General features: G+C 43.5%; 1 pseudogene across 1 annotated transcript; it reads right to left on the reverse strand.

The window, feature by feature from the left end:
• Nucleotides 1–16518: 16518 nt before the first annotated feature.
• On the reverse strand, nucleotides 16519–21201 carry LOC110532016 (uncharacterized; annotated as a pseudogene). The gene is made up of 4 exons (XR_016483552.1): nucleotides 20989–21201; nucleotides 20546–20670; nucleotides 19973–20273; nucleotides 16519–19739 (listed from the first exon to the last, which is right to left on the reverse strand). The product of XR_016483552.1 is annotated as an uncharacterized LOC110532016 (transcript).
• Nucleotides 21202–72089: the final 50888 nt, after the last annotated feature.

The following is a 72089-nucleotide window of genomic DNA, read 5'->3' on the forward strand; positions in this document are numbered from 1 at the left end:
ATTGTTTGACCTTAATTTCTGCACCGTAATGCAGGGTATTTGTCAGTTAAGTTTCCTTATTCTCTCTCGCTCTCTCGCTCTCTGAAATTCTGGTGACAGGCTCAGGTTGCCACAGGTGCAGGGATGGTTGCCACAGTAACTGCCTACTTACTGTGGGCCATGGCCTGCTGTTGGTCTAGTAAAGAGCACTCATTCGTGGGTTAGACAGGTACATAGCTGGAGACGGAGAGACAGGGGAGCAATTTGGTGTGTGTGTGTGCGTCAGTTAGACTTTCATACAGTTATGTTGGAAAGGAATTAGGCCTATGTTGAAAGGAATCTTACTGCCTAGTGCAGAGCAACAACTGTTTCAATATCATTGAGTAAAGTAATGATATTGAAATAGTTGTTTTTCTGCACTAGGCAACATAGGCCTAAATCCTTTCCAACATAACTGTATGAAAGTCTGACGCACACACGCAATGGCTTTACATATCTATGGCCTCTACAGATCTGATGAGCAGAGCTTTTGAACAAATTGCAATAGAAGAACCAATAACAGACCACATTTCATTAGAATATCTAAATGTCTCTACAGTATATACCAGTATTTCTCAAAAGATGTCTTGATACACCAAGAATACGGTCAAAACAGGATCACAAACAATAGAGAGCCAGGGAAAAACTGTGGTCTGTTTTCATTCTTTCAACCACACACAATGTGAGAGTGCACAAGGGAGAGGAAATTGACGGCAATCGGCAAAAATAACGGTGATTTGAAACGAAAGCCTATTTGAGGGTGAAATTGCCATAGGGGAAATTGCAGTTACTCCAAAACCCAATAAACAGTCACACACCTGGTCTTTTACATGCAAGCTGCGCAATACGGTGCGATCAATGTCCCCCTCTGCACCCGGAAACCTCAAAGGAGATTGTTTGGAGTTCTGTTTTGCAACAAAATGGGAAAAGTAGAAGGTTAATGGTTTTAATAATTGCCGAATACTTTGGGAGGAAATTGCCTACCAGTTCAATCTGCCCCGACTGGTTCTGTTGCTCTAACAAAATGTACAATTCTCTATGAAGCGTAGGTAAGCATGTCGTTTCTTGAGAATAAAGAGAACAAATACTAAGGAAAGGGGAAATGAAGAAAAAAAAGTAATAAACAGACAACAAAAACAATTAAAATTTGCCACACAGTCGAACTAGCAAGCGTGACCTGATGCTGATAAGGCAAATGGATTACATCGTAAGCATTTCATACCAGATAAAACAAGAAATATTTGAGGGTGCATTGGAGGTTGTAGCTCCTGAATAAATATATTTGACTTTTGCAATACGTTATTTTTTTGACACCACTCTGTGTAGTTTGTTGCAGATGTAGAAAAGCTCCATTCTTAGCAACTGATTACGTCTCTTCTTCCCTCCTCCCTCTTTCTCCACCTCCACCTCTCTACCACTCTACCTGTAACGCTAATAATTAGCGTAGCCAGGACAGGCTTCAGCACAGAGACATTAATAGAGTTTGAAACAGCATTCTGCGCTGAGCTGGCGTACCCGAGCGGCTCTCAATGCGCCCTCTGGGGAGAACACGCTGTCTCAACGTAATCAAGGCTTGACATAAGTGAACTAAAATCAGCTTCCTCCATTTTTCATGTCGCCAGGATTAGATTAGTCATCTTTTCTGCGGAGTCCTCACAAACCGCTGCCCAGGTCTGTCTAATACGGACCCCTTGTCCGACTCAGTACCCTGTAGCCGAGGAAACTTATCTACGTGTATAATGCTATCTAAGTAAGCCACAACACCAAAGTTATTGTGGTATTGTTCTCCAGTTCTGCTCTCCCTCTTGAATGTGTTGTACTTGCTATGGTCCCCATTGATTCACTCACTCACTCACTCACTCCAGTACAAGCTATTGAGGCACATGGTTTAATAACACTTATGTACTCTCAGTCTCACCCCAAATGTATTATACCTACTACAGTATTTGTATGTGAGGGCAGCATGGGCTATTATTGATGGACTTTCCTCCTTGGTTCATAATAAAGCCAAGTTTATGGCATCTTGTCTTTATCCATCCATTCACGATCACCCCAACCAGCCTGAGATGTACCACTGTACCATGTGCTACATTTGACCATTCATCAAGCACAACAGCCCCTTTTACAGGCTAACTTTAAGACATGTGGGCTCACCCTACCCACTCACCCCCCTTGAGAGGGTAAGTCCTGTATAAACCCTGCACTTCTTTTGTTTAAAATCCAGTTGCCTGCCAGCTTATCGGCATCAATCAGACACCATTAGCGGTGACAGGGAAGTTTGGGGCCCGCATATGATCTATTGTAATTCCTGTGTTTCTACTCTCGCTCAGCGGAAGGGCCAACAACTCATTCTGTTCACTGAGAAAGGAACATTGACGCGATGTTAATCATCGGAGCCGTTCATTTTCCTGAGAACTCCAAGATCCGGGAGGCTGGAGGAATGATTGAGCGCTGCTAGACCCACTCCACAGCCTCATAATCGTAATATTAATTGTACATGGGCGACCCTTTGATATCAATCTCTTCCGATTACACTTTAATAAAGGCGCAATGCAGCTGTTTTTTTTATCTCAATATCAAATCATTTCTGCCGAACAATTAAGTAAATAACTGTGATTGTTTTCAATTAAAATGATCAAAAATAGTTTTTGAACTCTCTTTATATTATTGGTCTGTTCATTAAACAAATTTACCTGCTGGTGATGTCACCAGGCAGCCCAAAACTCCATCCCACCAAAACAGGCTGAAATTTCAGGCAGTCTTTTTAAACAGCTCTTATTATTCCAACCTCATAGTGTAGAAATATATACACACAGTTTATTAGGTACACCCCCCCGTTCACGAAAATGGTTGGCTCCTACAGGTGTGAGTCACTTGGCTGTTGCTTGCTATATAAAGCTGGCAGACAGGAATCAAGGCATTCCTTCACTGTTCGAATGAATGTTAAAATAGGCTAAACGAGTGACCTTAGAGTCTTTGAACCTGATATGATCATCGGTTCCTGGTGCGCCAGTTCCAGTATCTCAGAAGCAACCGGCCCTCTGGGGTTTTCACGCATGACAAACAAAAAAACATCCAGTCAGCTGCAATCAGCGGCGGTTGAAGGAGAATGGCAAGAATCATGCACGGACCACAAACAGGCAAATAACGGGGAAGTACAACAGTGGTGTGCAGAACGGCATCTTGGAATGCACAACTCGATGGTCCTTGTCACGGATGGGCTATTGCGCCAGATTACCTCACCAGGTTCCACCACTATCAGCTAAAAACAAGAAGAAGCGGCTCCAGGGGGCACGCATTCACCAACACTGGACAAATGAGGAGTGGAAAAAGATTGCCTGGTCCGACGAATCCTGCTTCCTGTTGCGCCATGCTGATGGCAGATCTGGTGTCAGCAGCATGAGTCCATGGCCCCATCTTGCCTGGTGTCAACGATACAGGCTGGTGGCGGTGGTGTAATGTTTTTTTTTTTTGGTACTTACTAGGTCCCTTGATACCAATTGAGCAACGTTTCCATGCCCTGAAGAATTCAGGCTGTTCTGGAGGCAAAGGGGGTTTCGACCTGGTATTAAACTGGCCACAGAGTGGGTTTTTTTAAACTTAGGAAAATCATGTTTTATACCGCTCTGGGCCTTTAAATAAACAATTACCTCCTGGCAGTGGGCCTGCAGTGATCTCCATCATGTTGTAACTGTATTGGTCTCCTCAGGGGACAGCTCTGCACAGCCTAGTGGAATCACTGAGGAGAGGCAGTTTGGATGTTACTATTGGAAGACCCTGTGAACTTGATGGGCCTTTGAAGATCCAGAAATATACAGCATTATTCCGATTGAAGTTATTTCAGTTTTAAGTTTAGGCTTTCATGGGTTTGTTTCCATATTGACGAAGCATTTACAAAAGGCCGTCTGTGTGTGTGTGTGTGTGAGTGCGCACGTGTGTCTGGGTGATTCCAGTATGATGAAGAAAGCTGTAGCTACCTGTGATGGCGACAGGCGTGCCTGTGCATAACACACTCGTGCTCAAGTCCGAGCCCCATTCCCTTGTGCACCCTTGACTTAAATATGACTTGCCCTAGGGGTGAGTGATATGGTCCAATTTTTTAAAAACAAGAGGCTATATACCGTATCTCGATGCTTACTTTTTTTCTCTCTAAATACGCTTTGTTGTGCAATTAAAGGTCGATACACCGGATTTAAAACAGTCTGCAATAATCAAATGAGTTCAGGACAAGTAAAATGAAAGCTTTTCACAACAATTGGAACCAATAAAAGTAGACTCAAGTCAGCCATGTATTTAAATGACATTTTATCAAAACAGTTCAACCTGCTTTTTTGCAGTAATCACTGATCTGACAAGGTTAAAACAGTGAAGGCAATATGCTACAGTGAAAACTTCTGTTTTTATCATGCAGCCAATTGCAGATCAGTCACTAGCCCACCTGGAGAGTTAAGAACTAGGAAGGAAGTATTGGTCGCAGTGGTGTTTTAAAAGTCAGATATTGGAGACGAGGCCCAAACCGAAACGAGTTGATTAGCGATCTCGCTGGCTACCAAAACACAGAAAACAAAACAGCCAAGTAACATGAGAAATGTTCGATAGTTTGAGTAGAGTAGGCCTAGCATCAAGTACATTTGATAAACTTTTCTCAAGTTTGTGAGATAGAACCAACCTCTCAGCACTTCCTCACAGCCCCATATGCATTGTCTGCTGTTGATGGAGCTAATTGAGACGGTGCCCAACTTGATACATTAGTTGATATGATGTGTTGATGGACCATTTTTTAGGTAATTAGGGCGGTCAAAATTGAAAATATTTTGCCGAAATAATTTATTTGGGGAAAACATAGAGTGACGCATCCGAAGGCCCATGGGCCTGTTCATTTATTTTTGTAGTAGACTAGGCTATACCCTTTCCTCTGTTGACATAATCTATATGTTTTCTCTATTTATTTATTTAACCCTTATTTTACCAGGTAAGTTGACTGAGAACACTCATTTACATTAACAAACTGGGGAATATAAATAGTTACAGGGGAGAGGATGGGGGCTGAATGAGACCATTGGAAGCTGGAGATCATTAGGTGGCCATGATGGCATGAAGGCCAGATTGGGAATTTAGCCACCTCTATTTGCCCGTTGCAGTGGGGAATGGCCTTCTTGCTAAGATGGGTAGGAACAGTTAAGTTCAAAGTAAAAATGTGCCACCAGGGAGCCAGCCTACACTGAGTGTACTCTACAAAACATAGACTGACTAGGTGAATCCAGGTGAAAGCTATGATCCCTTGTTGATGTCACTTGTTACATCCATTTAAATCAGTTCAGATGAAGAGGGGGAGACAGGTTAAATAAGGATTTTTAAGCCTTGAGACGATTGACAATTGCCATTCAGAGGTTAAATGGGAAAAACAAAAGATTTAAGTGCCTTTTTACAGGGTACGGTAGTAGGTGCCAGTTTAAGTGTGTCAAGAACTGCAGACCTGCTGGGTTTTTCCCTCTCAACAGTTTATTAAGAACGGTCCACCACCCAAAGGACATCCTGCCAACTTGACACAACTATGGGAAGCATTGGAGTCAACATGAGCCAACATCCATGTGGAACGCTTTCGACACCTTGTCGAGTCCAAGCTTCGATTGAATCAAGGTTGTTCTGAGGGCAATTGGGGGTGCAATTCAATGTTAGGAAGGTGTTCCTAATGTTTTGTACACTCAGTATAGTTGCCAAAAATTACCGTAATAAAAAAAAGGAAAGCTGGTGCTGAGAAATAAAATAAAGCTCTCAAGGTTGGTGCAGCAAAATGTGGCCTACCAAATATTAAAAAAAAGTCATGTTGTAAAATGTAAACTGTTGCGAGGGAGAAGCCGTTAAATGAGCAGAGTCAAATACTGATGATGAGGAGGACCAGAAACGTGATTCTAGGCGCACAGACAGTTCAACTGCAACGAAAGGAATTGGGGACAATGCATTTGAGGTAGGAAACAGAGAGACACAAGGAATGTCAGGCATTCATTTGCAATACATGTGTCCTAGTTAAGCTAGAACACACTGTAGATTAGCTAAGTGTAGGCCTATTGAATTTATTCAGATGAATTCCTTTGCACAAGTTTCTCATACGACAGGAAAAGAATGCATCAGAAAGCAGGTTTAAATGACACAGGTTTATTTGGCAAAAAGCAATTTCCATCAATTTAATTGTTTGCATCTTTTGTTGAATATACTACCACCCCTCCCCTGATTGTAATAAACTGATGGACAACAATACTTGTAGTTCACTAATTATACATATATTCCTCATTTCCTCAAGTGCTGGATTTTCACCCCACAGCAGCGGTGAAATTTAGCTTAATCTGTGAACCCTATGAACTCCACAGACTAACCCATCTTTCCCAGTATAATACCATTTTGTTATTTCCTTTTGCAATACATCCCTCCATTGTACTGTGATGTCTTGCAAGGGTCTCGAACTTCCCTATTTGTAATTTCTACCGATATTGGGCTCCCAATCTCTGTAGCCGATGTGAGTAGAACCTTCAGGCATGTTAACCCTCACAAGGCTGCCAGCCCAGACGGCATCCCAAGCTGCGTCCTCAGAGCATGCGCATACCAACTGGCTGGAGTGTTTACGGACATCTTCAACCTCTCACTACCAAGTTAACTGAACTCTGTCATCATGAAGTGCTTTGAAAAGCTAGTCAAGGACCATCATCCCCACCATAGTCGACACCCTCAACGCACAAAAATGTGCATTCCACCCCAACAGTTCAACGGATGACGCAATCGCCGTTGCACTGCACACTACCCTATCCCACCTGGACAAGAGGAATCCCAACAGTATGTGAGAATGCTGTTCATCGACTACTGCTCAGCTTTTAAAACCATAATACCCTCCAAGCTTGCCACTAAGTTCAGGGCCAAGAGTCAGAACTCCTCCATGTGGAACAGGATACTGGACTATCTGACGGGCCGACCCCAGGTGGTGAGAGTAGGTAACAACATCTCCGCCTGCTGCTCCTCAACATGGGGGGCCCCCAGGGGTGTGTGCTCAGCCCCTTCCTGTACTCCTTGTTCACCCATGACTTCGTGGCCATGCATGACTCCAACTCAATCATCACGTTTGCTGATGGCACAACAGTAGTAGGCCTGATTACTAACAACGACGAGACAGCCTACAGGGAGGAGGTTAGAGCCCTGGCGGAGTGGTGCCAGGAAAATAACATCTCCCTCAATGTCAACAAAACTAAGCATAACGGCGCCAAATAGGATAGAATTATATATTTCTGTTTTTAGAGGGAGAGGAATCAAAACCATACAGTCATGGATCTCCCAGTTGAGGCCTGCACATGTATTGAACCAGCATCTGTAGCAACACAGCTTGCACTGCGATGCAGTGTCTTAGACCACTGCACCACTAAGGCGCTGTACAATGTGACTGGTCGGGAGTAGGCTACAGTACTACAGAGACACAGTAGCACCTTGGGACCCAAAAGCATAATCAGTGCTCTAACTCCCCCTTGCGCTGGTCTGGAGCAATGAAGTAGTGACGCAGGGTTCCGTACTAAACCACAAATTACCTCTAACTAATCATATTCACAAAACTTTTAGTGGAGCAACCACTATATGTGACAATGCTATTCATTGACTACAGCTCAGCATTCAACACCATAGTGCCCACGATGCTCATCACTAAGCTAAGGACCCTGGGACTAAACACCTCCCTCCAATTGGATCCTGGACTTCCTGACGGACCTCCCCCAGGTAGTAAGGGTAGGCAACAACACATCTGCCACGCTGATCCTCAATACCGGTTGTGCTCAGGGGTGCGTAATTCGTCCTCTCCTGTACTCCCTGTTCACCCACGACTGCCTGGCCAGCACGACTCCAACACCATCATTAAGTTTGCTAATGACACAACAGTGGTAGGCCTGATCATCGACAACGATGATACAGCCAATAGGGAGGAAGTCAGAGACCTGTCAGTGTAGTGCCAGGCCAACAACCTCTCCCTCAATGTGAGTAAGTGAGTAAGACAAAGGAGATGATCGTGGACTACAGGAAAAGGAGGGCCGAACAGGCCCCAATTTATATCGACGGGGCTGAAAGTTGAGAGTTGAAAGTTTCAAGCTCCTAGTGTCCACATCACCAACAAACTATTATGGTCCAAACACACGAAGACAGTCATGAAGAGGGCACGACAACACTTTTTACCCCTCAGGAGACTGAAACGTTACAGAGGGTAGTGCGTACGGCCCAACACATCACTGGGGCCAAGCTTCCTCCTATCAAGGACCTATATACCACGCAGTGTCAGAGGAAGGCCCAAAAAACTCCAGTCACCCAAGTCATTGACTGTTCTCTCTGCTACCGCACGGCAAACGGTACCGGAGTGCCAAGTCAAGATCCAAAAGGCTTCTTCCAAGCCATCAGAATGCTGAGCAATTAATCAAATGGCCACATGGACTATTTTATTTACTTTGACCCCCCCACCCCCTTTATTTTTACACTGCTGCTGTTTTTACACTGCTTGCTGTTAATAATCTATGCATAGTCACTTTACCCCTATCAACATGTACAAATTACCTCGACTAACCTGTACCCCCGCACATTTACTTGATACCTGGCCCCCTGTATATAGCCTTGTTAAGTAATTCTGCTGTGTTACTTTTCACTTTTACTTTATTCTATTTCTTGAACGGCTTGTAAGTAAGCATTTTACGGTAAGGTCTACCTACACCTGTTGTATTCGGCGCACGTGACAAATAAAGTTTAATTTTATTTGAAGACCCTAACGAACTTCTACAGATGCACCATTGAGAGCATTCTGTCGGGCTGCATCACTGCCTGGTACGGTATCTGCTCTGCCCTCAACCATATGGCTCTCCAGAGGGTGGTGCAGGCAGCCCAACGTATCACTAGGGGCACCCTGCCTGCCCTCCAGGACATCTACAGCACCTGGTGTCAACGGAATTCCACAAAGATCATTAAGGGACCTCTGCCACTTAAGCCACGGACTGGTCAATTGGCTACTGTCCGACAGTGCAGGTGCATCAGAGCCAAGACCAAGAGACAAAAAACTGCTTCTATTACCAGGCCATCAGACTGTTGAACAGCCATCCCTAGCCGTCTACCAGGTGACGCACACTCATTCAAACAAAACACACACAAGCTATCACACATACACACACACATGTCATACTCACAAACACATGGACACACTCACACACAGCCAATGCTGCTGTCCCATGCTATGGAGACATTGAACCACTGGTCACTTCCCATTTCACACTGCGTATTTAAATACTGTATCCCCAACATAGCTTATTCTAATATTCCTACGACTGTGCATTGAATTTTATTTACAGTGTTTATACACGGCACATGTTTATTTATACACTGGATTCTTGACATAGCTTACTCTAATATATCTATTGCTGCATATATTATTTATTAACTGATCTTGTGTAGATCTTGTGTAAATTATCCCGGTGCACATACAAATAGATTGCATTTGATTACTGCTACAGTGATATTTGGGTTGTTAATCAGATTTGTCCCGCTGTTCTGTGATTATTTGTCTTCCCCCCCTTACATTTGAATTGTTTGACATTTTACTGCATTGTTAGGATCTAGTAACACAAGCATTTCACTGCACCCGCTAAACACCTGCTAAACTGTGTACGACCAATAAACTGATTTGATTTGGGGGTTTTTCAGATCCCCCTAAAGATACAGTTTGCAAGTCCATCTGAACCCTGATATTATGACATAACAACCATTCTGTGATCTGACTCCAAAAGCGAGCCACCGATGGACAGTACCAGAGAATATGCTCTATTGATTCTGCTTCCTGCTTTTCTTCACAAGGCTGACTTTTCAAAGCCCCATATTGAGCATTCATTTTGTAGTAAATATTTTATATAATAGCTTACATTTTATGTATCAGTTCATTGACCCGAGGCAAGGGTATAGGGACATCAAAGACCTGTTCCCAAATGACTTGAATTTTATGTGGCATTGCTGTCAAACCTTTCGACTTTCAGTGAAACTGAGAATTTTTTAAATTTATGCTAATCATTTTTAAACATTCATGTTTTTTAATGGGTGGCAGACAGTCTAATTATTTAATTTCTTCTTTAAGTAATTGCCTCTTCCAATTATTGTGGCAGAGCCGCAATGAGTTCTTATAATTTTGTAGTGTGCATACACCTCCATACACTGTTGTTAGTTACTTGTGTGACATAATTTAACCTAGCTAGTAGCTATGTTTCCATGTCAACATTTAGAACGTTTGCATAGAAAACAGATGAAACAATTGCCTGCTACAGTGCGTTTCCATCTAACTATTTGGTGTCGATAAAAACTGCTGGACGTAATGAAGTCACACCAACAAAAACAAATCTAATTTAGCCTGCAGTCCAAACATGTTGTTTTTACCCCCTCAAACCTCGCGCTAGCCACTTCCCTCGGTGGAATCTCCATCAAAACCGGATGCAGTTTGTTTGCCATCTTTAAGTGGAAGTCCAATTCACAAATGTTTCCCCCTCGGCCCTTGATTCACCTCAAGGGAGCTAGTGAAGGACTTTGATCACTTGTGAGGTTGATATGCTCCACAATTCAACGCAAACTGTAGTCACGTGCCACTGCTGAAAAAAAATCTGATTTTTTTTCTCACACTACCACATTGTACATGAGGATGTAATGCATGGCTCTCTAGGAAATGAAGAGTTACCTAGCTACACTTCAGACCCTCACCCATAGTTTGCTCCCTATCCTCCCTCGGTGGGGTGAGTCAGACTGCTGGGATGGAACACGGAGAGCTTGGCGGTGTGGAATTAAGATCTTTGCAGTCAATCAGACTTGATTTATTTCCCAAATGAGCCACATATCCCACATCTCAACTTGTGATGGTAGAACACTGAAACCCTTCCTCTACTCCAGGAGACGTAGTAACACCAGGAATGATAAAAACTTGGCACAGGGGTTTGAATTTGAGTGATCTTTTAGAGATACGGAATCCTTTTTCAATTTTAAAAGGGGTGGAGGAATATGAGGTGATTTAAAAAGCTACCAGGTCTTTGAGATTCACTATAAATCCAGGTAGTTTGAGATTGAACGGCATACCATCCATATTTGGGAATACAGCTTGCACAGGACAGGCATGGCAGGTTCTTTGTGTCAGCCCGACAAAACGGTTCTCTTCTTTTAACTTATTTAACCGATCTATATCCTCTCACTCATATCGTAGCTCTCACACAGTCCAGCCCTTTGAACATTGAAATGACCCCAGGTCTGTACAGGGCCTGAAAGTAATACAACCGACTACAAAAGAAACCCATGAAAGATGAATTGATGCCTCTATCCATCTCCTTTGGGTTCCAGAAACAGAACTGGTACAGGGGAATCCTTGGAATCAACTTCGCATCCAGATGGTTTCGTTTGTCTTTCATCCCAGGCCTTGTTTTCATGGGAAAAAGCGGAATGTAGAACACCCCCTAACTTTGAAGCTTCAAGTTTTGTTTCAGTTTGTCAACTCATTTGACTGTCGGCAATCTGAAAGTGGGACACGAGCACACAGAGTAGATTTCTTAAACAGGTGATGTTTACCGTTGGTACTTTGCATTCTGATATCACTGTAATCATTTCAGATGGATGGAATCTAATGGGGCACAAGCACAGGCCTTTTAGTCAGAGCCCAAATTAAATGGTAGATTGAAGGGTCAATCATATTTGCGCCTGTTATCGTTCGCCTGCTCAGGTCACGGTCAGTCTTTTATCAGGCTGGTTATCTAATGGCAATACGACTCTGTGGCTTAACCTTGCAGTAGCAGCAACAAGAAGCAGCTCACTCATTTCCACTTTGATAAAAGCCCATTTCCATGGCCGACATCCCTGTTCCTCCCACGCCTTACTCCACGCCACAGCTGCTGCCATTAACACCATAACATATTACCCAACATAGACCATTAGCGTAGTAGAAAGCCAGGCACATTAGGCACGGCAGAGTTCATTTGTTGATTTGCCAACCCCTCCTACTCACCTTCTATCCGCACGTGACCTCGGGTGTCAATCATTAGGCAGGTACATTAATATCCCATGCAGCCAATCAGATTGTAACCTTTAAATCACCCCAAGCGTGCCCTGTCATTGAATCCACCAATAAAGTTGCTCAATATATACACCCCCCTCCCCCCTGACTCATGAATAAATAAGATGATGACCTTATCCTTGCCTCTGCCGACATTCCAACATTTTGTCTCTGTGCCAAAATGTGTTCCATCGTTCCGATTTCAGAGCAACCAAAACCACACTGTTGTCCTTGTCTATTCATAAAGGATGGGATAATGCAGTAAAATAAGACCTTAAAAATAAGACCCTAATGCAACTCTCACCTACACGGAACACAGATTCCTTCCTTGTAAATACAGAGGACAGAGAGAGAGGAAAAAAAGCAAAAGAGCTGGGCCAGCCTCCCCTTGGTGGGTGCTGACCACAGATTAGAGTTATTACTGTTATTTACAAGGGTTAAGTGGTGAGAGCCACACACCCACACTACGTCAACTCTGACCATACAGGTCAGGAGTCATTTTTGACATTATCAATCTGAGCTGTGAGGTGAAGGGAGTGTGTGTGTGTGTAGTCATAGCCATAGACACCATGGTCACTGATTATAGGTTCTACTGTGTGGTTCGAAGAGGAGCGACTGAACACTGTGTACTCTCTTTCTCTTTCTTTCTCTCTCTCTCTCTCTCTCTCTCTCTCTCTCTCTCTCTCTCTCTCTCTCTCTCTCTCTGGGCTCAGTGATTGTCGTTCGTTCTCAGAGGTGTGCAATAAACAGAGTCAGCCTGTAGATCCAGGTGAGGTGTGTGTGCTCTCGTGCATGAGTGTCTGTGTGTGCCTGCGTGTGTGCATGTGTGCGCACATCATTAATACGTGTCTGTCTGGGAACAAACCTACTTTTGCATGTAGCAAACCCCTGTGCTGTTTTTTCCTTGTCCCCTACAGCTCTTCCAGACAATGGGACGTGAGGCGGTCTCCCCAGGTGCCATTGGTAGACTAATGAGATGGCACCAGGCCTGTGTACGGCTCATTGGCCATATGCACATTACTGTGTGTAAGTATTTCTTCATCCCACTATAGCCGGCCATGCAGCAGATCGTCGACCTGTAGCTGAACATCGTGATGAATAGCAACAATACCCAAATTGACGGGATGCTGTGTGTGTCATTTATTAAGGCAACCCAATGTTAACAGTTACCAGACATTAGTCATAAAGCAATATCTCACAGTGTGGGGGGAAATGAAAAAAAAAAACTGAACCATTGGATGGTTCAACACTTTTTCCATAGTTTACTCTGGTAAAATAGTGACGTCGTAGCTACTGATGTGTCAAATGTTCAATCAGGGTATATTTCTCTGCAACTTTGAGTGAGGTGACCTACATACCCAACCTACTGCTTTTTGCTGCTGAATGGGAATTCTCTCTCTCTCGCTCGCTATATATATATATATATATATATATATATATATATATATATATATATATATATATATATATATATATATATATATATATAAGGCTCTGGACATTCCCATTCTATGACCAGTACAAGCCCAATTGAAAAGCTGATACACACTGCAACAGTTCCAAAGTCTGAATCGAATGAATTCAGAGTAAATGATTGTCATGGTGCCAAATACACTTTTGGTCTTACTTCAAGCACACAGGAGATGACACATTGTTTTGTATCATAAGATTAGTGTAATAATGTAATACAGTAATTCAATATAAATATGTGTGCGGTGGTTAATAACAAGGCTGGGGATCATATCAATCCGACTCAACAGATTCTCAGTGCGGCTTCCAAATGAATCAAAAGAAATGAGGTAAAAATCTCTCCCAGTACTATTCAACTTCACATGTCTCTAAATTTGAAGTTGGACTTCTCTCTTAATTACAGAACAGGAACTTGAAGCTGGATCCTTGGCCCAGTCGGCAGGGAAAGCGGGCCAGTGGGGAAGCGGTATGAGCGGAAAATTGGAACACAAGAGCAGGCGGTGGTTCAGCGCAGGACGCCCAGCGAGGCTTCGGGGAGGTAATTAATTAACAACAATAAAAAGGTCCAGACAGGGAACTCAAGGGGCCCCCCGTGCCTCCTCAGATCTCAGGCCAGGGGGGTGGAGGGCTGTGGTGGGCTTAAGTGGGACGAGGAGCGCACATCTGACTATCGCCCCCCTGACTCCTGCACTGTTGGAATCAAACATTTGATTAAGACCAATTGAAATACTGTCAGTGTTTTTAAATTAGGCATAATAGCATCTGGAAACCTCTGTGTTAGATGTCTTACTAATTCCAATACCCCATGATATTAAACCGCAGTCAACTCGTCTCTTTGGGTAACGTACAATGAGAAAGGACAAACACATGCACAACATGACTATGATATATTGTGGAAATGTATTGATTATGTAAATAAAACACATTACCTACATAGGTTGTTATTAAACCTATCTATGAAAAAATATTTTCAGAATAAAATCTAAGGAAATAAAATGAATGCGGAAAAAACTGAAATAATGGCAACAGGAAAAGGAAATAAAATAACTCATGATCTACAGCAATCCTTTATGGGGACCACAAAAAAATTGAAATAATTAGGATGGTTAATAAATGATAACAAACAACAGGTATACACTGAACAAAAATATAAATGCAACATGCAACAATTTCAAAGATTTTACTGAGTTACAGTTCAAATAAGGAAATCAGTAAATTGAAATAAATAAATGTTCCCTTAATTTATGGATTTCACATGACTGGGAATACAGATATGCATTTGTTGGTCACAGATACCTTATAAAAAAGTTAGGGGAGTGGATCATTAAACTAGTCAGTATTTGGTGTGACCACCATTTGCCTCATCCAGCACGACACATCTCCTTCGCACAGAGATGATCAGGCTGTTGGCTGTGGCCTGTGGAATATTGTCCCACTCCTCTTCAATGGCTGTGCGAAGTTGCTAGACATTGGTGGGAACTGGAACAAGCTGTTGTACAAATTGATCCAGAGCATCCCAAACATGCTCAATTGGTGACATGTCTGGTGAGTATGCAGACCATGGAAGAACTGGGACATTTTCAGCTTCAAGGAATTGAGAGCAGATCCTTGCGACATGACTCTAGCCACTTTAATAATGGAAAGACGTATGTAATAAATGTATCACTAGCCACTTCAAACAATGTCACTTTATATAATGTTTACATACCCTACATTACTCATATCATATGTATATACTGTACTGTATATACTGTACTATACCATCTACTGCATCTTGCCAATGCCGTTCGGCCATCACTCATTCATATATTTTTATGTACATATTCTTATTCATTCCTTTACATTCCTTAACATTCATTCCTTTACATTCATTCCTGTTGGGAAATTGTTAGGTTAGATTACTTGTTAGATATTACTGCATGGTCGGAAGTAGAAGCACAAGCATTTCGCTACACTCGCATTAACATCTGCTAACCATGTGTATGTGACAAATAAAATTAGATTTGATTTGGGCTGTGCATTAATGGCACGACAATGGGCCTCAGGATCTCGTCACGATATCTCTCTGCATTCAAATTTGCCATCGATAAAATGCAATTGTGTTTGTTGTCCGTAGCTTATGCCATAACCCCACCGCCACCATGGGGCAATCTGTTCACAACGTTGACATCAGCAAACCACTCGCCCACGCAACACCGTACACGCTGTCTGCCATCTGCCCGGTACAGTTGAAACCAAGATTCATCCGTGAAGAGGACACTTCTCCAGCATGCCAGTGGCCATCGAAGGGGAGCATTTGCCATCTGAAGTCGGTTCCGACGCCGAATTGCGGTCAGGTTAAGACCCTGGTGAGGACGATGAGCACGCAGATGAGCTTCCTTGAGATGGCATCTGAAAGTTTGTGCATAAATTCTTCGGTTGTGCAAACACAAAGTCTCATCAGCTGTCCGGGTGGCTAGTCTCAGACGATCCCACAGGTGAAGAAGCCGGATGTGGAGGTCCTGGGCAGGTATGATTAAGTGTGGTCTGTGGTTGTGAGGTCGGTTGGACGTACTGACAAATTCTCTAAAACGATGTTGGGGGCAGCTTGTGGTAGCAAAGTAAACATTAAATTATCTGGCAACAGCTCTAGTGGACATTCCTGCAGTCAGCACGGCATTTGCACAGTCCCTCAAAACTTGAGACATCTGTGGCATTGGGTTGTGTGACAAAACTGCACATTTTAGAGGGGCCTTTAATTGTCCCCCAGCACAAGGTGCACCTGTGTAATGATCAGGCTGTTTAATCAGCTTCGTGATATGCCACACCTGTCAAGTGGATGGATTATCTTGGCAAATGAGAAATGCTCACTAACAGATGTAAACAAATTTGTGCACAACATTTGTGTGTATGGAACATTTCCGGGATCTTTTATTTTCGGCTCACGAAACATGGGACCGACACTTTTCACGTTGCATCCATATTTTTTTTAATTCCGTGTATAACAATAACTTTATCCCATTACTCAAAATCTTGAAAGCAGATCTAATTAAATGGAACAATTTTCCAACAAATCTAACAGGTAGAATAAACCTCTTCAGAATGGCATGGCTCCCAAAGCTATTCAACTTCTTTTCAGTGACACCAATCACCTCACTGTTCTAAAAGCATAGAAACTGTGAATGACTTGGTAGAATTAAACATTTTTGGACTGACCAATGTGGACATTTTCAAATGCATGCAACTTTAAAGTTTTATGTCATGAAATGTGGCTCTAAAATCTTTTTGAGTCAGGAAATTCTATTTGAGTCAGGAAAGGACTCATATGATAGGTAAGATATACTACACATTGCAGACAGCCTATTCAACTGAAAATCTCGTAGAAAAAAAATAATATATAAACTATTGGAACCAAGACCTAAAAATAACTGATATCGAGTGTTGGAACATTTAACGAATTTACAGTAAACAAAAATGTAGGCTTAATCCAGTATAAACGAATGTACAGAACGTATTATACAAGAGACAACATTTACAAAGTGTAAAACAGTGACTCAATGATTCATGCCTTCTGAGAATGATATAATGTCCAAAATGTATGGGTGGGGTTAGAAAACTAGGTGTATAGTCACAATGTGTCAGTGATGTCATTTCTAGGCGAGAGTATCTTCGGCGTTATGCTTGACTCCCTGGTACTTGTTTAGTAACAGTATTTATCGTTCACTTTCATTTGTTAGTTCTTTGTCTGTTTTTCATTATGTGTTTGTTTTTGTCTACTTTTTGAGCTGTTGTTTTTGGTCCACTTTTAGGCCTACTAGAGTTGTGACTTTTACAATCTTGGCTTACTTGTGCTAGCTAATTGGCAGTTAGCCTACCTGAGTCTGGACTGCACTGCTGTGATCACCTCCAACTGCCTGGACTCTTCCTCTGATCGCTGGCCTCCTGGTTCCCTGACCCACCTCTGCATTATTGCCTTGGGCATTTATCTATTTTAGATTTCCCTTGCAATACCTCCCTTTGGAATACCTATCGGATTACCCTCTGACTCTTCCCGCCTCCCCCCTGCTTATTCGCTGGCTAGCTCTACGGCCTCTGCCCTGAATCGCTTCTCTCCCTTGCTCTCGCTCTGGTATCCCAGCCTCCTCTCTCTGGCATGGGCCCCAGCTGTCAATCTCATTGAGTTAGTCTTCAGATGTGTGTTTTGACTATGGGTTCTAGTGCTAGCTGGATTAATGTTGACAAGTTGGGGTCTGGCTTGCTGCTTTGTCGACCGTGGCGGTTTCTGTGAGGATTTATCTGACATTTTTGTGGATCTAAATTGCTATAATGCTACTGCCCAATGGCTCCTCTATGTTTGCGCTCTGCCCTGGGTTACTATCATTATCCCCTTCCTGTTTTCTCCAGACCAAATACTACTCCCCCCTTGATCTTCGTCACCTAAATAATAACTATTGGCTCTGGTACCTATCCCTGCCCTCTCATCATGCATCCTACATAGATGCCACTACCTGCATCGTGGATCACGTCGCAACAGGTCTGTCAACTATACTACTGGTCCAAACACACCAGGACAGTCGGGAAGATGGCACGACAACACCTATTCCCTCTCATGAAACTGAAAAGATTTGGTATGGGTCGCCAGATCCTCAAAAAGTTCTACAGGTGCACCATCGAGAGCATCCTAACTGGTTGCATCACCGCCTGGTATTAAGAAGGAAATTCCACTATTTAACAAGGCACACCTGTTAATTGAAATGCTTTCTAGGTGACTACCTCATGAAGCTGTTTGAGAGAATGCTAAGTGTGCAAAGCTGTAATCAAGGCAAATGGTGGCCCTCTCAAATATATGTTCATTTGTTTAATACCTTTTGGGTTACTACATGATACCACAGTGGTGGAAAAAGTACTCAATTGTCATACTTGAGTAAAAGTAAATGTTATACATTACATTCCTTATAATAAGCAGTGGTGGGTGTACTTTAGTATAAAAAGTAAAAGTATAAATTGTAAGAGCCGTAAATCCAAAAAGCAAATCAGACAGACCTATAATTTGGTTTGAGCTTTTCTGAAAGGCAACAAACATTCTTACAAGAAGAGCTCAGATAATAAAATGTGGATTCTCAAACAGGCAACACTTCTAAATACATCTCGTACAGACAAAATAGAATTATGCCTTAATAATGAAGGAATATAGCCAGTAAACTTAAGCACTTACAATCACGGTCACTTTGCTTAAGAAAAAACGTCATATAATAGAACCCTATACATAAAAATAAAAACATTTGAGCTCATCAAAAGTACACACAACCTCACTGTAGGAATATGAGGACATCGCCACTTTAATTTTTTTTTTTAACTAGGCAAGTCAGTTAAGAACAAATTCTTATTTACAATGACGGCCTACCAAAAGGCAAAAGACCTACTGCGGGGACGGGTGCTGGGATTAAAAATAAATAACATAAATATAGGACAAAACACACATCACGACAAGAGACAAAACACTACATAAAGAGAGACCTAGGACAACAACATAGCAAGGCAGCAACACATGACAACACAGCATGGTAGCAACACAACATGGTAGCAACACAACATGGTAGCAGCACAAAACATGGTACAAACATTATTGGGCACAGACAACAGCACAAAGGGAAAGAAGAAGGTAGAGAAGGTAGAGTCAATAATACATCACGCAACCAATGATGGGACAGTATTAGAAATCAGTGTGTCAGTCCTTTGTAACAAGGACACCTATAACTTGTGAATTTTAAACATAAATTAACAAAATGCATAAGCCATCCGTGTCCTTGGGCTTGCTAGCGTTAAGCTGTCATTACTTGAAGTTGAATTTACGGTTCATCTTCAGTAAAAAGCTGGTTTTCAAAGTTTCTGGAGTCCAGCCTTGCTCTCCTGGGGCTGTAAACAAATCCTGCAATCCTGAACAGCCTTTCACAGGCTACTGATGCAGGTAAGGGTGTGTTTAACCTCAGAGGCGGCTTACAGACTGCCGGGAAGGACTTGAGCAACTCCATATGATCAGCTGAACAGGCCAGGCGTCCGTACAGCTGTTTGGAGCTTTCTTGTGCTTGAGACGTTTTCATGGCAGAGAAGAAGTCCTCCTCATCTGATGAACTGGTGCCATCGCCTAGCTGCTGCAAGGGTTCTTCCAGGTGGTCCTTGATGTAGTCCATTCCTGAAATACAAGGGAGATGACAATATAAATCTTGCAGTTATGGGCCTACATTAATCCATCCCCCATCTCTATAAACCAAGCAACAGGGGTAAGTAAGTAGGTTACCCATTGGACTGAACCACAAAGTCACGAATGTAGTTTAAATGGTTGGTTCTCAAATCTACGAAGTGTCAAAATGTACACAGCTGTTGATGAATAATAAAATACTGTTAATTAACCACATGTTGTCTTACCCATTTTGATGGTGGCGTCATCCTTTGTCCACGTTGTTTTGAATTTGGGGAGAAGGATTGCAGCTGCCATCAGCTCAGGATCGTGACACGTGGCTGAAGTGCTTCTTCAGTCCCAGTTGTAGCACATCCACCAGAGGTTTACAGTACTTCAGGGACAACTTGATTCGGTCAAGTTTTGTGATCAGGAGGTTGGAAGTAGCCACCCCATCTGGTTTCAGCCTGCAGGATATTGATGGCCTTTGCGACTGGGCTCATGGTGGCAGCATACTCTGTGAGGAAGGCGGGTTCTGCTGGATTGAACCTATGAAAAAAAATATATATATATATATATATAAATAATAATACTGTGTTTCCTAACCATATACAAAGGGGACCATGAACCATTTCACCTGATTTAGCTACAGTAATCAATGGCTGGGTGAGTAGTTGACTAAATGGATCAATGATAGTGAATGGCTACAACATGTGAAACAGTTATAAGTCCCCAAGCAAAGGGTCAGGAAACACTGCAACAGATTTAGACAACATTCAAGACCTTGAATTATGACAAAATAATAAATAATCCATACTTACATTGGAACCTCGAAGTCTGTGCGGATAACTCTGACGACTGCCACTCCTCTGTCTTTGATGATCCTCAGGAGTCTTTCTACAGCCATGAACCAGGAGTTCCACCTTGTAGCATTCGGGGGCAGCAGCTGGAGGTAACAGGCATCTTCAACCGTTTCGGCTGCAAGTGTGGATCTTCTGCATTTGTTCCAAAGTCTTTGGCACTTGCCAAATGTTGAACGGGACCCTTTTTTGTAAGCCTCACTGAATGTTGCTTTCAGGGCATCGACTGTAGATACTAAGTTGAGTAGGCGGCAGGCAGCTGGTACTCAAAACCATCATCTTCATTCAGGATCGTTGCCACGTCAACAAACTCCACAAACTTCACAAACTTCCTGTACTGGCTGAGCTGCTTCAAAAACATGGAAAGCTTTCAAGAAGTTAGAGCCATTGTCTGTGGTTCTCACAATCTTAATCCGGATTTCAAACTCCAAATGGGTGTCATTTAGGGCACCTGCTAACACATCAAAGGTGTGCGATCTTCTCAACCGTTTACAGGCCAGGGCTGCTGAGCATTTGTTGAGACTGTTGGTGTTACAGTGGGCTGCAACACCAATGAAGCTCCGTCTTCTTGCAGACCAGCAGTCGGTGGTGGTGGCGATGTGGTCAACTCCTCTCATGGAGTCACCTTCTTCATTTCCTTGGAGGCTTCATCAATCCTGGAGCGCAGTGTGGGCCTTGATAAGATCTTCTTCAGATGGTGTACATGCTTTCTCTGAAATAAGAAGAAAAGGAAAAGAGACAGACAGTTACTTAGCTAGATACCTACTATCACCAAATACTTAAGGTATAGTATCCTAATTTTAAAGCTATAAACAACATTAGTTAAGTGAGAGTTTGTGACCACCATTTAATATTACAATGAGAAAAGAGTAATGGTAATTGATCTAGCTAGTAGGTTACGTGAATGACTTAAGTCTACAGTAATTAGCAAGGTAAGAACAACTTTATCAACTAACACAAGGAACAAAATGGCTAGCTGACTGGTAAAGCTAGACCGTGTGTTTAGAGAAAAAGGTATTTTGCTAGACTGACTAAAATGTGCCCAGATTCGGAAACTAACTTGATCAGTTAGCTTGATTGCTCGTGTCTGTTTAGTTAGATTGCGTTAGCTAACAAAGCGTCCGAATCTTTAGCAAGCTAAAGTAGGTAGCTACTAGCTAGTGAACTATTTAGGTATAGGATTAGCTAGCATCAAGTAACACTGCTTGTTGCATTAGCGAATGTGGGCTAGCCAGGTTAGCTAATGTTAGCCATCATGCTAATTAGCATGCTAATGTTATTCTAGCTAGCAAACCAACAGTAGATTTACCTTGTAGGTTCGACGGCGAGTTCTTGAACGCTAGTATTTCCTGAACTTTGGTAAACATAACACACATTCCATCCGGTAGGATGAATCCTTCATCCAGAGGAAATAAAACAACATTTATTTTAGATACAGCCAAGGTTGTTCGTCCTCATCAGGCGGTGGTGGAAGAGCGATGTCGGACATGATTGTGCGATTTCGGACATGCTTGGGCAAAGTGCCGCTGAGTGAATGACTGTTTTGCAAGTGACAGGCTCCCGGTGGGTGGGATTTACACGTTAGGACCCTTGGATTTGCCCAAATTGATGATGATTGGATTAGCTCTGCATGTCGTCGCCTGCTGCTTAGCAAAACAAGTACACCGATGAGTGTTTCGACTCGTCGATGTTGCTTGCATCTTTTTTCCAACATGATTCGTTTTTGTCTCCCAGCTTCAGATTCATTGGATTTTATAGCGAGTAACGGTGTCAGGGGAAATGTATCCGAGTAAAGTATACTTATTTTTTTACATTTTATGTAATGATGTAAAAGTCGACAGAAATATAAGTAGGACAGATACCCCCAAAAAACGTATTTGTTACTTTACACAACTGTGATTCCATGTGTTATTTCATAGTTTTGATGTCTTCACTATTATTCTACAATGTAGAAAATAGTACAAATAAAGAAAACCCTTGAATGAATAGGTGTGTCCAAACTTTTGACTGAGACTGTATATATATTATATACAGTGACCCTGTATCAAACTGTTCATTATATACCAGTTCATCTTATGGAGGAACACCAGCATGAATGCATTATACAGGGTGCAGTGCACAATGTACAATGGTCCTGGGACAGGCTGAGTGGAAGATCTTTCCTTCTCTCTGTCACAAGGTGCCAACGTTGACATCAGTGTGTGACTGGGAACAGATCATTATTATCCCCTCAGAGACAAAAAGAAGAGAGAGAGAGAGAAAGACAGAGAGAGAGAATGAGAGAGAGGTGAGGTTGATCTGACACAGAGACATGACACTGACTACTTGTTATTGATGTGGAGGCAGAATAATGTGTGTGAGAGAGCCAGCATAGAACATCCATACACTCCAGGATGCATCCCTGTCCTATGCTGCTGTCACTTTGTTGTCTCTCAACTTCTCAAACTGAGACTGAACGCATCCATATCCCTGCTCAAGATTTAGAGCCAGAACACAGCTTATATCCCACTCATTGCAGAATAAACTGTATATACAGTTTATGCAATGTAACTATTGAAACGCATCAAATCAAATTTGATTTGTCACATGCACCAAATACAACAGGTACAACAGGTACAACACGTTACGGTGAAATGCTTACTTAACCAACAATGCAGTGTTAAGAAAGTATTTACTAAAATAAACGGAAGTAAAAAAAAAATAAAAAAAATAAATGACAATAATAATAATTGAACAAAAATAAATCATTATGGAGTGACAATATATAGCAGCGAGGCTATATACAGGGGGTACCGGTACAGAGTCAATGTGACTGGACAATAAGCAGAGAGTTGCCGCAGCTTAAAAATGGGGGGGGCGGCACAATGCAAATAGCCTGGAAAGCCATTTGATTAGCTGTTCAGGAGTCTTACGGCTTGGGGATAGAATCTGTTAGGAAGCCTTTTGGACCTAGACTTGGTGCTCTGGGTACCACTTGCTATGTGGTAGCAGAGAGAACAGTCTATGCCTAGGGTTGCTGAAGTCTTTGGCAATTTTTGGGCCTTCCTCTGACACCGCCTGGTATAGAGGTCCTGGATGGCAGGAAGCTTAGTACCAGTGATGTACTGGGCCGTATGCACCACCGTCTGTAGTGCCTAGCGGTTGGAGGCCGAGCAGTTGCCATACCAGGCAGTGATGCAACCAGTTAGGATGCTCTCGATGGTGCAGCTGTAGAACTTTTTGAGGATCTGAAGACCCATGCCAATTCCCTCCTGAGGGGGAATAGGTTTTGTCGTGCCCGCTTCATGACTGTCTTGGTGTGTTTGGACTATGAAAGTTTGTTGTTGATGTGGACACCAAGGAACTTGAAACCTGCTCCCCTACAGCCCCGTCGATGAGAATGGGGGCGTGTTCGGTCCTCCTATTTCTGTAGTCCACAATCAGCTCCTTTGTCTTGATCACGTTGAAGGAGAAATTTATTTTACTGGCACCACACTGTCAGGTCTCTGACCTCCTCATACTACAGACACAGAGTTTGACTGCTGGTCTATGAAGTATTTCATGGACGTATGAACAGCAACGGCTCCCATCGTTTGGCAAGAAGAAACTATTCAGGGGTGAACACTTTGGTGCCAAATATGTTGTAGAGACTTGGCTCAGGACTTACCTTTGAAAAATGTTAACAAATATACCCTTCTCTGCCTCCTGACCATCCCCACCCGGCCACATGAAAACTAAAATAAATTACTTGATAAACAACAATGTGAAGCCAAAAGCTAGTAGGGTTGACCACAGGCTGAGCCATCCATATTGACCAATAATGTATGCACTGTATGGAGAGAAGGACATGGCCCTGCACAAGGGGGCTGGAGCTGTTTTATTGGCTCCCTCAAACTCAATTTCCATTTAATTTGTAAGCTGGCTTCCTGAGTCTATGTCTGGCAGCCAAGGTGTAAATCTGGCCTTATCTGGCCCCGGCATGCATAGCTCATCTCCACACACACTGTGCCAACAACAGATCTATTCATGGCCACCACGTTCTTGGCTGTCCGTGTATTAGAGAATACAACGCAAGGAGAGATAATTTCAATGCGGTGTCATCTATGCAGCTTCGAGAGGGGAGGAGACGGGGGGGGGGGGTGGTTTTGTTCTCTCTGCCGAACGACCCTTGACACGAACCCCTCTGCATGGTGTTATTGGACAGACAAGACTAGAATATGATGTTCCCTGGGATACGTCTGTGGGAAATGACATGCATTCATATCCTGCTACTGTGGGTGGCTTCACATGTCAACACGAGCTAGGTGAGGGATGACCAGAATTCCCTGAGATGTGACCCTACAGGTGAGGGTGTGTGTTGATGCTTGGCAGGCGGGAAACCATTCTTCCAATTGGGCTAATTGAAGAAGACAGGGCTGAGCAGAAGATGTTGAACACAGTAGAATGAAGGAGGTCAGGATAGATGGGTAAAATGGCTGGATAAATATGCCTAGGAGGAAGTGGACAGACATTTCACAGTGGACATTTCTTATTCTACAGACAGCTCATCATTAGGTGATTCTATATCGTCTGAGATAATGAAATTGGTTGAGTTTTCTTCACAAACAATTGATGGAGAGTGTCTCGACTTCTGGAGCGGTTAGGTGCTTTTGGAGATGTTCTGGCGAGACCTCTTCCATTGCATCATTACTCATGTTCTCCATGACACGTCTGTCTGTAGGACACATTCACACCACCACTATCATTAACACAAAGTTCTCCCCTCCAAAAAAGGTTTACTAAAAGGTTTCGTTTGAACATTTTTAAAAGAGTAAACTGAACTTTCATGGCCACATATGTTCAGTATCAATTTCCTAAGCAATCAGCCTGGCCCAGGAATTTTACCATCATCAGAAATGGAAATTAGAACGTTAACATTCTTATGGGTAACAATTAAGTACCTTTCTGTAATAGTGTTCCATTCAAATTTAGCAAAAAACTATTTCTCAAACTAGAATTTTGCTAGTACTGTCTGGGAGTGGTCTGAGTGGTAAGGGTGAGTACACCTGAAAACTAGCTGTTTTTTGGCAGAAAGGTTTGAAACTTGTTATTGTTTGTTATTGGTTTATAATCTTATTTAGCACCTGGTGATGTCACCAGGCAACCTGACACTCCACCCATGCAAAACCTGAGGATTAGAAGGGTCTTTGTAGGTTGTATTTTCAACTAGCAACTCTCAGGGAATTACTGATTTTTCAGTTTCATCAGCTATTGTACAACATGATACATGAATGCAAGTGCATTTATTAACAAGTGCTAGAGTTCCATAATTCATAAGATGTATGTACACTATCTACAAATATATACAAAATGTACACATTTAAAAAAAAATGCTATATGTTCATGCCTCAAAGTATTCTCTTGCCTGGCATGACCCTTTCGAGTTCCATATTTTTAAGTGACGTGTGCACAGTTTTGTCACAGGAGGGATGTGTCCCGCCGAGGCGAGGTAAGGGGTGTGTATGTTTATGAGGCACGCGCTGTCTCCAGTGCTCAGGCCATTTGAAAGTGAGAGGGGAAATGTAGGCCAGTGGATGAGGATTAAGGGCTTGTCCCTCCTGTATCCTTCTTAATGAGGCTCACTGTGCCAGGAGAGGAGTACAGTGTGGAGTAGGGATGCTCTGCGGCACAGCCGCACAGCCTTGCTACCACTCCCCACTCGGATAAACCCTCTTCAGCCCATCAAGGGGCTGGCAGGGGAGGCTGGGGAACAAACACTGAGATGAGAGAGACATCAGACAAGTCAGGTAATTAGGACTTCTCTCCAGAAGAGAGGTGGGAGAAGGGAGGATAGCATGGCTAAACACCTCCTCTCCTTTTCTTCCCCAAGTCCTTGAGGGTCATGCTTGTTTTTGCCTTGATATTTGTGTTAATGACTGAGCTCCGTGTCTATCGCCCAGAGGGGACTGCTGTGTGTGTCTGAGGGAAAGCAGCTAGCGGTGAGGGCAAAGCAACGTTTTGTTTTTGTTTTTCCCCAGCAGCTGGAGGCGATGACGGGGAACACAATAACAATGTTCATGCTCTGTGTGAATACATAAGCACTCACTCATCTCCAAATCACAGAGTCACATAAACATCAAGCCTAGTCATCAACACACACCTGCTGTGACGTGGAGCATATGAAACGCCATATCATTACTGGGAATGGTGCGGCTCTCTTATTGTATTGACTGTACAAATGAGGTGGCTAATGTAGTACAATAATGGACTGGGTTTAATTGCTACCAGTAAATATACAACCTAATGGCCACTTATGAACGTTCAAAAAATATCAAGCGCACCATTTTGACTACAATCACTCTTTCTCTGCTGATCACTCCAATTGGTTTGACGTTGGTGCCCAGTACAAATACTCCCGTCCCCCATTTCTCAACACCCCCTCAACCCCTACCTCCACTCTCCCCTTGGTCTGTACACCTCCAACCACCCGCCACCCCCGTCCAATCCACCTCCCATTCCGTGCACACCCCCTTACCCTGCCCCTCATCCCCCCATTCTCCCCCAGTCCAGATGCTCCGTGTATTAATGGAACTGCTGAAATATTAACACCTGCGTGCCTCTCTCTCTCTCGCTCCGGGCCTCTCGGTCCCCTCTGCAGATGTGGCCTGTCAATCTGCATGAAGAGGAACATGGCCAGCTAATCAGACTGACGGCGTGCTACGCTAGCCTTGCTCCCCGCTATCCTTGCTGACCGCTAGCCTTGCTCCCCGCGAACCTGGCCTTTTAAAGAGGCCTTTGTCTTTATTTATTTATTTTGCTCACTGCCTCTGTATGGGTTTTATATGCCTGTCTCCCTAGATCCCCATCCAGGCTCAGTCAACCAGGCACGCTACCTGTGTACATAATAGCATCATAAAGCCTGTTTATGGTCGGTTATGTTGCAGAGATTATTGGAAACGCGAAAGCTGTTAACCGGATTGTGCCATGAACACAATAGTGGGGGAGAAAGGGGGTGGGGTAAGGGGGAGGGGAAAAACTGACCAGATTTGAGGAGTCCGATGGGGAGCGTAACATATCAGACCTGACCAAGCACTCTAAATAACATGATTCATATTTTATAGTCCAAAACACATCTTTAATGCATCGTCCTGTATGTGGTATATGAAAATATTCTTGAATTTATGGACGGGTGGAAATCAGTCGCTTGGAGAACCAGGTCAGGTCAGTTAGAACAATTGTGTAACATGTTACAACCTCTCAATGTAAATTACAGGTTGGTTATATACATTATATTAGTTATACAGTGAATGGCTTTATTGATGTGGCTAGGAGATGTAGGAGGCGGTGTTGGAATTCTATGCACTGACAAAGCAAACTTTTAAACTCTGCTTAAAGGGACGAAGGTTTGATGCGTTCACCTTGTCTCCCCTCCAGTGTCTGAGCTTTGCAGAATGGAGAAGAGGGATGGTGGATATATGCGAAGTCATATAAAAAAAAATATTTAAAAAATAGTGGAGACCTTTAAAAGATGAGTTTCACCTATTGTTCCTCAGTCAGATTCAGCCTTTTAAGAGTCTCACCTCTAAGGAGCTAGCCTGGTTGCCGTCTCTGATCAGCTGTGACATTCTACTCCTTCCCACTATTGTCATTTGCCAAATGACAGGAGTGGCAAGGAGTGGAATGTTAGCTAAAAAGACCGCTACCCACACTACTAAGGAGCTATCCTAGGGCCCAACCTCACCTCACCTTGGCGAGAAATGGCAAGAAAACACTGGAGAGTATTACATTAACGCCGTGGCCCACAATAGCTCAGTCTGTAAAAGGAAGGGACTGATAGCTAAAAATTAAAGCTCTAAAAACACTATGAGTGAGGAGGAAAGCGGAACAATGACCATCTGTTGAGCTTGCCACAGCCGTAGGGAGATCGATTGGTGAATATTTCATTAGAGGCTGAGCTAAATCCTCTCCAAATCAACACATACATACACTGTATCTCCCTGGAGGGGTTTCGCTACCATATGTGCATGTTTATTCATACAGGGGGCCATGTTGTCTGAGAGAGTGATGGATATAGGTAATTACTTTCCTCTGATCCCGTTTAGCCCGCGCGCCGGCAAAGCTCGTAATTGCGGGCGAACACAGGGAGCAAATCGAGTTAATCTGGAGTAAATTGATAAAGATGATAAACAATGCACCCCGCATACGAAGTGCACTGGGGTTATCAGTGGCAGGTGTTGGAGTGCTTGACGACACTGTACGTCGGAGCAGGGCGGTTTTATTGGGGGGGTTTTGACACGGTGAGATGGTCTACTGTGATGAGGGATAATTAATACCTTCTAATCTTCATCTGCTCTAGCAACAACAGGAGGAGCAGGGAAGTCCAATAAGATTCTGTCAGTTTATCTCTGTTCCTCTTTCTCTCATCTCGCTATCTGTCTCTGTGGGCGCTATGTCTTCCTCAACTTTGCTCTATCCCTGTCCGTCTCTAAGCTTTACCTCAGCTAGATAAAAATGCTGTGTGCGATGACGTAGTGCAGATGAATTAGGCGGCCGAGCATCGATCATCCTACTACCTGCATTCAAATAATTACCCTCAATGTTTATTGGATTTTTGCATCAAGCTCAGAACGTAACCTCCATGAAGTTCATCGTAGCTTACTTCATCTGCCTAGAATCTTTCCCACTTTAACGTAGAGAGTTATGGAGGATGTGCCGTTAGGGAGTTTAATGACGAAGAACATGGGACAACACAAAACAAGAGAAGAGCCGCATCTAACTTGGAAACATAAATAATATTGCCTGGTGGGTGATAACAAAGGAGTGCTAGATAAAGGGAAGCAATCAGGGTAGTGATGGAGTCCAGGTGTGCCTCATGATGGGGCGCAGGTGTGCGTGATGAGGGCTGCCAGGAGTGCGTAATGAAGGGTTTCCAGGACCGGTGGTTAGTAGACCAGTGATGTCGAGCTCCGGAGAGGGAGACCGGGCAAAGATGTGACACCCACATTGTAGGGGCAGTATAACGTAGCATATCAACGCGTGACTCCCAAGTTTACATTGACAGGATGGCATTATACGTTTCCACCGCAATGTTTTATAATTACACTGAAAAATGTAAACGCAAGATGTAAAGGGTTGGTCCCATGTTTTATGAGCTGAAATAAAAGATCCCGTACATTTTCCATGCACACAAAAAGCTTATTTCTCTCAAATGTTGTGCACAAATTTGTTTACATCCCTGTTAGTGAGAATTTCTCCTTTGCCAAGATAATACATCCACCTGACAGGTGTGGCATATCAAGAAGCTGTTTAAACATCATGATCCTTACACAGGTGCACCTTGTGCTGGGGACAATAAAAGGCCACTCTAAAATGTGCAGTTTTGTCACACAACACAATACCACAGATGTCTTTAAGTTTTGAGGGACCATGCAATTGGCATGCTGACTGCAGGAATGTCCACAAGCGCTGTTGCCAGATAATTTAATGTTAATTTCTCTAACATTTCTCTACCATGCCACCTCAAATGTTGTTTTAGAGAATTTGGCAGTACGTCCAACCGGCCTCACAACCGCAGACCACGTGTATGGTGTCCTATGGACAAGTGGTTTGCTGATGTCAACGTTAACAGAGTGCCCTATGGTGACAGTAGGGTTATGAAATGGGCAGGCATAAGCTACGGACAACGAACACAATTGGATTTTAAAAAAAAACTGTGGATGGAAACGTGGTTATTGTAATCATCTGTCATATGGAGTAGCATCTAGCCTGTGTTGTAGCGACTCTTTTCTCCGTACAGATTTTCATTATCATTCACACACAGACACCCTTACTCACACACTGAAGAGTGGGCTGTCACACAATAGACTTAAGATGTCCGCTCATTTATTGACTTTTAAAAGCTTCAGCATCCTACACTGGCTACAGTATGTCCAGGCCTGACAAACTTTTTTAACCAGCACATTATGACAGGCACTAAGTGAAACGTTCCCAGGTATCATAGGCTTTAAGGTATCATACTGATACACATTTAGCTGATTATAGTGGGGCGAGTTTTAAACATGTCCAGGACAGCAGTGACCTCTCCCTGCTGTAACCCCCATCGCAGAGGGAAGAGGAAACTGTGAGTTTGACATTAACACTTAGAATGAAGAAAACATTATTCGGCCGTTAAAATATACCAAGCTAATAATGTAATATCATTTCCTTCCTCTATCTACTATTTCTGTGGAAGACAGCGATTTCCACAGGAGAAGCCTCGCATGTGATCTTTTGCAACCCCTCCTTTCTCCCCACTCGTTATTTTCCGTTGTTCCTCTTCTTTCTTTCTTTCTCTCCCCATCTCCCATTTTCTCGCTGTATCTCGCCGTCTCACTCTCTCTTTCACCCTTGTTCTCTATCACTCTTCTACTTTTCTCTTTCGCTCTCTCTCTCTCTCACTTTTCTCTCCCCTCCTCCCCTCTCCCCCTCCCTCACTCTTTGCACATTACTATTTATAAAGCCGGCTGGTTAGGCCTGCATCATGCCCTCTAGAATCTGGAGTTCCAGACTTAGGCACCCCAAGGCAAAAGTTGACTGCCATAAGCACACTGCCGATCTGCAACTGATATTAATATTTGAATAAGTGAATACGTAAACATATGAGGCAGTGCAATCAGAATCATAGCTCTCCAAATAAATATGGGAGAAGAAGGTGTGCTTAAAATTAGAATATGGAAGCTTAGAATGCGGAGTGTGAGATGTGTTACAGTCACGTTGAGATAACAATGCCTAGTTGAAATGATGTTTGCATAATGCACCGACACACACGCAAACAGACGCGTATTATACAAACCCTTCCGTATCCACGGAGAATGGCTAAGCCTGCAGTTCTCCTGGGGGAACGACTCCCTCTCCAGTGTCTAATGATAACACAGCCTTGGAAATCATGTTTGAAATGGCCTTCTTAAATGACTGTCTGCCACCCTATTGAAATGCTTGCCCACGTGTGCTTTTCTCACAGACAAAGTTGTTCTATTTGATCTACCCTGGTGGCAGCAGTCTTCTGCCAGGTTTAGTAGGCAGACAGGCGCACCGAGAAATGCAGGGGTGGTCCAAAAAAAGGTCCTTCTGTCGTGTGAAACTAAATCATCTGTTTTGCACATCACAGAGGCTTATTTTGTTTTTAAGGCGGTTTGCAGAGATAGCTTTGTGTGTGTGTGTGTGTGTGTGTGTGTGCGTGTGTGTGTGCGTGTGTGTGCGTGTGTGTGTGTGTGTGCATACATGCCTGTGCGTATGCTTGTGTTGTGTGCATACAGGAGACCTGCTGACGGATGAGAGCTAGGAAGGCATTTTTAATTACCACTAACCCCCCAGTCCATGCTGATAGCGTCAGAGAGGATCTGACTTGCCCCCTCCCTCTGATCAGCCTCATCAGCTGTCTGCTGAGCCCTCAATTTATCTCTTTTTTTCAATTTATTTAGAGAGCCTTTGTACACACACATTCCCCAGGGAGGCCCCCCTTTGAGCATTTAAGCGTAGTTCCTTGCTAAAGTACCTTAGAAACTTTTCCCTGTTTCTTCTTTTACCTCATTTTTGTTGTTGTTGTGTACAGCTTGGACACGCAGCAACATGCTGATTCAGAGTACATTTTCTTCACTATGATAGAGCGTTTCTTAAAGAAGTGGTAAAAACGACTAAGGGCAGTGTTTGGTGTTGGCTTGATTGATTTTGTGTTTACATCCCATTGGTGCTCAAAACAGTCGAGCTGAAATAACGAAATCGTCCTAATGAGAGGCCAATTAGACAAAATGACAGCTCGTTCTGTTGTGCTAGCATTGATCATATAAATAGTGGCAAGGTACTTGATTTTCTCTTTCACAACGTATTTCTCATTAAGAGCACTATAACCAGAGATCAAAAACCCCTGATTTGCTCCCTGATGAGCTTGCACTTTAATCCTCTTCCAATGAAATAATCATCTTTTATCCAAACATAAGCCACGCAGCGCTAACAGGGCTGACTTTTTACACGGGCACACTTTCCACACCACCTAATAACCAAGGTCAGACACCCGGGTAGGGTTACCTAACGAAGGCCCTTAGGGCCCACTGTTGGGCAGGGCTATGTGACACCACCTTGGGGTGAGAAATCAGAGCTTCCCCCTGACTAACCCACACTATGGGCGTAAAAGTGTAACAGAGGAGGTGTGACACCGCGCACACACCCCCCATCTCCGAGAACCCGAGAGGAGCTGAGGGCCCTCACACACACACACACACACACACACACACACACACACACACACACACACACACACACACACACACACAAATGCAGAGAGCAGACAGAGAAATACTACCCATGACCCATAGGCACAGAGGGACTCAACGTCATGTCCTTTACTGAGGCGGCTGCATGGAGGGGCAAAAATAACACCACCTACTGAAAATAAGAAGAGTATCACAGCATTGCATTGTCCCAAATAGTGTATGATGGAAATGATCTTTGAGGCCAAAAACATGAAGTCTTGTCTTTGAAATGCAAGTGTGTCAAGCTTAACACACCGAGAATATAATAGGAAATACGGTCCAATACCTGGGAAATAGGGATATATAGTGGAAGGTAAATGCATATAAATGTCGTTTGCGCAGCTTTTTGTTTGTGAATTTTTAGTTTGTGAATTATCATTTACCCACTTATTATTGTGTTCCCCCACGGTTGGTTACTCTGCGAATGAGTGGAATCATGATTCAGGTATGCTTGTTATGTTTGCTTGCTCCCCCAGGATTTGCCTTGCTAGCAGCGTATTCACCATTACCCTGTCCAACAGTCAAACTCCACCCACGGCACAGACCGAGAAGTGAAACCAACTACCTCAGCCCAGACCAGCGTTGGAAAGTAACAGAGAGACGCCGCTGACAGTGGCCTTGCGAGATGCCGGACATGAGGCAAAAAAAAATTACGTCCCTCGTCTCCTGCCTTGTCAACAGACATCCCCCAAAGAAGTCAGCTGGACAGCTGGACAGCTGGACGGAATCATGGTGGAAGCAGAAGGGATAGTAGATTCTGATGGAGCATTGAGCAACTTTGGTGAGAGTGAGTGGAAGACTGTGGCAACAAATAATAGAGCCAAAAGAGTAAAAGTGAATGATATTCAGATTTTTGTTGGAGTGCGATTTCTTAATAATGATATATACTTGTCAGATCCATTTGATGTCAAATAAAGGATAAATGATGCATTCGGAAAGGTGGAATTAGTCAGTTACCAGAAGTGGCTTTGTTTCTTGCATCACATTTCTTGCATCACAGAAGAGCAGAAGGGAGAAAGCTTTGTGGCTCCATAAGTTGGTAACATCTCAGGGGGAGAGCTTTGATTTTCGTTGCAGGGCACTGATTCAACTTGTGATATCAGGAGTATTGCTGGACATTGATTCCAGGAGTGGTTAAAGCACGGAGCCTGAACTGTGTAGTGGATGGAAAGAAGGAAGAAAGTCAGTCGGTTTTACTGATGTGTGCTGTTGTAAGAATAGCAAATAAACCGTTAAAGTGCCCAAAATTGCAAAAATCAACATGTAGTTGAAGAATCTGATGAATCTGATGATGTAGGTGGAAATCACATTGCTGAATTCCCGGAGTGCCCTTCTTCTGGTAAAGGAGTTTGAAGTTGCAAGGATCTGAGGCGTACAACAGGTCTCCTACAGAGAGACACGGGAAACAGGAGCAAGTCGAGATGAGGAAGCTATGGCTGTGGATGACCCTTAGCCTGTTCAGAATGTCACATAGCAGTTGAGGGGGATACTGATACATGTGACAATAAAAACGTTTTTTCTTTTTTTCTTATTTTATAAAGAAGGTGGATTTTGGGGCAACTTTTTTTGGAATACATTTGGGGGCAATGTTTTGCAAACTCCGACCCAACTTTGTTATTTTGTGATTCTTTTGACATTTATTTTTACTTTATTTTCCCAAAATGTGTCTGCTGTCTTTTCTTATGACCGACAACAGCTTTTGAACATCAGATCGGCAGTTACTTACCTCAATTCCGGCTTTATCTTCGACTTTGACTTATCTGCACTCTGCTCTTTCCGCAATTCCAACCCAAATTTCGGGGTATCCAAGAGGAAATGCCATGTTACAGAGGCAAATTAAATGGAGTCCTGGTGAGATTAAGGCAAAGGGAAAACTGGCCATCTCTTCCCTCCATTCTATTATCAATTGATAGTAAGATGGATGACCTCTGATCGCGGATTTGTGCCAACGGGACCCTCGTAACTACAATATTCTCAACTTTTCTGAAACATCGCTTTCAGACAAGAAACGCCCCATGGCTATCCAACTCGATGGATTATACACTCACCATTCCATTCGACAGGACAGTGGACTCAAGGAAATCGAGAGGGGAGGGGTTTGCTTCTTCATCAACAACAAATGGTGAGCTGACTCGAGAGGAGTGGAAGTCTTGACCCATTGTTCACCGATCTTGGAATACCTGATGGTCAAATGCTGACCCTTCTGCCTCCCGGGGGAGTTTTCAGCTGTTTTGATGGACAAGAAAAATAACAAGCTGGCACTTAACGAACTGTACGAGGCAATAAACAAACAGGAAAATGTGCACGCAGAGGCTGCTTTTCTTGTTGCAGATGATTTTAATTCCAAGTGATTAAGACATGTGACTTCCATCAAAACTTCTCCTTCACCACTAGGCCCGATTAAGTCATAGACAACTGTTACTCTACCCACAAGGAAATATACAACGCCTTTACTCGTCCCCCATTCAGTAAATCAGATCATGACTCCCTACTCCTGCTTCCTGTTTACAAGCAGAAGCTCAAACAGGAAGTACCTGTGACTTGCTCCATTGAGAAATGGTCATCAGAAGATGAGATTATGCTACAGGACTTCTTTGCTAGCCTGATTGGACGAGCTAACCTCCTCCGTCACCGCCTTCGTTAGGAAATGCATCAGCGACGTTGTCCCCACATTGAAGGTTGGCTGCTTCCCCAATCAAAAGCTCTGGATTAACACTGATGTTGGCACTAAGATTAAGGACTACCACACACAGGGCTATCACAGACAATCCTGAGGCTACAGCTGAGGTCAGAAAAAAGTACAAGAAGTCCATTTACAACCTCAGCAGTGATTAAACGAGCAAAAGGACAGCATAGGAAGAAGGTGGAATCATAATACACAGGCTCTGATGCCCGCCGCATGTGGCAGGGGCTTACAGTCCATTACGGAGTACAAAGGAAGACCCAGCCGCCATATTCTCAACGGTGCCTCTCTACCAGATGAACTCAATGCATTTAATGCATGCTTCGATAAGAACAACACCGTGCCGCGCATGGGCCCCCACTGACCCAGAGGACAGGGGGATTTCGCTCTCCGAGGCTGACGTGAGTAAGGCCTTTAATCAGGTCAACACACGCAAGGCCGCGGGCCCGGACGCGATTCCAGGGCACATTCTCAGAGAATGCGCATACCGACTGGCAGGCATATTCATGGTCATTTTCAACCTCTCCTTGCCCCATTCTGTAATCCCCAGACGTTCTAAACTGACCATCATCAATCCTGTTCCCAAGAACTCTAAGGCTTCATGCCACAACGACTACTACCCTGTAGCACTCACATCCGTTTTCATGAAGTGCACACATCAGCTCCGTCATCCCAGACAATCTAGACACACTCCTAATTTGCATACCGTATCGTGGACTACATGAAAAGGGGGTGGGGAGGGGGGGAGGGACTTAAAATGGTCCACACACATGCACACAGTCGGGAAGAAAGCGTGACAGCGTCTCTTCCCCCTCAGGAGGTTGAAATGGTTTGGCACGGGCCCTCAAATTCTCAAAAAGTTCCACAGCTGCGCAATTGAGAGCATCTTGACTGGCTGCATCACTGTCTGGTATGGCAACAGCACCGCCCTTCGATCGCGTGGTGCTAAAGAGTGTGGCTGACAGCCCAGTACATCACTAGGGCCGAGATCTCTGCCATACAGGATCTCTGTATCAGGCGGTGTGAAGGCCAATACAATCATTAATAAAGACTCTCACCACCCAAGCCATAGACTATTATTTCTGCTTCCCTTACAGCAAACGGTTCCGGTGCATGAAGTCTGACCGACAGGCTCCTGAACAGCTTCTATCCCCAAAGCCATAGCACTGCTACAAAGCAAACAAAATGGGCTACACGGACTATTTCAGCTGACCCTTATATCCTATTTATCATTTTTGCACTGTCTCTATGCACACTCACAGGACACTACACACACTGACACTACTCACACTTCATTTTCTCACACACACATAACATGGACAAACACGCACACACAAACACTCACATTCTGACCGGTTGCATCACTACCTGGTATGACAACTGCTCGGCATCTGACTGTAAGGCGGGAAGTTAATATTACAGTGGTCACTTAAGAGAATCTTGGTGAGTGGTCAGTGGTGAGTCAGACAGTGATAAGGCTGACAGTGGTGAGTCAGACAGTGGTGAGACTGACAGTGGTGAGTCAGACAGTTTTGAGGCTGACAGTGGTGAGTCAGACAGTGGTGAGTCAGACAGTTTTGAGGCTGACAGTGGTGAGTCAGACAGTGGTGAGTCAGACAGTGGTGAGTCAGACAGTGGTGAGTCAGACAGTTTTAAGGCTGACAGTGGTGAGTCAGACAGTTTTAAGGCTGACAGTGGTGAGGCTGACAGTGGTGAGTCAGACAGTTTTGAGGCTGACAGTGGTGAGTCAGACAGTGGTGAGTCAGACAGTGGTGAGTCAGACAGTTTTGAGGCTGACAGTGGTGAGTCAGACAGTGGTGAGTCAGACAGTGGTGAGTCAGACAGTTTTGAGGCTGACAGTGGTGAGTCAGACAGTAGTGAGTCAGACAGTGGTGAGTCAGACAGTGGTGAGGCTGACAGTGGTGAGTCAGACAGTGGTGAGTCAGACAGTGGTGAGGCTGAACAATGGTGAGGCTGACAGTGGTGAGTCAGACAGTGGTGAGGCTGACAGTGGTGAGGCTGAGGCAGGCTGCACTGCAGGAGGAGGCAGAGGAGACACACTGTTAATAGTACAGTGGTCCCCAAACTTAGGTTGGGGTCCCTGAAATTAAAATTGGGTCCACTGAGAGAATCTGCAATCTTATCAAACACAATAACTTGTTTATCTTTAAATGGGTATAGAATACGACATTTTAGAGTCAACTAAGGGCCTTTTACATGGGTGCACTTTAACATTTTACAGTACAGAAAACTGAATTGCAGTGCAGCGCACATGAGATACCAAGAACATGAATGTATTTACAAATATAACATATTTCAACATACTGTAAACATCTCCACATCCTATTTTTCTGGACTTTTCTAGCGACCAGTCCAAACTATTTTGGGAGGGCAACCTGGTGTCCATTTTGTGCCATTTTTAACTACAGGGAATAACATTAGACCTTCCCTATAGACCTGCATGAAAACGCAATCAAAAAATACACTTCCAAAAATGTCACACGTTTTGGTTTATATTGGTGGTTGTACGTCTTAACTTGATCGCCCAAAAGTTTTCTTTTACCACTACGTCACTACTGGGTATACATTTCTTACCCATCTAAAACAGAGTGGTTTTCAATGGCTTAGGTTGTGTATTTTATTCATGTATGTGGACACACTTAGTATTGTAAAACAATGAGGACATCACATGGATCTTCATGTAAACAGACAAACTTCATCCATTCATCCCACATAGGCGGGGATGCAGTCGAGTGGGTTGAAAGCAAACCCCACAATTCCATATTTCACTAACCTGTTGCGTGGGCTATTTCTCAAGTGAAAAAAATGTGCGTGTTGAATCACAACAAACACTTCACTGAAGAATCCCGTCAATAGTTCCCACTCCTACTAGGAGTAGTATTGTTGACCAATCACTGACGCAGGGGTGTAGACTTTGTATACCTTAACTTCCACTTGCCTCAACAACAAAAAATTGTGTGCGCAAACAGCCAAATAAAACCCTGCTGGACACTGAAACGAACAAGAGAGTCACAAAATCTCGTCATAATATACAGTTAAAGTCTAAAGTTTACATACACCTTAGCCAAATACATTTAAACTCAGTTCCACAATTCCTGACATCTAATCCTAGTAACAATTCCCTGTCTTACGTCAGTTAGGATCATCACCTTATTTTAAGAATGTGAAATGTCAGAATAATAGTAGAGAGAATGATTTATTTCAGCTTTTATTTCTTTCATCACATTCCCAGTGGGTCAGAAGTTTACATACACTCAATTATAATTTGGTAGCATTGCCTTTAAATTGTTTACCTTGGGTCAAACGTTTCGGGTAGCCTTCCACAAGCTTCCCACAATAAGTTGGGTGAATTATGGCCCATTCCTCCTGACAGAGCTGGTGTAACTGAGTCAAGTTTGTAGGCCTCCTTGACCACACACACTTTTTCAGTACTGCCCACACATTTTCTATGGGGTTGAGGTCAGGGATTTGTGATGGCCACTCCAATACCTTGACTTTGTTGAACCTTAAGCCATTTTGCTACAACTTTGAAAGTATGCTTGGGGTCATTGTCCATTTGGAAGACCCATTTACGACCAAGCTTTAACAGCCTGACTGATGTCTTGAGATGTTGCTTCAATATATCCACATAATTTTCCTTCCTCAAGATGCCATCTATTTTGTGAAGTGCACCAGTCCCTCCTGCAGCAAAGCACCCCGACAACATGATGCTGCCACCCCCGTGCTTCACGTTTCGGATGGTGTTCTTCGGCTTGCAAGCCTCCCCCTTTTTCCTCCAAACATAACGATGGTCATTATGTCCAAACAGTTCTATTTGTGTTTCATCAGACCAGAGGACATTTCTCCAAGAAGTACAATCTTTGTCACCAAGTGCATTTGCAACCTGTAGTCTGGCTTTTTTATGGCTTCATCCTTGCTGAGCGGCCTTTCAGGTTATGTTGATATATGACTCGTTTTACTGTGGATATAGATAATTTTGTACCTGTTTCCTCCAGCAACTTCATAAGGTCCTTTGCTGTTGATCTGGGAATGATTTTCACTTTTCGCACCAAAGTACGTTAATCTCTAGGAGACCGAACGTGTCTCCTTCCTAAGTATTATGACGGCTGCATGGTCCCATGGTGTTTATACTTGTGTACTATTGTTTGTACAGATGTACGTGGTACCTTCAGGCGCTTGGATGAACCAGACTTGTGGATGAACCAGACTTGTGGACATCTACAATTCTTTTTCTGAGGTCTTGGTTGATTTCTATTGATTTTCCCATGATGTCAAGAGAAGAGGCACTGAGTTTTAAGGTATGCCTTGAAATGCATCCACAGGTACACCTCCAATTGACTGAAATTATGTCAGTTAGCCTATCAGAAGCTTCGAAAGCCATGACATCATTTTCTGGAATTTTCCAATCTGTTTAAAGCACAGTCAACTTAGTGTATGTAAACTTCTGACCCACTGGAATTGTGATAATCTGTCTGTAAACATTTGTTGGAAATATTACTTGTGTCATGTACAAAGTAGATGTCCTAACCGACTTGCCAAAACTATAGTTTGTTAACAAGAAATGTTTGGAGTGGTTGGAAAAGAGTTTTAATGACTCCAACCTAAGTGCATGTAAACTTCCGACTTCAACTGTATGCGCTAACCGGCGTGCCGGAATTTTGATTAGGAAGCATGGAACAGCCTTAAGACTCACTTGTTGCTCCAGATGAAGACACAGCGACCTACACACACTCCCTATTGATTTAAAAGGCCCACCCATCAATCTGATGGAGATACAGGAGATGGGGGTGCCATGCTTCAGATCACAGGTGATTAAGTCAATGTAATGATGTGAACACGGCTATAGTGCAGGGGTTAGGGTGCCATAAACCGGAGAATATCTCTCAGATAGCACCAGTCAAACTCCCATGGTTTTTGATTGATAGCCTGGATGTGTGTAATACTCATCTCATTTCCCCCCAGCCTCCAGGTCTAACTAATCCACATCTGTGGTGGGTTTCAGATGAATTCTCCCAGTTATTGCAATGGATTTTTATATAGGCCTTAGGTTTAATCAGTGAGCCAATCAAAAGAAGGCCTTTTACGTTGACTTGGGGTGACATTTTTTTTTTAAATTATCAATGTACTGCTTTTCATCTTCCGAGGATCTGACAGTATTGTGTGAGTTTAACTCCCCGCCTCGACCGCCAAAACGTGTGATTTTTATTCAACGCAGTCTCAATCTTTAGGAGTTGGATATACTATATAGGATGATTCAATTTATATGAATCGTTCACCTCAAAATACTAAATGAGTATCCAGTGTAAATAGTGCATAGCTTGAATATCATGCGACCGTAAGGGCTTTCACACTCTGCCTGAAAGCAAAGCCGCACGGCTGACAATTTACCTCTCTTAATGCTGTTTACAAAAACGCCTAACAAGTGTTAAATGTGTATCACTAATCAGGTAAACAGGGAAACGGATGCATTGTGCGTGGCGCTGTAATCCATCACCGGGATTCTCCTCCAATCTTATTACCTCCTTTCAACGTTTCCACACGGTCAGAAAAGACTGCCACTTCTGCACGCTTGAAAAGCATTTGGAGAGAGAAAAAAAACAGGAAGCGTAGAAGAAAGAAAATAGAAAAGAAGAAAAAAAACAGAGGTAGATGCTTTTCATTTTGAAACCTGAATCCTCCATCAAAACCCCGGCATGTCCCTGATGCATGAATAATACAGTAATAAGAAACATAGCCTGGCCATTTCATATTCATAACAATCTGAGCTGGATATGTAAGCACCTTTGGATTTTATGCATCTAAAATTATACTTTTCCTCCCGGATTCTCTCTTTCTTTCTCTGGCGAGGAGGATATATTCACTCGCGTGGCTGTTTCGTGCTGTCTCTGGCAGAGATTACAGTGCGGGGAATGAGCCCAGTAAAGGGTGTGACAGTGGACCAAATGGCAACCTGGAGCAGCCTTATTACCATATGTTCCTGGAGGAATGTCCAATTGAATTCTATCTCAATGGAATGCGGTTTTAAGTTAGGTTATTCATTGGCCTGATTTACGATACACAGGCTAGAGTCACGCTGCACTGAGCATCACAACAGATAGATGTAGTCAGAGTTTCCCACAACACCAGCAAGCTGCATGGGGATGGAGCTGGTTACAAAAAGGGTCACTGAGGCACAACAAGCTAAGACTACCCCATCACCCCACAATCTCCCCAAATTCCCTAGTCTGCAACATCCCTAATATACAACGTCCCTAGTCTACAACATCCCTAGTCTACAACATCCCTAGTCTAAAACATCCCTAGTCTAAAATATCCCTAGTCTACAGCATCCCTAGTCTACAACATCCCTAAACTGAAACATCCCTAGTCTAAAATATCCCTAGTCTACAGCATCCCTAGTCTACAACATCCCTAAACTGAAACATCCCTAGTCTACAACATCCCTAGTCTAAAACATCCCTAGTCTAAAATATCCCTAGTCTACAGCATCCCTAGTCTACAACATCCCTAAACTGAAACATCCCTAGTCTACAACATCCCGAGTCTACAACATCCCTAGTCTAAAATATCCCTAGTCTACAGCATCCCTAGTCTACAACATCCCTAAACTGAAACATCCCTAGTCTACAACATCCCGAGTCTACAACATCCCTAGTCTAAAACATCCCTAGTCTAAAATATCCCTAGTCTAAAATATCCCTAGTCTAAAACATCCCTAGTCTAAAACATCCCTAGTCTAAAACATCCCTAGTCTAAAATATCCCTAGTCTAAAACATCCCTAGTCTAAAATATCCCTAGTCTACAACATCCCTAAACTGAAACATCCCTAGTCTAAAACATCCCTAGTCTACAACATCCCTAGTCTAAAACATCCCTAGTCTAAAACATCCCTAGTCTAAAATATCCCTAGTCTACAACATCCCTAGTCTACAACATCCCTAGTCTAAAATATCCCTAGTCTACAGCATCCCTAGTCTACAACATCCCTAGTCTACAACATCCCTAGTCTACAACATCCCTAGTCTACAACATCCCTCTTATATCATTTCTTCCCAAGGATAGATGGGGTTAGAGGAATGTTGTGTCCATTTCCATGTTGGTCAGATATATGAAATATTTAAATACTTTCATTACAGTTACGGTAACTGAAGATCTTAGATTACAGTGATATATCAGGTGAAATGTTCTATGTCGGCCATGAGTGGCTGGCCAGTGAATCATGTGGTGGTGAGTAAGAGGACGGTGGGACATCGTGGAGCACTGGGTGATGAATCTGTGGCCTGGATCCTGTGAGGTCACCCAGATGGCACTAAGAGCGATGTGAGGCCTTGTCCCTGATCCATCAGGGGCCGAGGGGTGTAGAAAATAGCTATTTCATCTTCACATCTACCCCCCCCCCCCCCCCCCCCCCCCACGGAGTCAACTGACCGCTCATCAGACACATTGACTGCCATTTAACACTGTGGTCATGGGCAAGGTCATAGTCATACTGTATGGGCGCAGGGGTGTGTGTGTGTGTGTGTGTGTGTGCGTGCGTGCATGCGCACGTCTGTGTCTGTGTGTGAGCATTTCTGTCTGCCACTAGACCCACCACAGAGACCAAAGCAGCCTAGGAGCTGAAACTTCCCATATCTCCCAGGTGCCATAAATCAGAACACTATCTGACCCTGGAGGACTGATGTCATCCTACAGAGCACAGCCTCAACCTGGGCACACTCAAGGTTTTAGAGATGGGTTAGCCAGGGGATAGCTAGCTAGGGGATGTTGGGGAGTGGCTGGGCCCATTAGACTTAGATCTCTGACAGGCGTTAGTCTCAGGAGAGAGCTGTGGCAAAGCTGTGCTCTGTCCTTTAGTCTAGTGTACACATCAGTCTTCACCACTGTCTGGACAATCTGAAATCCTGTCTGTTTGTCTCTGTGAGTCTTATATTTCATCCTTATATTTCAAAAGTGTGACACAGTCAAGGAATTGCACGGTGTGAAGGATATGAACAGACCAAAGCCAAACATGGATGGTCAGGCTTTTGACTTGTGTCATCTATAAAATGGTGTTTCAAGTCAACCTAGAGAGCACTTTGTCCATCAGTCAGAGGGACATTCTCAGTGGAGAAGGGGGTTATTCAGACCCACTCTATAAGGAACAACTTGATTCACACAAAAACACATGTGTACACACACACACACACACACACACACACACACTCACAAAGATCCAGAGATCACCCTAACCGCTAGTGATCCTAGCTTTACTCTTCAGTATCAGCTCCATGATCATGTCCCTTGAACACAGCGAGAGCTCAGCACTACCCCTATGCCTGCCAGGGCTGAGTGATTTTTTTCAACATACATGCATCACATTAACCAGCTTGATAATATCTCATTTCCAATTAAATGTATTTATCTCAACTTTGAATAGAATAAGAATGAAGTTACAGGCTGTTCATCTATCCTCATATCCATCCCATTTAAAAAAGGACTGAAGACAGAAGATAATTTGATCATTTGCTGTAACATGTATAAATTAAATTAAATAGCCGAGTACACACACCAAGACTTTTCAAATGTTATTGCACAGAAAAACGTGGACAGTCGAGTGTATTGCAAATTCAAAACCGCTGGACAGCAACACATCTACTCAAATCAAATCGTATTGGTCACATACACGTGATTAGCAGATGTTATTGTGGGTGTAGCGAAATGCTTGCGCTTCTAGCTCCGACAGTGTAGTAATATCTAGCAAGTACTATTTAACAAATTCCACAACATACTGTATACCCAATACACACAAATCTAAGTGGGAATGAATTAAGACTATATGCATATGGACGAGCGATGTCAGAGCAGAATGGACTAAGATACCGTAGAATAGTATTGAATACAGTATATACATATGAGATGAGTAATGCCAGATATGTAAACATTAAAGTGACTAGTGTTCCATTCCTTAAAGTGGCCAGTGATTCCTAGTCTATGCCTATAGGCAGCAGCCTTTAATGTGCTAGTGATGGCTATTTCACAGTCTGATGGCCTTGAGATAGAAGCTGTTTTTCAGTCTCTCGGTCCCAGCTTTGATGCTCTTGTACTGACCTCGCCTTCTGGATGATAGCGGGGTGAACAGGCAGTGGCTCGGGTGGTTGATGTCCTTGATGATCTTGTTGGCCTTCCTGTGACATCGGGTGCTGTAGGTGTCCTGGAGGGCAGATTTGCCCCAGGTAATGCGTTGGGCATACCGCACCATCCTCTGGAGAGCCTTGCGGTTGCGGGCGATGCAGTTGCCATCTGTGATGGTTTCAGGTGACAAGCCACGTTTCTTTAGCCTCCTGAGTTTGAAGAGGCTCTGTTGCGCATTCTTCACCACACTGTCTGTGTGGGTGTTCCATTTCAGTTTGTCTGTGATGTGTACACCAAGGAACTTGAAGCTTTCCACCTTCTCCACTGCGGTCCCGTCGATGTAGATAGGGGGGGTGCACCCTCTGCTGTTTCCTGAAGTTCACGATCATCTCTTTTGTTTTTTTTTTACGTTGAGTGAAGTTGTTTTTTTTTACGTTGAGTGACTTTGTTTTTCCCCACACTCCCAGAGCCCTCACCTCCTCCCTGTAGGAGCTAATCAAGCCTACTACTGTTGTGTCGTCTGCAAACTTGATTATTGAGTTAGAGGCGTGCTTGGCCATGCAGTCATAGGTGAACAAGGAGTGCAGGAAGGGACTGAGCACGCACCCTTGTGGCACCCAATGTTGAGGATCAGCAGAGCAGAGGTGATGCTTCACCACCTAGGGGCGGCCCATCAGGAAGTCCAGGACCCAGTTGCACAGGGCAGCGTTCAGACACAGGGCCTCGAGCTTAATGATGAGCTTGGAGGGTGCTATGGTGTTGAATGCTGAGCTATAGTCAATAAATAACATTCTTACATAGGTATTCTTCTCATCCAGATGGGATAGTGCAGTGGGCAGATTAATGGCGATTGTATCGTCTGTGGATCTATTGGGGTGTTAAGCAAATTGAAGTGGGTCTAGGGTGGCAGGTAAGGTAGAGGTGAGGTAAGGTAGAGGTGATATGATCCTAGTCTCTCAAAGCACTTCACGATGACAGAGGTGAGTGCTACGGAGTGGTAGTTGTTTGGTTCAGTTACCTTTGCCTTCTTGGGTAAAGGAACAATGGTGGTAATCTTGAAGCATGTGGGGATAGCTGACTGGGATAGGGAGAGATTGAATACGCCCGTAAATACACCAGCCAGCTGGTCAGTGACACTGTGTTATCCTCAAAGCGTGCGAAGAATGTGTTTAGCCTGTCCAGAAGCAAAATGTCGGTCTCAATGACGTGGCCGGTTTTCTTATTGTAGTCCGTGATTGTCTGTAGTCCCTGCCACATACAGTGCCTTGCGAAAGTATTCGGCCCCCTTGAACTTTGCGACCTTTTGCCACATTTTAGGCTTCAAACATAAAGATATAAAACTGTATTTTTTTGTGAAGAATCAACAACAAGTGGGACACAATCTTACACAGACTTACAGCTGTAATTGCAGCAAAAAGTGGCGCTACAAAGTATTAACTTAAGGGGGCTGAATAATTTTGCACGCCCAATTTTTCAGTTTTTGATTTGTTAAAAAAGTTTGAAATATCCAATAAATGTCGTTCCACTTCATGATTGTGTCCCACTTGTTGTTGATTCTTCACAAAAAAATACAGTTTTATATCGCAAAGTTCAAGGGGGCCGAATACTTTCGCAAGGCACTGTATGTGGCAGGGACTACAGACAATCACGGACTACAATAAGAAAACCGGCCACGTCATTGAGACCGACGTCTTGCTTCTGGACAGGCTAAACACATTCTTCGCACGCTTTGAGGATAACATGGTCGGTATTTAATTGTGAGGTATTCTAGGTCGGGTGAACAAAATGACTTGAGTTCCTGTATGTTCCTAGAATTACACCACGAGTCGTTAATCATGAAACACACACCCCCGCCCTTCTGCTTCCCGGAGAGATATTTATTCCTGATGTACTGAGAATCCTGCTGGCTTTACTGACTCCAACAGAGTATCCCGAGAGAGCCATGTTTCCGTGAAACAAAGTACGTTTACAGGCCCCGATGTCTCTCTGGAAATAAATCCTTACTCTAAGCTCATCAACTTTGTTATCCAAAGACTGAAATATACTCAGAAGCGGTAGGTGGTGTGCGTGCCTCCTTAGTCGAACCAGCAGGCCTCCTCAAGTGCCTCTCCTCCGCCGGTGATGTTTTGGGTCGGCCTCTGGAATAAGTTCCATTGCTCTGGGGAAAGTGAACAAAAGGTCTGCTCCATGGAAGTCGTATTCCTGGTCCTAATGCTGGTAGATCTGGTGAGTTACCGCTGCTGTAATATCCAATAGTTCTTCCCGGCTGTATGTAATGACACAAAACATTACCTGAGCTAATAATGTAAAAAATAGGTTATAAAAAACGAAATACTGCAAAGTTTAGGAGCTAGTCGCGATGCTGCCATCTCCCTCGGCGCCATCAGTAAAGCACTGGTCTCAGAGCATTTTGTATTATTCTGTACGCAAAGCCGAGACACTCCATTTAGTATGGTACGTTACGTTTCGTATGGTATGTATTAATTTGTGGATGTCCATCACCTATTTGATATGCTATGTAACAAATTACAATTGTACAATCCGTACAATATGTTATGAATTTGCAAAATGTATGATATGTTTCGAATTCTAGCTAGGGGGCTAGGTGGCTATCGTTAGCTAGACTAGGGGTTAAGATTAGGGTTAGGAGAAGGGTTAGCTAAAAGGGTTTAGGTTAGTGTTCAGCAAAGGGTTAGTTAGAAGGGTTAGGGTTAGGATTAGCTAACATGCTAAGTAGTTGCAAAGTAGCTAAAAAGTAGTAAATAGTTGAAAACTTGCTAATTAGCTAAAATGTTCAAATTGTCCATCATGATATTCAAACTAGCAATCTTTGGGTGCTAGACATTCACATTATACACCCACCCATCCACTCGGATCAACCACCTTCCTTCCGTTTTTGCTTTAAGAAACAATCTGTCTTATGTAACCATACCAAACGTAACATATCACACTAAATGGAGTGTCTCAAATGTACATGCAGAATAATACCAAATGCTCTGACCGGAAGGCCTGATTAACATGACATCAATAATGCAATAATGCAGTCCCTGGTGCCGACACATTAAACCTCTTAAGGTATAGGGGGCAGCATTTTCACTTTTGGATAAATAGCGTGCCCAATTTCAACTTCCTGCTACTCATGCCAGAAATATAAGATATGCATATTATTAGTAGATGTGGATAGAAAACACTCTGAAGTTTTTAAAACTGTTTGAATCATGTCTGTGAGTATAACAGAACTTCTGTAGCAGGCAAAACCCAGAGGACTAACTGTTCAGAATTATTTAATATTTTTGCCTCTGACTGTTCCCTGAGTTGTCTTTGCCAAGGGATATTTCATAGGAACCTGTTTTCAGTTCCTACCGCTTCCACTGGATGTCACCAGTCTTTGAAATTTGGTTGAGGTTATTCATTTGTGCAACGAAGAAGAAGCACATCCTGGAACAACGTTACACTTGCGTTACAGTTGCGCAAGACGTAAAAAGGAGCATGGTTTGTTTACTTCCTGTATTGAACACAGACAGCCCCGTCTACAATTTGATCGATTATTAACGTTTAAAAATACCTAAAGTTGTATTACAAAAGTAGTTTGAAATATTTTGGCAAAGTTTATAGGCAACTTTTGAAACGTTGTGTTTATACAAGCTGTTTTTTTCTGGATCAAACACGCTTTATAAATGGACATTTTAGGTATATATGGACGGAATTAATCGAAAAAAAGGACCAATTGTGATGTTTATGGGACATATTGGAGTGCCAACAAAAGAAGCTCGTCAAAGGTAATGCATGTTTTTATTTTATTTCAGCGTTTTGTGTAGCGCCTGCAGGGTTGAAATATGCTACTCTCTTTGTTGACATTGTGCTATCATCAGATAATAGCTTCTTATGCTTTCGCCGAAAAGCTTTTTAAAATCTGACATGCTGGCTGGATTCACAACGAGTGCAGCTTTAATTGAGTATCTTTATTGTGTGATTTAATGAAAGTTGGATATTTATATCATTTTTTGAATTTGCCGTGCTGCATTTTCCCTGTTTTTTTTCCAAGTGGGACGCAACCGTCCCCTATACCATATTAAATGTTTTAGTATTTAGTTTAAAAGCTCTGACGAAGGCCAAGAGAACATTGAACACTTGTCAATGAGAAAACAGAAATCCACTTTTGGTTAAAAAAATACTTCTGTTTTCAAAGATGCAGCTTACAATGCAAAAGGGTACCTTTGATCATTTTAAAAAGAACACAATCTACTCAGCCTACAAGTGTTGTCAAAACCAAAATTAGTATGACATCCGGTCATTTAAAGTATACTTGTAACGAGTACGTTGAGAGTGTTTTAATAAATTAAAGACTGAGGGCCCGAAGTAAGCTGCCTGTTACTCAGGCCCTGAAGCCAGGATATGCATATACTTGGTGTGATGTGTAATGTATGAGACTATAACACAATAGATATGGTTGGAGAAAATACAAAGAAAAACCAACCAGAAATTTTTTTGGAGAGCCCATGCTCTTACAATGGAAAGTATAGGGGCATATCCAAATCCAGCTCCCAGATTGCAATTCCTATGCCTTCCAGTAGATGTCAACAGTCTTTGTTCAAGGTTTCAGGCTTGTTTCTTCCAAAACGAGGAAGAATAATGAGTTTTAGTACTGGGATACAGACTTGGACATTTGTGTATGCGTGCGCGACAAGGAGAATGCACACCTGCTAATATCGCTTTCCTATTGAACATACTTCTTTCTGTACAAAATATCATAGTTTAATGACATTTTAGGGTATCTGAGGATTTAATAGAAACGTATTTGGACTTGTTTTAACAAAGTTTAGCGGTAGCTTTTTGGATTCCTTTCTCTCCTTTCTCTGTGGATTACTCAAATTGATGGCGCCAACTAAACTGACTTTCTGGGATATAAAGAAGGATTTTATCTAACAAAACAACACTACATGTTGTAGCTGGGACCCTTTTGGATGACAAATCAGAGGAAGATTTTCAAAAAGTAAGTAAGTGGAAAAAATATTGTGATGTGGGGTACCGTCCTCAAACAATCGCACGGCATGCTTTCGCTGTAAAGCTTACTGTAAATTGAACAGTGCAGTTGATTAACAAGAATTTAAGCTTTTAACCGATATAAGACACTTGTATGTAGCTAAATGTTTAATATCCGTCATTTTTATGATTTATTTGAATTGCGCACCCTCCAGTTTCACCAGAAGTTGTCCCGCTAGCAGGAGGCCTAGGCTTAAGAAGTTTTAAAGTATACTAATAACAAGTGCACGGAGAGTGAGTGTTTTAATAAATAAAATAAACAATGAACACGAAACACAAACAATGCACCGACAAGAAAACAGAGTCAATAACACCTGAAGAAAGAGCCAAGGGGAGTGACAGATATAGGGAAGATAATCAAGGAGGTGATGTCCAGGTGAGTGTCATGAGGCGCAAGACGATGTTGACAGGTGTGCAGGATAGTCAGCAGCCTGATGACCTAGAGGCCGGAGAGGGAGTATACATGACAGTACCCCCTCCCCCACAGGCGGCTTCAGCTGCGAGACGCAGTCAAAGGGGATGAACCCGGGGATCAGGAGAGGACCCATTACCTCTGCTGATGCGCGAGAACCTGTCACGCCAGCTGAGGCACAGCAACCTGTCGAGTCCGCTGGGGCACATGAACCTGACAGGTCAATTGAGGCAGGGGAGCCTGGTGATCCAGTTGAGGCATAAGAACCAGACGAGCCGGTGGAAGCAGGGGAGCCTGGCGATTCGGCGGAGGCATGAAAGCCCGATGAGCTGGCTGAGGCAGGGGAGCCTGGTGATCCAGCTAAGGCATGAAAGCCTGACAAGTCGGCTGAGGCAGGGGAACCTGACAATCCGGCTAAGGCACGAAAGCCCGACGAGCCGGCTGAGGCAGGGGAGCCTGGCGATCTGGCTGAGGCATGAGAGCCTGTAGCAGTTCCCGGACCCGACGTCATTACTCTGATACAAAAAATGTAATAAAAAAAACACTCATTGACGCTTCCCTTAGGTGAGGTGTTATTCTGTAACGTGTGCGCCGGGAGTCATTAAGCAAGTTCAGGGAGTGCGTCATTTAATAAACAAATTAACAAAACACGAACAACCCACAGACATGAAACTGAAACAGAAACAATGACACCTGGGAAGGAACCAAAGGGAGTGACATATATAGGGCAGGTAATCAATGAGGTGATGGAGTCCAGGTGACTCTGATGACGCGCAGGTGCACGTAACGATGGTGACAGGTGTGCGCCATAACGAGTAGCCTGGTGATCTGGAGGCTGGAGAGGGAGCACATGTGACAATACTAGATTTGTAAAAATATGACATTCTATTAAACATAGTTTATTTTGCCATTCAAACAGCCTACTATTTAGGACGCAAGTATGGGGTATTCGGACACAGCCTATGAGTGTATTACATGTTATTTTATGTATTATTTAATGTGTATTTAGAGTGCATACATGAGGGGTCGTGTGTGAATATGTCGAGAAATGAAACGAGTAGAAGAATTCAATAAGGAAACAAAGCACAAGGAAACAAAACAAAAACACTAACAACCGCAAAGTCTATCCCATCTCGTTCTGGTTGTGGCACAGGGTGACACATTTAGCTGCCAGCTTAGCTGACTGCTGCTCCTCTCCAAGCAGGATGGGGAGTTTATGTACACCTGGGATCTGTCTAAAGGTTGGTATATATTGTTCAAAAATGGGTAGTACATTTCCCTTATTTTGTGATATTTTAGGCAGGAACAAAGGAAGTACTTCTCAGTTTCTACCTCCTGTAAATCACAATACCTGCATAGTCTCTGATCTCTTGGGAGTCAGGATTTAAGGGGCCTTCTTTTTTCAATATCTCGACTGTGCTTGCTCAGTCTGCATTCTGAGAGGGTGTCTCTTCCTTTTACATCTTGGAGGCTCAGTCATTCTGACAATGTACATTTGGGGTTTAGGGACAGATAACTATCAAGTTTATTTTGCAATTTCGTTTAGTTTGTCTAATTTTCAATGCAGTTGTTTTTCAATTTGGAGTCAATTTCTTTCATTTTGGTTATAGCAATTAAACTGTCTTTTGGTTGGTCTTTGGTTTCAATGTTGTTAGTGAGCTGCAGAGAGCTCTCTCTCTCTCGCTCTCTATCTCTTTCAGGGCCCAAGCTAGCGAAACAAACCCTTCTCAACACAAAACCCCTAAGGGCAGAAGCATAGAAACAAAGACAAAACTAAACTTTGAAGTATGTGAAAGCAGACATGTCGGCCCTGCATCCCCTGGTTGTGTCAGGGTTAGGACTGGAGAAGTTTAAACAAATTCCTATGGAGCACAATCAAAAGCACACAAATCACGTTGGTGGTGGAGTTCAGGGTTGAGTTGTTGTCTTTCAGATGTTAGAGGGAAAATAATCTGCATTACAAATAGCAGGTTAGAGAAATATCAAAAAGAGAAAAAATGTGTAACCAGCATCCAGCTTGAACATGAAAGCAAACAAGCTTAGAAGAATGTACAAAGAATTGCTTGAGGATATTGCCAGTACAGCCATTAATGTTTGTATTGACCATTAGGAATAGGAACACCCACAAGGTTATTGGATTATGTCTAATGTTCTTGTTCACACTGTTCCTCTCTACAATTGTGATCTCATCTTCACTCGAAGGACAGTAAGAGGAAGAGAAGTAACATGATTTGCTTTTTGGTCTCTCTTTTTGTCAAACTCTTTCTCTCCCTCTCTTCACTGCCTTCGTCTCTATAGATGTGGATGATGAGCGAGCAGAGGGCTCTGAAAAGACCTGAACAAGACACCCACTTTGTGTCTCCAATGTATCTCTCTCCCCTATCTCCTCTGTTTCCTGTCTCTTTGTTATCCTGGAACATACACTGCATGACCAAAAGTGTGTGGACACATGCTCGTTGAACATCTAATTCTAAAACCATGGGCATTAATCTGGAGTTTGTCCCCCTTTTCTGCTATAACAGCCTCCACTCTTCTGGGAAGGCTTTCCACTAGATGTTGGAACGTTGCTGCGGGTACTTGCTTCCATTCAGCCTCAAGAGCGTTAGTGAGGTCGAGCACTGATGTTGGGCATTCAGGCCTGGCTCGCAGTTGGCGTTCCAATTCATCCCAAAGGTGTTCAATGGAGTTGAGGTCAGGGCTCTGTGCAGGCCAGTCAAGTTCTTCCACACCGATTTTGACAACCCATTTCTGCATGGACCTCACTTTATGCACAGGGGCATTGTCATGCTGAAACAGGAAAGGGCCTTCTCCAAACTGTTGCCACAAAGTTGGATACAGTGAATCGTCTAGAATGTCATTATATGCTGTTGCATTAAGATTTCCCTTCACTGGAACTAAGGGGCCTAGCCCGAACCATGAAAAACAGCCCCAGACCATTATTCCTTCTCCACCAAACTTTAGAGTTGGCACTATGCTTTGGGGCAGGTAGCATTTTCCTGGTATCCTCCAAACCCAGATTTGTTCGTCGGACTGCCAGATGGTGAAGCGTGATTCATCACTGCAGAGAACGTGCTCCAGAGTCCAAAGGTGGCAAGCTTTACACCACTCCAACTGACACTTGGCATTGCACATGGTGATCTTAGCCTTGTGTGCGGCTGCTCAGCCATGGAAACCCATTTAATGTAGCTTACGATTTTATGCACCGGTCAGCAATGCTTGTGGCTGAAATAGACTAATCCACTAATTTGAAGGGGTCCACAAACGTTTGTATATATAGTGTAGCTGAGCTCTGCAGTCTCTTCCTCCACCCTCTCTTTCTCTCTGTTCCCAGTGGCCTCTCAGTATCCACTCCTCAGGAGCTGGCTGATCGATAGACAGCAACAGCCTTTCAATGAGATCTCCCACGTGCTATATGAGAAAGAGAACGCTGCGCAGTCAGACTGATAACCCTCTCCCTCTGTTTCTTTTGATTCCTTGCCTCTCTCCTCCTTTCTCCCTTTCTATATATACAATCTCCCCATTCCCTCTGTTTTTCTGTTTGTTGCTGTGCAGGGCCTGGCGAAGTGAGGGAAGGGGAGGATGATAGGAGGGAGATAGAGGCGCTGGTCATAGGTTACAGATGTGGACTTGTTTGAAGATCTATGGAAAGGGATGGTGAAGGGTAGGGATTCATATTTTCCAGAATATCTCCCAAGTTTTAATACCGGGAATAATTTATATTTTTCTAGAGAGTCCCGGGAAATGGGAAGTGCCCATTTAAATAGTTTAAACCCAATATGTGGTCACTATGTCAGGGTTCTCCCCAAATAAGAGGGGTGCTGTGCCACTTTGTCGGCTTGGCTGCGCCACGATGTAAAGATTTCAGAACAACTTAAACTGATATTTAGTAAGGCTAGAGTAACGACATGTGTCTTTGATCTCCAATGACATTGTTGTGAATTGCAAAACAGGCCTTTCATAAATTCAGAGCGTTATCATGTTCCTCAATAATTCAGTGCATTTCAGCAGTAGGCTATCTCAACACAGAGTGCACTTAGGGCGCACAGCGCGCACCCCGAGTATAGCGTTGTCGAATCATACACATTTTGTAATGGCAGTCAAACAAATGTCAAAATGACCAAAGTTGCTAACCTTGCTTGATAACCTACTCCAACGAATGACAGAATATCTCCTATATTTTGCCAAATCGAGTTGATGATTACACAGAGCTGATCAGCTCATGAATAACAGAGAGATGAAGAGTGGAAATAGTTTAAATATCAAGGTATCTTAACGGGAACCAACCCTGTTTAAAATATATATCTACTCTCGTACACTTTGTTCAGCACACATTCAATACCAGAGCTCCCATATGGGCAGCAAGTAGGAGACAGTGCAGAGAAGATGGGGAAATGTTACTGCGGTATTTTGACATGCATAGGTGAGAGACGTGCTTTGACAATGCAACCTCTAAATTACAGAAGAAATGTAGGGATTTTCACGCGAGGTGGGATTGGGACTGGATAGGAAAATATAGCCAAGGCTCTAGGAAAGGGACAAGATAGAATTTTCCCTCGTGCCTCTCGGAATTGTTAACAGAATTCATGTCTGTGACAGAGATTGCCTATGTAGTGAATTGTGCAAAGGCCTATTAAGTTTGTGACTGTCTGAAGAGTCACAATGACAACTTAAAGAGTCACACGTTCTTTTACAGGCGTAACTGTCAGGGTTTCCTGTGGGATTTATTAAGTGCATTCGGACAGTGTCAGTGAACCTGGCAAGGTCACCCATGACACTAGTCAGCATTTGACGTCCATCCCATGTCTGAGAACGTTGGGTAATGACATGGAAACCGGCCACTAGGTGCAAAAGTGAGCGCTGTTACCTTCAAGTATGTTACGGTTTTGCTAGGGAATTGTGGACGGGGGATGTTGGATGGGTGTAAACATCTGCCTCTAGATTCCAAAGGTTGCAAATTCAAATCCAGCGATAGAAAGTTTTTTTTTATTTTTTATTTTTTAAGCCTATCCCAAAACTTAACCCGTACCCATTCAGAGTTAATGCCTAAACTTAACCTTAAACACTTTGAAATTTGACGTTTGCAACAACTTCGAAATTTGACATTTGAGAAACATAGATGAATGTCTAATTCTGATGTGAGACTGTGAGAGCTAGTTGAGTTGTGTGTGCTTTGAATTTTTTGAGACTTTGTGTGAAGTGAACACGCTAGGTTAAAAAGGATTTCATGGGACAACCTGTTCGGATAATGTGCAATTATGTTTTTTGCTAACATGATGCTGCGCATGTTATGTATTTTGAAATTGTATTAGAGCTGACATTGAGGAACATTTTTCAAATTTCCTGGGTCTTGCCATAAAAAATTTGTGGGAAATGTGAAGATTGTTACCGGGACAGTCCTGGGATCCCAGTTACCCATGTTAATCACTAATGAGGGGTCTCCAACAAACCACATATAAATTGCCTCAGAGTAGAGCAGGGAAGCTACAGCAGCAGACGCAGCAGATGAACAGGGAGCAGGCGGAGAGGCAGGCAGTGAGACACTGTGGGCCCTGTGGCTGGGCAGCCTGGCAGTAAAAACCACTGAGCAAGGCAATAGCTGTTAAATAAAGCAAGAGGTGGTCAATACTCCGGCCTTCCATATGTCTGCCGCTGCCGTGTCTCTGGAGCCTATCTATCTACAGTATCTATCTATCACTCACGGTCCGTTCTGTCTGTCTATCGCTCTTTCTTAATCTGTATCACTCTCTCTCTCTTCACAGGTGTATTTGTTTTGTTTTGTGTGTGTGTGTGCGTTTCTGTGTGTGTGTGTGTGTGTGTGTGTGTTTCTGTGTTTGTACGTGCGTGCCTGACAGCATTCACGTTTGTGTTTTGTGGGTTTTAGGTGATTGGGACACACCTGTACTATAACCGGAGTGGACATGTTCATCAATAACGCCATAATGTGATGGGGACAGTGGGAGGAAGTGGAGGTAGGCTAACGTCACATCGTTCGCTGCACAGGTTCGTTTAGAATTGTGCAATTAACGTTAGGGAAATGTAGTCCGGAGACAGGGGGAATAGCCTCTCTCAGAGGGATTTAAGGGCTACTTTGCCGTGGTATAAAGAAGAGAAGGAAAGAAGGTAATGGGGGAAGAGAAATAATAAATGAGAGTGTTCTTCTCTGACAGAATGTTCAGTTTCGTTTGGAAGGAAATGATGACGGTGATGACAACGACGGCAATAGCAGACCAAAGATTTTGCTCCTATTGCATTACTTTATATTTATTCAATTGCTTTTCTGAGGTCATGAAAGGTGTCACTGGTGGTATACATGGTACCGTTCATTGGGTTGTAATAATGAAGCCGTCCTTGGGTTTTGGGTGTTATTTTTCAATATAAAAAACACCCTGGTACCAAAAATGCAGAACTCTGCTGCCTTTCACTTTACAGTATCTAATTCATAATATGACCTTCCCCGTTTTGAGTGAATAAGTGAGTGTGTGTCTGGACGTATTGAACTATACTTGTGGGGAGCAGAAGCCCCCATAAGAATAGCAAACAAACAAACATTTCACCAACAGGGGACATTTTGTCTCTCCCCACAAGGTCAAATGCTATTTCTAGTGGATTTAGGGTTAAGGTTAGAATTAGTGTTAGGGTTAGGACAGCTTTAGTTTAGGAGCTATGGTTAGTTTTAGGGTTAGGGTTAGGAGCTAGGTTTAGGCTTAGGCTTAAGGTTAGGCTTTTGGTTTAAGGTTAGGGTTAGGGTTAAGGTTAGGTTTAGGGTTAGGGGTTAAGGAAAATATGATTTTGACTGAATTGTGTGTCCCCTCAAGGTTAGTAGTACCAGACTGTGTGTGTGTCAGATTTACACATTAACTTTGCATGTGTTACGGCTTACCCCATAAGGAGAGACACGGCCGGGCCATGTTCCGGTGAGTTCATGTCCTCAATATTGAATATGTAATTTGCAGGACGTGCCTGCCTGCACATGCTGCAGATAGAAGACAGGCAGTGGGTGTGCGTGAGTGTGTGAGTGTGTGTGTGTCTTGTCCCCTTCGCCCGTCCAGCTCCACCTGCTTTAATACAAGTGGAGCGATATCATCTTCGAAATCTGCTCTTTCTTTTTTTTTCTTTTTTTTTCAACAAGGTTGATGTGAGGGTCCTTAGACATCCATTAATTACCTGATAAGGGTTGCTGAGGTGAGAGGGACGGACTGAGAAAGGCTACAGAGAGAGAAAGGGTGAGTGGGCCTACCTAATATGCACACGAGAGCCTGCAAGCACTTCCATTATTGTCCCCTAAATCTTATCTCTTTGTACTGTCATCCTACATGCTCAAAACTTCAACACAACTCCGTTCACCGACTGTATCTGGTTCGGTGTGCTCTGACCAGGGATGTACCACAGCCAACATGATTAACCTTGGGAGGCTAGATGCTTTCAGAGGCAACTTTTGTGCGTGCGCGTTTTCCTCCCTGAGTTAAAGTGACTGTGAGACCTGTCAAGGGAGATTGAGATGGCTTCCCGGATCGCCCCTGTAGATGGGACCCGTATTGGAACACAACATCCCCTCCCTTTCTTACTCTCTCACTCTCTGGAACACCCACGGCGTTGACTCACAGGGCAGGGCAATAAACGAAACATAAAGCTAATTCACTTGAAACGCCATCAAGCGTTTCCCCCTGTCGCACGGAACACATCAATACACTGCCTACGACGTAGAGGGCGGGCAGGAAGGCCTCTCCCTGCATGCCAATAGGCAGCCATCTGCTCCACTGCCTAGCTCTGCTACAGGAGAACCAAAGTCAGGGGTTCACCTGGGAGATTCATCCCAGGAGGGGCATGCCTTGTGTTGGCAGGGGTGGTCAGGATTGTCAGGGGTCTCCACGTCTTTTCACCTCTCCCCTGTGCTCTCCTACTACGCTTTCTCGTCTACCCGCTCCAGGTGTGTGTGTGACTCGGCTGACTTAGCTTTCGCCGTTGTTGACCGGGGCTTAACCCAGCTCCCTGAGGAGAAACATTACAGTGTTCTGTGTTTAGTGTGGAGGTGAGGAGATGGGGCTATAAAAAGGGAGACAACACCATTAGACCGATGTTCTCTGTTTGCCAATGTTCTGAGACAATCGGATACAAATACATAAAGCAATTACACCTGCATTACAAACACACGCATGCACGCACACAGACACACAGACACACACAAACCTGTTCAAAACAAGCACAAAAGAAAGAAAGCATCTCAAAATAAGATTAGGATTCAGTAATCAGTGTGGACTGTGGATGGACCGGAAAATTCAATTGCATTTCTCTGCAGAGGAAACTGCATAAACACAACAGATTCTATTATACTGTCAGCACCTATGAATCACAATGAAAACAGCTTCCTAATGTTTTCTTCCGGCTGGAAAGAGTCATATGAATTATTTTCCATCACCCCTGGCTAAATTTGAATTATGTAGCTTCTTGCTAGGAATGGTCTGACCACTGTTACAATGTTTTAGTCGAAAGAATTAGCTTGACTACATTCACACAGGGTTCATGATCTTTCAGCTTTTTCAGCGTTTTTTTTTGGCATAGTCTGATGTTGCGTTCCTGATTGCAATGTACATATTTCAAGATGTATAAGCTTTCCTATATCCCCACAGCAATTAGCACAGTCTCCCCTAGACACACACACACATCATTAACACCTCCTATGTCTCCGTCCTCTCCTTTCATGGGCACAAGTCGATGCTGTCGCCCGTTCTGATACCAGGTGCAGCGCCGCTACAGTAGTAAAAGGAATTTTTGAAAAACAGAGTGAAAGGCAGAGTGGGAAGTCCCCCAAGACTATCCGTCACAATACTATAGCACTTAGGATCTAAAATAGAGCTGGGCAGTGAGCATAATGAGGTATTTTAAGTGCTTAACTTAATACAGTCAGTTATAATGAAGGTCCTGTGGGACGGAGAGGCTCGGCGCTATTGTCACTCCGCTGTGGGACTTGCTCGCTTGCGTTTACATTTACAGACAGAGGAAGAAGAGGGGGGGGGGGGGGTGATGGAGGAGGGGAGGGAAATGGGGAGAGATAAAGGGATAGGTAAAGGAAGGAACAGACAGAGCGAACGAGAGACATTCCAAGAAAACAGAGGGAGTGAGAGAGAATTAACATATCGTAACCTTCATCAGACAAGCTAAGTGATCCAAAAGTCGCATCACACTTTCTAGTCAGTTGAGCCAACTGTAAGCAATGTACAACAGCCCACATCTTGTTTCCCTCGAACAAAGTGCATTTTGACAAACTACTCCAAAAAATGTCAGCGACAGAAATGTGGAATGTTTGCAAAAGGTGCCCTTCATGACAACGGCAAAGCAATAACAACGGAAATCTGCTCCACCATTCCATTTCTAATGTTCTCTCTTTCTCTGTCACTCTCGCTCCCTCCCTCCCTCGCTCCCTCCCTCCACCCCTCCACTCTCCCTTTCTCTTTCCCTCTCTCCCTTGCTCCCTCCCTCTGTAGTGCTAAATTATATTTAAGAATCTAGATTTGATGAACCTGACATTTTGAATCCACTTGATATTATAGTTAAACCATGTGCAATCAAGCATTATGCGTTTAGCTGACTAAGATCAAGAAATGGTCATGAGAAGCGAATGCAAAACACAAGTATTATTTAATTACTTTGTGCAATGAATGAAGTCACATACAAGGCATAGAGCTTAAGTTACAAAGCATTAACAATCATTGAAAGGCATTATCCTAGGCATGATCAGAGAGGGAGAGAGAGAGAGAGAATGTTACACCCTGATCTGTTTCACCTGTTTTTGGGATTGTCTCCACCCCCCTCCAGGTGTCGCCCATCTTCCCCACTTATCCCCTGGGTATTTATACCTGTGTTTTCTGTCTCTGTTGCCAGTTCGTTTTGTTTCGTCAAGCCTACCAGTGGTTTTCCCTCTGTTCCTGTCTCGTGATTGTTTCTGTTTTGACCTTTTCTGCCCGCCCTGAGCCCGCCTGCCGTACTGTACCTTGCCCCACTACTCTGGATTATCAACCCCTGCCTGCCTTGACCTGCCATTTGCCTGCCCCTATTGCTATAAATAACATTGTTACTTTGATACAGTCTGCATTTGGGTCTTGAAACACGATAGAGAAAGGTCGTGCCCCAAGAGTCCCTGGGGGTGAAAGAGAGAGAGAGAGAGAGAGAGTGTGTATCTCACCAGCGCAGGTCAGGAACAAAGAAAAATAAATACAATTAATCTAAGACCCTTTGATAAGCATCTGAGTTGTTTGGATTCAAAATCTGAGTTGTTAACCAGTAGCATTGCTGCTGAGTTAACTTCCAATCAGATATCAGACCTACATGATTTAAAGACAACAAAATCTCTGCTACCCAGAGGTGTGACAGAATGAGGGTTGTACAAATAATGCAGCATTCCTAAAACAATACAAAGGAGATTCTTGCATGTGTAACAGTATAACTTTAGACCGTCCCCTCGCCCATACCCGGGTGCGAACCAGGGACCCTCTGCACACATCAACAACAGTCACCCCTCGAAGCATCATTACCCATCGATCCACAAAAGCCGAGGCCCTTGCAGAGCAAGGGGAACTACTATTTCAACGTCTCAGAGCAAGTGACGTCACCGATTGAAACGCTATTTAGCGCGCACCGCTAACTAAGCTAGCCGGTTCACATCCGTTACACTCACCCCCCTTTTGACCTCCTCCTTTTCCGCAGCAACCAGTGATCCGGGTCAACAGCATCAATGTAACAGTATAACTTTAGACCGTCCCCTCGCCCATACCCGGGCGCGAACCAGGGACCCTCTGCACACATCAACAACTGACACCCACAAAGCATCGTTACCCTTCGCTCCACAAAAGCCACGGCCCTTGCAAAGCAAGGGGAACTACTACTTCATGGTCTCAGAGCAAGTGACGTCACCGATTGAAACGCTATTTAGCGCGCACCGCTAACTAAGCTAGCCGTTTCACATCCGTTACACATGCAGTTGAAAATAGTCACTTCGGGGGCTGCCCTACATCTCCATCTCTGTGATGAACGCACCACTTGATGTTGACAGTAAATTGATAAAGCTACAGTGGAGGAATTACAGCCACATGTCCTGCTTCACACTTACAGTTCTGTACCTACATGGTAAATACGATACTGGAACTGACCTTCCCTGTACATAGTCTGCTTACTTACTTTCTGGTATTCTTACTATTTCTTATTTTTATTTCTCGTGTACTTTTGTTCTACCTGAAGTTATTTTTAGTATTACAATTACTGCATTGTTGGGTTTAGAGCTTGCAGGAGGTATTTCACTGTACTTGTGCATGTGGCATTAAAACTTGAAACTTAACACAAGCTGACGTTGCACATAGGGGTTCCTTTTGTCCAGGTGAGAAAGGGCAGTGTGGAGTGCAATTAAGATTTAGTCATCTGTGGATCTGTTGGGGCGGTATGCAAATTGGAGTGAGTCCAGGGTGTCTGGGATGATGTTTTTTTATGTGAGCCATGACCAGATTTTCAAAGCATTTCATGGCAACAGATCTGAGTGCTATAGGGAAGGGCGGAAGTCGTTTAGACAGGTTACCTTGGTGTTCTTGGGCACAGGGACTATGGTGGTCTGCTTGAAACATGTACACTCAGTGTCCAGTGTATTACGTTCGCTCCTATAGACAGTGAGTCATGCGGATGTGGCTTGCTATATAAAGCAGGCAAACAGGCATCAAGACATTCAGTTACTGTTTGATTGAACATTATAATGATTAGAACGAGTGACCTAAGCAACTTTGAGCATGGTATGATCGTCGGGGCCATGCATGCCGGTTCCAGTATCTCAGAAACGGATGGCCTCCTGGGGTTCTCATGCACGACTGTATCTAAGATTTACCGAGAATGATGCTACAAACAAAAAACATCCAGTCAGTGGGATTCCTGTGGGCGAAGACAGCTCGTTGATGAAAGTTCGAAGGAGAATGGCAATAATCGTACAAGCTAACCGGCGGACCACAAACAGGCAAATAACAGTGCAGTACAACAGTGGTGGTCAGAACGGTATCTCGGAACATACAACTCTCCGGTCCTTGTCACGAATGGGCTATTGCAGCAGACGACCATGCCAGGTTCCACTCCTATCAGCTAAAAACTGAAGCGGCTCCAGTGGGCACAGGATCACCGATGCTGGACAATTGAGGAGTGGAAAAAACATTGCCTGGTCTGATGAATCCTTGTTCCTGTTGCATAATGCTGATGGCAGAGTCAGGATTTGGCGTAAGCAGCTCGAGTCCATTTTGATTTGATTCCTCAGGATCCGCATTAGCCGACACTGACGGCGACCGCTAGTCTTAATGGGTTCCAACGGTACAGGCTGGTGGCGGTGGTGTAATGGTGTGGGGAATATTTTCCTGGCACACTTTAGGTCCCTTGATACCAATTGAGCAATGTTTCCATACCGCAAAGAAGTGAGGCTGTTTTGGAGGCAAAGGTGCATCCGACCCGGTAGTAGATGGATGTACCTAATAAAATTGACACTTAGTGGAGGTCTTACAGGACTGGGTCAGGAAGAAGTTGAAAATGTCAACGAAGACACTCAGTTTGTGGTAGTAAATAAACAGCTACATGTTTTTTTATAATTAGGGGTGAAAGGTGAGAGGTCATAAGGTCACAATGGCTCTCCTGTGAGAAGAGCTTAGCTGACTTATCAGCGAGACCCCAGGCTTGCTGCCTTTTCCCTCTCTCCCCACGCTCCCTTCTTTCTCAGGGTTTCCCCTAACCTGGTTCCTGGCTCCCAACACAGGAAATACCCCTGCTGACCGGGAACACCCTTACGGATGTATTAAAACACCTCAGGCCTACTTGTCTCCTTCCATCATTCACCCAATTCTGCTATTGTCACCCCCAGGGAAAATGTATTTGGCTACCTCATCAACACCAGGTTTTGATGGCCTGACTCATTCAAAGAGAGTGTGTGTGTGTGTGGGGGGGGGGGTTGGGGGGGAGCGTGACATCCAGGGTAGGATTTAATGAACTGGTTTGAAGTGGGTGTTCGGGGAAGATGTGTGGTGCATCAATGGACCAAGTTGCACATAACATCACAAGTTCAACCACACTCTCCTCTGTAAGCATTCCAGGACGCAGGTCCCAGCATTCAGGGCCACGGAGATAGTCATTCAGTGGATTTTCATGACCATGGACAGCGCCACTAAAACGTAAGGAAGGGTGACATAATCTGAATCTCACAGCCACTCCTCTTGCACAAGACAAAGCATAGTAGAAAAGCAGGGGATCTGCAGGAGGGCGTACATTACTGGTTCACTTTTTAACAGTGATTTATGGTGCTTCTGTGATTGAGGTGTCAGGATTCATGACCAGAGCGGCTGACAGCAATTACTCCCCAAACACTTTGATAGATCAGATTATTCATGCGAGTACACAGGTACGCAGGCACTCTGGGCTCTTTGGAAAGGTTAGATTTATCATGGTGACATTTTGCTTGTATTATGCACCCAAGTTCCCCCGATGTGGTTGGGTACTGTAGACAGAGGAAGAAAGGGGTGGTACCCCTCAAATAGTAACCCCAAAGCTACCCTCAACTAACCTGGAGTTAGGAAGAGAAAAGGAACAGTCAAGTCCAAGTATGTTGAGTGATTTGGAGACCCTTTTCTGCCTAAATCCACACTACTCAATTTACTGTTCTATTCTGTCTTCCTGTGTGCCAACTCCTTTATGTTAAAAACCAGCAGTGTTGCAGTTCTTGACACACTCAAACCGGAGGCGCCTGGCACCTACTACCATACCCTGTTCAAAGGCACTTCAATCTTTTGTCTTGCACATTCACCCTCTGAATGGCACATAAACACAATCCGTCTCAATTGTCTCAATGCTTAAAAATCCTTCTTTAACCTGTGTCCTCCCCTTCGTCTACAGTCGTTTTAACAAATTACACCAAAAAAGGATCATAGCTTTCACATCGATTTACCTGGTCAGTCTATGTCTTGGAAAGGGCAGGTCTACCTAACATTTTGTTAGGTGGGGAGAACAAGTATTTGAAACACTGCCGATTTTGCAGGTTTTCCTACTTACAAAGCATGTAAGGTCTGTCATTTTTATCATAGGTACACTTCAACTGTGAGAGACGGAATCTAAAACAAAAATCCAGAAAATCACTTTGTATGATTTTTTTATCATAGGTACACTTCAACTGTGAGAGACGGAATCTAAAACAAAAATCCAGAAAATCACATTGTATGATTTTTAAGTAATTCATTTTCATTTTATTGCATGACATAAGTATTTGATCACATACCAACCAGTAAGAATTCCAGCTCTCACAGACGTGTAAGTTTTTCTTTAAGAAGCCCTCCTGTTCTCCACTCATTACCTGTATTAATTGCACCGGTTTGAACTCGTTACCTGTATAAAAGACACCTGTCCACACACTAAATCAAACAGACTCCAACCTTTCCACAATGGCCAAGATCAGAAAGCTGTGTAAGGACATCAGGGATAAAATTGTAGACCTGCACAAGGCTGGGATGGGCTTCAGGACAATAGGCAAGCAGCTTGGTGAGAAGGCAACAACTGTTGGCGCAATTATTAGAAAATGGAAGAAGTTCAAGATGACGGTCAATCACCCTTGGTCTGGGGCTCCATGCAAGATCTCAGCTGGGACCAAAGTCTCAAAGAAAACCATTAGTAACACACTACGCCATCATGGATTAAAATCCTGCAGCGCATGCAAGGTCCCCCTGCTCAAGCCAGCGCATGTCCAGGCCTTTCTGAAGTTTGCCAATGACCATCTGGATGATCCAGATGAGGAATGGGAGAAGGTCATGTGGTCTGATGAGACAAAAATAGAGCTTTTTGGTCTAAACTCCACTCGCTGTGTTTGGAGGACATGAAGAAGAAGGATGAGTACAACCCCAAGAATACCATCCCAGCTGTGAAGCATGGAGGTGCAAACATCATTCTTTGGGGATACTTTTCTGCAAAGGGGACATGACGACTGCACCGTATTGAGGGGGGGGGGGTGGATGGGGCAATGTATCGCGAGATCTTGGCCAACAACCTCCTTCCCTCAGTAAGAGCATTGAAGATGGGTCGTGGCTGGGTCTTCCATCATGATAACGACCCGAAACACACAGCCAGGGCAACTAAGGAGTGGCTCCGTAAGAAGCATCTCAAGGTCCTGGAGTGGCCTAGCCAGTCTCCAGACCTTAACCCAATAGAACATTGGAGCTGAAAGTCCGTATTGCCCAGCGACAGCCCCGAAACCTGAAGGATCTGGAGAAGGTCTGTATGGAGGAGTGGGCCAAAATCCCTGCTGCAGTGTATGCAAACCTGGTCAAGAACTATAGGAAACATATGATCTCTGTAATGGCAAACAAAGGTTTCTGTACCAAATATTAAGTTCTGCTTTTCTGATGTATCAAATACTTATGTCATGCAATAAAATGCAAATGAATTACTTAAAAATCATACAATGTGATTTTCTGGATTTTTGTTTTAGATTCCGTCTCTCACAGATGATGAAATTTACAGACCTCTACATGCTTTGTAAGTAGGAAAACTCGGCATTGTATCAAATACTTGTTCTCCCCCCTGTATATATTTAGTGAAATATTTACGTTACCATGATGCACATTTTAAGAGCTTTATTTCAATGTTGCTATGAATCTGTTCTCTGTCAGTTATATAAACAACCCAGAAACGTGGGTAGAAATAGATGGATAAAAGTATAGTTTTTGTCAATTGTCTCATTAGTAGCTATGCTCAAACGCTTACAGCAGAGAGAGAGCCAACAGACAGAAAGCAATAATCATATTTTGTATATACATGCAGTGTAAAATTGAATCAAGCCAAGCTTCACCTCAGGACATCTTAAGAGTGTTGTGTAATCATTTGTCACGATTATTTACACTCGCTGGGAAGCACACTGCTGTGCATAATTGCATTGCTGTAATGCATAGCCGGAGTGTGTGTGTGTGTGTGTGTGTGTATGTGTGTGTGTGTGTGCGTGTGCGTGCGCACCCGTGTGTGTGTGTGTGTGTGTGTGTGTGTGTGTGTGTGTGTGTGTACTGTATGTGTGTGTGTATGGTCTATGTGTGTATGTGTGTGTGTGTATGTGTGTGTGTATGCATGTGTGTGTGTGTGTGTGTGTCATTCTGACATAGAGAACAAGGACAAAGGGCCTGGAGTGTCTAATGTGTCAGTGTGTAGAATATCACATATAAAGAAAGGCAAGGTCATGCAGGAAGATACTGGAACAAATACACACTCACATTCCAATACATTAAACACACATTCTGTGAGGGGGAAAAACATGTGTTTGGCCTGCTCTTAATTCATATTACCATGAAATAAAATAACCTATAGAGCAGCGTCTGGAAAATAGGAGGGTCTGGGACAGCTTCAGTTTTTGCTGTGCTGTATGTAGTATTAGCAGGTCCTACACCACCACATCCAGCTGCTTCAGTCTCATTACACATAAACTGGTGCATTAACAAATTAACATCCTCACTCTCCACATGGCATAAGCTACCCGACTGACTAATACAAAATAGACTGTAACCCAGAGAGACTTGGTGAAAACTAGGGGAGCACTAACCTGGAGGCTACAGCATCGCCGGTCTACATGACCTGCTAGATAAGCAACTGTTAAAGCTCTCGACTGACCTATACCAGTCAGTTACCCTTATTAATCAGTCTATTTTCTTAACTGGCTGAGTTTCCCCCTCATCACACACCTTGGGGTCGGTGTGTTAATGGACTGGGGAGAGGTGCTGTGTGGTGCCCGAGGTGTTTCCTCATGATAATCTGTGCTCTGTGGAACTCTGCTCAGCTCTGTGTGGACTGCTAATGCATGGATAACAGGACGGAATACTAACGCCTTCGAGGGGCTTGCTGCCTCTCCCTAAATGTCTGAGGTAATATTTACCACACATGCTAAGGCAGAACTGAATGGCTAATAAATGCCAAACAATACTCATATAATGACAAATATGTTGTGAACAACGTTCCTAATGAAGGCTTCTGCAATCTGAAAACATCCCTATCCATAGTAGTCGGGTTCAGCAAGTATCTCAATTCAAGCACCCCGTTGTATTTCTGTGCACAAGAGTATGCTTCTCATGTAACCCGATTGACTAAATAGTTGCATCTCTTCTCTGTTAAATACACCACTGGTTAAAGGAAAGTCAGTAGGGGATATTGAGAAATCAGTGGGGAGTACATTTGGGGGAGCGTAGTCAAAACTCCATTTCAGAAAACTCAGTGCCTTTTTACTTTCCGGATCATACTCACCGTCCACTGATCGTATGTTGAGACATCTGCACAAGCCCACGGGGAGAGCGTGTGAGACATAAGGTGTGTGCATCTCTGACGACTGATCGTCCTTAGTCCCCCAGGGGTAAGCAGTTACACAGCCACATACAGAAACACGCACTATGCAGAACATGTAAGCCAAGCATTCACGGGAGAGAGCGATGCACGGAAGAATAGAGAGACAGAGCGAGAGACATATCGCCTCCTGCACTTGTGTGCATTTATGCTGTAAAGGTAAGGAAAGAAGGAAAATAAAATACAGTAGCAGTCCAGGGGAACGAGTGGACAGGATCGGAGGCAGGGAGGGAGGCAGGTGAGAGTCAAAGCACGCAATTAAGATTAAGGATGAATTATGCAGCTCCAAGGCTGCAGGCGGAGAGGGGCCTGACAGCTCCACTCTCTTTCCTAGCAGGGCATTCTGAAGAGGGGGCTGCTGCATTAAAACCTGGTGGGGCGGGGGGGCTCTCTCTGCCCAATCTGTGTTGGCTGTTTCAAAGTAGACAGGTTGAGGTTAAGAGGCATTTGACCCTGAGAGTACACCCCCACCTCCTTTCATTATTTAGTGGAGCCAGAACTGTTGGTGTGTGTCCTCCTTAGAGAGGGTGGGGGTGTAGGGTAAGGGGGGGGGCAGTGTGTGTGTGTGTGTGTGTGTGCTTTTGCTTTCTACATAGAAATGCACTACAAACACATTTAGATATACATGGGCCCAGTAGAGTGCAGGTTGTGGAGATGCAGGCAGGCCCATCCTGCTGAGTGGGAAAACCAACATCTCTCCTCGTAGTTGACAGTGCCTTGATGTGTCATCAGATAATTGCATATTTGCTGTGGATACAGACAAGCGCACACACGCACCAGGAATTGTCATGTCATTATTTTATTTGCTCAGTTGGAAATCATGGGGTAAATTGTGGAGGCATTGATGGAATTCTGAACACTTTCCGCCCCCATGTTTCTTGCCAGTCCTTTCCAGTTCTCTAACATTCAAAACTGTAAACACGTCCAATGAATTTACTGCTCAGTAGCACTAGTGTGTGTAAGAAAGTTTCTCTTTTTACAACCATCTCATATTTTAGAAAATTATGGTATTTTCGATTCTAAGGCAGTTCCACTTCACCTACCTTTTCTATTACTCATTACCCATGTGTCACTTAAGAATTCAGTTCCATGTCAGTTCAAACGATACTTAAGAATTCAGTTCCATATCAGTTCAAACGATACTTGGAAACGTATCGATATTTTACTTTTCCTAACATTGCAATACCGCCTAACTCCTTCCGAACACACCAAGGATCTGCACCGCCAATTCTCCCTCCAGTACGAAAACTAATCTGACCTTACCTGTTCCTCTCCCACCCAAACAAACCCAGTGGCCTCTAGCCTCCTACACCCGGTAGATAGATATCCACATTCACAGCTGATGCACGCACACATATTAAAGTTTCAGAGCTTGTGAGTTAATGTTTAATCCTGGAAGTGTGAGGCGGGGACGGCAATATGTTCCTTGTCACCCCTCTGGGTGAATTGGCAGGCGTTGCTGTTCAGTGCAGCTTGTCTCAAGCCTGCTCGCCTGCCTCAGGAAGGGGGAAGGAGAGGGGGAGACGATTGGGAGAAGGAGAGGAGGGAGGCAAAACTGCCTCGCAGAGGAATCCTTCCCGTTTAGGATTCATGGTAAGGTGCTACATCCCAAGGAAATGGCTCCAAAATGTCTGCTAGCCTACTTTTCTATAAGGGCGGAATTCCGACCCGAGTTAAGCTCATGTATATGGAATGTAATTCTGAACTTGAACTTAAAGCATCAGAACAGAATGCTATTCACCAACTATTAGTTTGGGGGTGGAGATTGAGTAAATGAAGGTGTGGCCGAGGTGTGTTTACACATACTCCGTATTCTGACCTTGACTTAATTCCCTAATAATTTCACCAGCTTTACATTGAAGGAAACCATGACTAAGGTCTAGCGAACCTACAAGTTCCAAGTGGGAAAAGCATCTACTTTATTTTTTCTGATAGAAATAACACCAATCTCCATGCACTGTAATTTACTGCTAGGTAAATTAGTAATCCGTTTGGATAAGGGAATTGTAAATAGAAATGACACTTGTTTTAGATCTTAGTTCTCCAAGCACTCTGTTAGCTGAATATAGAGTACTCCATAGGAGTGTATATCGGTAGGGTGTTACAGTATTCCCTGGTGGACTGATTATATACTTAGAGAGTCTGATTAAGTTTGACATACACACAAAATCAACTGTTTTTGGTTGGACTAATGGATGGATGTGAACTGCTGCGGCTTGGCAAAGGCTGAAAGGCATGGTTTTCGTTAAGTGAGACATTACTGCCCTACACATTTGAGATCAAACGAGGATTTCTTGAATTTAGGAATGACTTGATCTCTCGCTGTTTATCCCTCTGTGACGTCCTTAACATGTAAATGGAGTTCTGACTCCAATGGGCGTAAAAAAAAAGGGGGAATGAAAAAAAGGGGGAAATGGTTTTGAAATGTAAATGTTATCCTTTGAGTCCATCTGTGGACTACATCAGTGAGTTGATCAGTGATGTTTGAAGGTCCAAGTTTGACAAACACTTGATGAGAACAAAAAGGAAGAAAAGCGGAGAGTGAGAGCGGACCCGACATTGAGCGATTAAAACAGGCCTGTTGACGTCTCACCACAAACACCTTTCATCCCTATGGGGATGATGACGCCACGTGGAACAATCACGCAAACGCCACTTGCCTTGGGGAAAATATGGATCAGCTCCAGATTACTTTTTGTATCGCTTAGGTGCCATTTTCTCAAATATGAGGTATGTTTTCACAACTCATCAAAATGGCCAAAACTCAAAAGAAATGTTCAACTGTATTTAGTCACTTGTTCACTGTACCAATCACTCTTTTCATTTGCATACATATTCAATCTAATCTGCTTTTCACAACACAATAGTACTTTTGATATTGATTTCTTGTCCTTTGTTAACAATACATTTAGATATTACTTCATTAAACTGCTGAAAACGGATAACTACTGAACCAAAATATGTAGTGCCTAGTTTATCTATATAGTTGGATCATTTCTGAACACTGTAAAAAAAAAAATATCTGCATAAATCTATCAATTGACATCAATTTACATTGTAAGGTAGAACTAAGTCATATATGGATGTGACTATGAATACTACATCATTGTCTTCCATTAGCCAGTGTTCTTCGATAGGATGAAGTGGAAAGAGGAACTCTAGTGCTTACATTTGGAATTATAGTGTATTATCCAAATCACTGCTATTATACCTTGGTAGTATATAACAATACTTTTTATAGTGTATGTGGACACCTGCTCTTCAAACATCTCATTCCAAAATCATGGGCATTAATATAGAGTTGGTTCACAGTTGGAAGCACAGAATCATCTAGAATGTATGCTGCAGCTTTAAGATTTCCCTTCACTGGAACTAAGGGGCCTAGCCCGAACCATGAAAAACGGCCCCAGAAAGACATTCCTCCTCCACCGAACTTTACAGTTGGCACTATGCATTCGGCCAGGTAGTGTTCACCTGGCATCCGCCAAACCCAGATTAGTCCGTTGGACTGCCAGATGGTGAAGCGTGATTCATCACTCCAGAGGACGGATTTCCACTGCTCCAGAGTCCAAAGGTGGCAAGCTTTACACCACTCTAGCCGATCCTTGGCATTGCGCATGGTGACCTTTAGGCTTTTGTTCGGCTATGGAAATCCATTTCATGAAGCTCCCGACGAACAGTTCTTATGTTGACGTTGTTTTCAGAGGCAGTTTGGAACTGAGTAGTGAGTGTTGCAACCGAGGACAGACAATTTTTACGCGCTAGACGCGTCAGCAATTCACGGTCCTGTTCTGTGAGTTTGTATGGCCTACCACTTCACAGCTGAGCCGTTTTTGCTCCTAGACCTTTCCATTTCACAATAACAGCACTTATAACTGACCGGGGCAGCTCTAGCAGGGCTGACTTGTTGGAAAGCTGGCATCCTATGACGGTGCCACGTTAAAAGTCACTGAGCACTTCAGTAAGGCCATTCTCCCGTCAATGCTTGTCTATGGGGCATTCATGGCTGTGTGCTCAATGTTATACACCTGTCAGCAATGGGTGTGGCTGAAATAGCCGAATCCACAAATTTGAAGGATTTTAAGTCTTGAGACAATTGAGACATGAATTGTGTATGTGGTGCCATTCAGAGGGTGAATGGGCAAGACAACAGATTTAAAAAGTGCCTTTGAATCTTCAAACTAAGGGCAACCATGACCTCCATGGCAGAGAGGGAGAAGCGTCCATGCATGAATACAGGTAAGATAGTCTAGCTAGCTACATTTTCAGATACTACAGGTTTCTAATTTTGTCAGAAAGTCGTTTTCATTTCACTTTAAAGCATTCTGTTAGGTAGCTAGATAACGTCACTTGCTAACGTGACGTGTATGATCTGTGTAGTAATATTATTTGTATATCAGAGCCATTTGCATGGTTAGCTATAGCCTAAAGATAGATAGCTAACATTGAACCCTGGTTGGTTATCTGCCTGCAGATTTATGCAGGGTAGTAACGTTATGAGTTGAGATTACGGTTAATTGTTTAGCTAGCTGGCTACATGTCGAAGCAAAAGACTCCAAGTAACCATTTCAATAGAATGTTCATGATGCCACTGCGACAACTGTCGATAGACGTAGCTC

Source organism: Oncorhynchus mykiss, chromosome 9, assembly GCF_057628025.1.
Source record: "Oncorhynchus mykiss isolate SJ-2025 chromosome 9, ASM5762802v1, whole genome shotgun sequence".
In the NCBI taxonomy this organism is placed as follows: domain Eukaryota; kingdom Metazoa; phylum Chordata; class Actinopteri; order Salmoniformes; family Salmonidae; genus Oncorhynchus; species Oncorhynchus mykiss.